At 43.1% G+C, this 71317-nt stretch overlaps 4 protein-coding genes across 5 annotated transcripts in view; 3 read left to right on the top strand and 1 right to left on the bottom strand.

Annotated features, from left to right (window-relative positions):
- Positions 1–29497, top strand: part of mpp5 (membrane protein, palmitoylated 5) — a 34073-nt gene extending 4576 nt beyond the window's left edge. Inside the window, exons 2-14 of the mRNA XM_002937200.4 lie at positions 9177–9673; positions 16219–16427; positions 20401–20478; positions 21666–21812; positions 21919–22080; positions 23026–23103; positions 23991–24174; positions 25218–25289; positions 25642–25713; positions 26093–26260; positions 26471–26673; positions 27344–27454; positions 28108–29497. Of these exons, the coding sequence (XP_002937246.1) occupies positions 9307–9673; positions 16219–16427; positions 20401–20478; positions 21666–21812; positions 21919–22080; positions 23026–23103; positions 23991–24174; positions 25218–25289; positions 25642–25713; positions 26093–26260; positions 26471–26673; positions 27344–27454; positions 28108–28284 (2028 nt within the window). The 5' untranslated portion in view covers positions 9177–9306 and the 3' untranslated portion in view covers positions 28285–29497. The remainder of the gene's footprint in view (positions 1–9176; positions 9674–16218; positions 16428–20400; positions 20479–21665; positions 21813–21918; positions 22081–23025; positions 23104–23990; positions 24175–25217; positions 25290–25641; positions 25714–26092; positions 26261–26470; positions 26674–27343; positions 27455–28107) is intronic.
- A 5098-nt stretch (positions 29498–34595) lies between these two features.
- On the bottom strand, positions 34596–46057 carry atp6v1d (ATPase, H+ transporting, lysosomal 34kDa, V1 subunit D). The gene is given in 9 exon segments (NM_001017075.2): positions 34596–35045; positions 36065–36143; positions 36818–36884; positions 37020–37123; positions 37212–37256; positions 39379–39446; positions 40104–40183; positions 40871–40988; positions 45999–46057. Coding segments are annotated over 9 exon segments (744 nt in total). The 5' UTR covers positions 46040–46057; the 3' UTR covers positions 34596–34903.
- Positions 46058–46387: 330 nt separating this feature from the next.
- Positions 46388–54200, top strand: eif2s1 (eukaryotic translation initiation factor 2 subunit alpha). Of its 2 annotated transcripts, none has more exons than XM_031890313.1 (8): positions 46388–46541; positions 48499–48743; positions 49975–50054; positions 51160–51311; positions 51510–51616; positions 51888–51985; positions 52878–53021; positions 53204–54200. In XM_031890313.1, exons 2-8 carry the CDS (start codon positions 48503–48505, stop codon positions 53327–53329), a joined length of 948 nt encoding a protein of 315 aa, XP_031746173.1. In that variant the 5' UTR covers positions 46388–46541; positions 48499–48502; the 3' UTR covers positions 53330–54200. The 2 variants fall into 2 exon arrangements, with proteins under 2 accessions (XP_031746173.1, NP_001005630.1); NM_001005630.1 differs by having other exon boundaries at positions 46457–46541; positions 48502–48743; positions 53204–54198.
- A 541-nt stretch (positions 54201–54741) lies between these two features.
- LOC100491668 (eukaryotic translation initiation factor 2 subunit 1) lies at positions 54742–70741 on the top strand. The gene is made up of 8 exons (XM_002937204.5): positions 54742–54888; positions 59842–60083; positions 61495–61574; positions 62910–63061; positions 65081–65187; positions 66113–66210; positions 68116–68274; positions 69741–70741. The coding sequence occupies exons 1-8, from the start codon at positions 54821–54823 to the stop codon at positions 69819–69821; spliced, it is 987 nt and encodes a 328-aa protein (XP_002937250.4). The 5' UTR covers positions 54742–54820; the 3' UTR covers positions 69822–70741.
- Positions 70742–71317: the final 576 nt, after the last annotated feature.

Raw genomic sequence — 71317 nt, 5'->3', positions numbered from 1 at the left:
GGCATATTATTATTATTATTATTAACATTTATTTATAAAGCGCCAACATATTCTGCTGCGCTGTACAAAAAGTGGGTTTCATACATTGGACATACAGAGTAACATATAAAGCAATCAATAACTAATACAAGAGATGAAGAGAGCCCTGCCCAAAAGAGCTTACAATCTACAAGGCTACATTAGTGAGGCAGTACTCATTGGGAAGCGTTGGGCATTTCCGTGTGCTGCTTTGAGATACGTTAACAAAATTATATTTGCCAGTTCTCCAAAGCCCTTAGGCCTTTCAACTTTTGCCAGCTAGAATTAAGCAGCTCATTCAGTTGGTATTGTATTGATGAAAGTGCTGAACTAAAAGGTTGCTGTCACTGGTGGTACAAATAGACAGCAAATCTTATGATGCACTGCAAGTTCTCTGATATGAAGACAGCAGTGGAAGATAAAACTGATGGCACTCATGGCTGAAGAAAGCTTAGGGCCATGGACAACGGGGGATTAGTTGTCTAACTAATTTCCCCAAAATACTTTCCTAGTGGCAAGTGAATCGGCAATGGGATGGCATACGCAGCGCTTTGTTTTTTATAGGTCGTTATAGGATGTTTCCTCCTGCAGAAAACTTCATAAAACAACGCGTGTGCGTTCCCACCAGCAATCGACTTTATTGCTAGAAGAAAGACATTTTGGGAAGATTAGTTGTCCTATGTAGCCGAGATTAGCCCTTGTTACACACTAATAATAATAATAAACCTCTCTCTGATGTCAGGTCTGGCAGGTTATGATTTGCCTTTTGTACAAGGGTAATGGCATTTTGCTTGCCAAGGTGGATACACCATATGTGCTGTTATCTCAGATGTATTTCTCTCCTCTCATTGGACCTATTCCGATGTGTAAAGGTGGCCATATACTGTCAGATTTAAGCTGCCAATTTAGTAGCTTATATGTATGGGGCCATCCAATGGGCCTACTCGACTGATATGTGTCTGAAAGTCAGCGAGATTGGGCAGGTGTGATTTCTCCATTGGATCGAGGACTGCAACGGCTCATTGATCTGGCTTCACCCTGATTGCCTGTATCCCTGTCGTTGTGATCCAGTTGTTTGGCTCTAGGGCAAAACAATCTGAACAGCCCAGTAATGCCCCACCCCCATGTTTGCATAAATTTGCACATTGTTATTTTATTCCCCTGCCACAGAATCCTCTCTAACTAGGCCTTTTACTTTGGCAAAATATGGAGACCCCCATTATATGCAGCCTGGCTTGTTAGTGATTAGAAGTGGCAGCCTACATGCCTGATATCTTACACTCTACAAATGTTTACCCTTTACAATGACTGCCAAGTGTTTTCCCCATCTCCCTGTAAAAATGTTTGTGTATTGATATAGTGTTTGTGCGTAGTCACAACTCCCAGGCAGCAGAGCCATGTGCTTCTCATTATTCGCAACAGGTGAACAATATCAATGAATTTCTCATGCCAGTCATATTTTATTTTTAATTGTGCAACAACTTCAGTACCTGTCCGGACTGCACAGAACGAGAGTGATGTGTGATCGTGTAGTGATACCAACTCAGTGTTTGAGTTTCTTTTCCTGTTTTGTGTGTAAACAAGCACTGATTAATTTCATGCCTCTCCCAGTGCCTACCACATATTCTGGGAGGAGAAACCTGCTTCGCTCATGTTTACTAAAAGAAATAATTCACATTCTTTTCTCAAGGTTTCTATAGCTTGCAGTTATCTTGATTCCAAGAGGCAGGTTAAATCTAGAAAGGACTTCTCTGGAGGGCGTGGAGTGGATAGAAACGTCTCATTTTGTCCTTGTCTCTGATTGGATATATTCTATTCCAGTTTTCCCCAACTTATTCTAGGTTGTGAGCCCATAGCCTGATTCCTTATGATATTTAGATGAAGATGTTCTAAAGAAGTCCATAGAGTCTATGATCAGACTGAGGCAATAAATATGCCTCAGATGGCCATATTTAACCATCTGGCGTCCATTTAGATAATCCTGTGCTATTTAATGATTCTTACACTATAAAACCCTGCTGTCCACACTGTAACTGCCTTGTATGCTCATTGGCAGAAAATTGGTACCTTCTGACCCTCATATACTTGACTTTCCGCTTGCCAATGAAGTGACAGATAGAGGTGGTGACCACAGTAGTGTTGACATCCTTGCAGAAACTGTCCTGGCAATTTCAAACAATCTATTATCACAAAAACTGCTGATATCAGCCATCTCGTCGATCGGGGGCGCCCAAGCCAAATCTGCGTTAAGGGCTGAATCGGCAGATGGGGGTATAATTCCTATTGTTTCTACCTTCATATCTGACGATTCAGCCCTGAACGTCAGTTGGAGAAATGAACATTCTTTCCTGCGACCAGTGATCACAGGAAAGATTGTAATTGCTACGTGTATGGCCTCCTTTAGGGCCGTGACACACGGGGAAATAAGCCGCAGATAACTAATCTCCCCTTAATGCCATCCCACCCGCTAGAATGTAAATCGGCAGTGGGATGGCATACGTGGCGCTGCGATTTGCTGAAGTGGCCGAAGTTTCCTCCCGCGTATGCCATCCCACCGGTGATTTACATTCTATCTGGTGGGATGTCATTGTGGGGTGATTAGTCGCCTGGGACAACAGAGATTTGTTGCGGCTTTAGGCGGCGTCAGGTACTTTAACTGAAAACTCCATGTGTGACATTAGAGGTATCTAAGTACCACTATCTATGAAGTCAGAGAAATAGCTTGTTCGACAACATTCTGTCCAAGAATCATCTAGTCTGTTTATAGAACTTTTCCAGAAATAGAAACCGCTGCCTGATCTTTGATAAGATAAAAACTGAAAGGCCGAAAGAACTGGGTTCTTCATTAATCAGTGTGGCTCCTTCTGCTGTTGTTGGCTCTGTTGAGATCTAACAGGAGAGCCTATTACCAGCCTTGGCCAATAGATGAGCACTTAGGCTGGTGGTGTCTCAGACTAGCTTTGAGTTATAAGTTATTGTTGTTTATTTGTTATATTAATGCATCTTGCTGTTCCATTGTAAAAATAAAAGCGCCCCATGAATGCCATTTTTTATATGTCTCCCAGCAGTCTAGTGGCATTGAGATGTCCCGCTCATAGCAATGTGTATGAGAGAGAGATTAGTAGACATTTTTGTGTAGTATGGCAAACATGTATCTATACAAAAGAGCATCTGCTGGCTTGTGCGTCAGCATTCAGCAACTGTTTGCTTCTAAACTGAAAGGCTCAGGGTTACAAGGAATAAATAGTAAAATATGAAATTGAACTATGCTGAACTGTATTTGGTGCTGTTTGTGGCAAAAAGTCACCTGATATATATGATAAATAAGAGTTCTAGCAGGCAATAGAGGGCCCTGATATTTAAATTCATGTGATATACGTTAATACCCATTAGAACTATGGAGTTATATTTATCCTGACTGGCTATCCACCTTGACTGAATGGTCCATGCCTTCAATGAGCAGGCTGGGACTCCTATACAAGACCTTATGTACATGTACAACACACAGTAACAATAAAATAACCCAGAGTTTGTTGAATGTGGAAGTGCTGGAGTATAAGCTCTAGAAGTGTCTTTACAGCTACTATCTACAGATCATGGCTGATCCACTGGGGCTTTGCAGTTTAGCAGACTTGATCTCGCGTGGCAAGCAGATGGCCTGGATTATGCTCCCATCTGTAGGATGACAAATGAATAAATGAACTTTGATAGATTCCTCTATCTGTTAATTACCCTGCTGCTCTCCCAGGGGTGGGGCATGTGCACTTATTGGCATTTATGGTAAAATTGCCTTTGTACATCGGTCAAATGCTTGGTGACTTGCATAATAAGCAGTTATGGATTCCTGAGCATGTATTGGATATATATCATGTAGTTACACCTGTCAAGAGGAAATCCCCTGGTTCTCTGGCATCCAGTGGTGCAGGGATTGATGGGAATGTTTCATCATCTCTGTAAAGCGCTTTGGTATATGTTGGTGCTATAATAGTAGTACATATGTTCCCTAGAGCGGTGCTTTTACTATTGGACACTTCATGGTGACCCTGGAAGGTTACTTGATCCATGGGAGCAAGTTCTCTATAAATCAAGGGCTGTTGAAATGTGTGTCCAGGGCACGGCATTAGTTCTGTCTTTCATGTGCCCAACTGCAATTTCCACTGTCCTTCAGCAGCTGTCAGGGTTAGCGATGGATTAGTGGGTTATCTGGAGGGGGACAGGGTAAAGAGTCCCACATGGTGCTTTCTGTGTGAAGGCAGTTTCTTCCACAAGGAGACATTCCTTAGCTAAACGCCTGACTTTCAGGGATGTAAAGAACAAAACTCTTTTGTTTTGTGTCCATGACTATCTTCTGACTGGTCTTCCCCGGACCGAAGTCTTTAATGCTGACTAATAATATGAGGATTAGGCTTGCTGTCCTTAATTAGTTTAATTTGGGATCAGATCACATGAGTAAGTTGTCTCAACCCCCAAGCAGATTATGTGAATGTATGGAAAAGAATATATGTAGTAAAGTACTATTCAAAAAAAAAATCGTCATATTCATACCCTCATCTCTTTTCAGTAGGGATGCACCAAATCCCGGATTCGGTTCGGGATTTAGGCCGAATCCAGAAGTATTTGGTTTTGGCCGAACCAAATGTGAATCCTTATTAGCATAAATTAGCATATGCTAATTAGCATCCGGAATGGGTTAAATGGTCAGGGGAAAAAAAATTCGCCACGCGTCCCTTCCAATCCTATTTAGCATATTTTAGTTAGGATTCCATTCGGGATACGGCAGAACTCATCAGGGTGGGGTCAGGGGTTCGGCCGAACCCAAAAAAGTGGGTTCGGTGCATCCCTACTTTTCAGGTTGGTTTCCCAGTTGGCTTCAATGTCAAACTTGCTGTTAGATTGCCTTTGGCAATGTCTTATCTTCTTGAGACATTGAGTGAAGCTGGCCCTCCATGCCCAGGTTTGTTTGGGCAGTTTGGAATATTTTGCCCTACCATCTGTATGTAACTGGGCCATAGAAAGAGGATTCTCTGTCCTGAAGGAACTCTGCTAGCTCCTCCTCACTTGCTGCTGTTTTGACCTAAATGAACAGGACAACACACAGTTGGCCATACACATGTACGGTGGCCTCGTTGGCCCATGTTTAGCCCCACACATGACCACAGAGCAGGTGTTGTTAACTAAACATGTCCAAGTCACTTTTACTTACTTCTTTTTAACATGTGCACAGCCACTTTCCCAGGCTCTCACATGAGTTGCTATGGGGAGAGTGGTGACAGGCTGAGGAATGTCCCTGGAATGCTAATCCCTTTGTAGCGGAGAGCCCAGGCAGCTATGTGACACTGTCAGGAGCAATAGAGATCCCACAAGGGCTGATCTGGCTTGCCTGGAATAACTTGTATAGTCAGGTGGAGAGAACACATTAAATGGCGTCAGCGTGCCGCACTTTATCACTGCATCTGTATCTGGGAGGATAGTGCGCATTTACACTTACGCCTATATCTGGGGAATTCCACTCATTAGAACTCCCCCACTAGCCAAAGGAATCAGGTTGGCTGAGGCATCCATAGACTGAATTGCTGCCATATCTGTTATCAACCCCAATGTGTCTGTAATGTACCTTTCCTGAGAAATTTCTAGCAAAAACAGTTTTTTACAGAATCAAGTTACATTGCTTCAATTCAGAACTAGAAAACAAACAGTGATAAACAAATACCATTTTATTTACTCTTTTACCAACTTACCATGTTTATTACAAATATTAATTTAATATGCTGCCATTACATCATCATGCATTTAGTATTGATGTTGGTATGTATGGGTCTGCATGTGAATGTATAGGTAGGTCAGTATGGGTCTGTGTGTGAGTGGATAGATAGGCCAGTGTGGGTCTGTATGTGAGTGGATAGATAGTTCAGTGTGGGTCTGTATGTGAGTGGATAGATAGGTCAGTGTGGGTCTGTATGTGAGTGGATAGATAGGTCAGTGTGGGTCTGTATGTGAGTGGATAGATAGGTCAGTATGGGTCTGTATGTGAGCGCTGCGGAATATGTTGGCGCTTTATAAATAAATGTTAATGTAATGTAATGGATAGATAGGTCAGTATGGGTCTGTATGTGAGTGTATAGATAGGTCAGTATGGGTCTGTATGTGAGGGGATAGATAGGTCAGTGTGGGTCTGTATGTGAGGGGATAGATAGGTCAGTGTGGGTCTGTATGTGAGGGGATAGATAGGTCAGTGTGGGTCTGTATGTGAGTGGACAGATAGGTCAGTGTGGGTCTGTATGTGAGTGGATAGATAGGTCAGTGTGGGTTTATGTATGTGAATGTACAAAAAAAAGGTCCAACTAGACATATGGCGTAGATAGAAATATGGTATATCAAGAGCAGGTCATATCAGATAACATTCGGCACGCAAAAATAGGTCAGATAGGAAAGGCTTAATATGTGCGCTGCGTACATAAGTAGCGCTTTATAAATAAAGATATACATACATACATGTGTTCAGTTAGCCTATCGTAGTGTGTAATTTACAGCCTGAAGAAGGTCATTTGCCATATGGTAGAGGACCGCCATCCAAATTAGGTAAAACATTGTAGTAGGGAGACAGGTAAGAAATATACCAAATTGGAGGGGGGGGGGGGTAGGGAAGGATATGGGTAGGGAGAACTGGGAGGGGGGGGTAAAACTTGATGGACTTTGGTCTTTTTTTCTTTTTTCAGCCCAACAACAAGCCTTGCTATCAGTCCCTGCTATTGATCACATCCCCATACACCCACCCTGAGGGTACAGCAGGTTTCTGGGGTCAGTGACCCTAACAAACGCAAATAGTTTTGCTCTGAAAGTGACCTTGTCTGGTAATTGCCTTTAATTAGCCATTGTAGAGAGACTGAGCAAGCAGGTACTATGCAAATAAACATGCACTTTTGTGCACTGAGGGATTTCACTGGCTCGAGCACTTTAACCAGGAGCCTCGACTGAGCCCTAATTGGGTTGTATGTGTTAGGGTTTTTTTTTTTGGCTTCAGTAAATATTCTACAAGTGTCACTTTGACTTATGGTCTATATATATGCCTGCACAATGTCATGCTCTCTGGATGGCCACTGGCTGGACAAGGCATTCTCAGCATACCACTCACACATTCCATTGCACTTGTAAGGAGCATGTTTACCTTTCAGGGCACTTGCCATTGGGAGATTTTTGCACTTTGTGCTCTTATGCCAAAGCAGTCCTTCATGCATGATGTTTTGAATGTATCTGAACTCCTAAAACTAAGTACTAGAAGATTTGCCTGGTTAATATTTGGTGTGTTGAGTAATGGGGATATGGAAAAAGGACAGGAGTCTCTTTAGGAGTTTGAAACTTTTTTGGTCTGTGCCATGCTTGGCTGCTTTTAAGAATGCACGGAATCAAGGAATTGTTTCGGAGTTTGCTGAATTCCCAACACTTTTTTTTAAAATTCACATGAATGTCCAGCTGAGCAAAAACTAAAAGTTTCCTATTTTTGCCAAATATTTTGGTTTTTGAATTCAGTAATCATCCAAATCCAAAAATTGTGGATTTGATGCATCCATAGTTATTTTTGCTGGACATGCCCCATTTGCATATACCCCTTGCAGTGACTGACTGGAGTGTCAGGGACCCCCGAAACCTTAAACCACAGGCCCACTTCCAAACTATTTTTCCTTTTCTCTTCATTGACTTCCTTTATTTTTGGAATAAGTTCTCCTTACTTATTATCATAAAGCCTTCCCTCCATTTCGTTTCTTTGTTTTCACATAGAAACTGGAAATGGCCATTTTATAGGCATACAAGGCAAATGGCTGTGTGAACAGGAGGGCCCACTAAGATCTTGGCCCACCCGGTGGGCCAGTCTCACACTGACCCTTGGTTGAATAACCAATAGCTGAACGGACTATATGTCTTCAAAATATATCAAAATAATATCATACACAGTAGTCTATGCAGCCCATAAGCAGTCTGGGGTTCATAAAGAGGGCTGCGGTAGCTGCAATAACTTATAATTAAATAAATGGATCTGTTGCCCAAGGGCAATGACACACGGGATGTTTTGTTGCCCGTAATAGAACTTTGCTACCGTGGGCAACAAGAAGTCACTTGTTTCCTTCCTACTGGCTAAAATGCAAATCACAGGTGGGGAAACATACAAAGCAGCCCGAAATTTCATAAAGAGGCAACTTCTGGCCACGCCACGTATGTTTTCCCACCGGCGATTTACATTACTGCTGGTGGGAAAGCGTTTGAAGAAGATTAGTTGGCCGCAGTTATTAGAAGATTTATCACAGTTGGCTAATCTCCTAGGGGGGCAATTCACAAATGTGTCGGTAAGTATACAGTTTTTAAAGTGTCAGTCGCCAAATCGTAAAAATGTTGTAAGAATGATAGACTCGCAAAAGGTGTCTTTTATAGTTTTATGGATTTGTTGTAATGCCACAAAGTTTTTAAAAGTGTTGTATAAACAGTAAACAGTTGTAATTATTGTGCTGTGAAAACGTCCTTTGGAAAATTGAGGGAAAATTGGCCTGTGAATGAGTCCTTTTCTGATATTTTTAAGAACCCCCCCCCTCCCAATGTCTTTGTCCTAAACAAAGCCCTGCAAGGTGTTTGTTTTTTTTTATAGATAATACATGTTTTTGTGCTTCACCAAAACATCCAGTAAACATATAATTTACAGTTTGTGTATATAGTGGCTTTACACTAGGAATATTTTGTCTACTGACCTACTCCTCAACTCCTCTCCCATTCCCTCCTCAGACGCCCACATTCAAGGCTTTGCAAGGGCTGCACCCCTTCTCTGGAATTCACTTACTCTCATGTAGTTTAACATGACCTCAGTGTGCTGCTAAAAGCAATAACATGTGCCAAACCTCTCACAACTCTGGTCATGCCCATTCCCACACCTTGTGTCTCAACCCTTTCTCCTTGTAGATTGTAAGCTCTTTTGGGCAGGGCTATATATGTCACTCTGTATGTCCAAAGTATGAAGCCCACTTAATTTTACAGCGCTGCGGAATATGCTGGCGCTTTATAATAATTTGTAGCTTAATTGGCTGCATTGATGTATAATTGTGGGGTGGGCAGGTTTGGCCTGGAATTAAGTTTTTTAACTTTTGCTTAATCATTTTTCTTTCTTTTTCAAACAGGGCAGCATTAACATCAATGCCAGCTTTTATGTGCAGCTCATGAAACCACAGTGAGCTACAATGGGATACTGTACAGACTACAGGACATATACTCACCTATAAGCACCTGGACTGGGTGGTGCCGGCAGTCATGACCACTTCTCATGTGAACGGACATGTAACAGAAGACTCTGACAGTGACAAACAGAGCTCGGATCTTGCTTCTCAAGAGGAGCCACCCAAACATAGGGAAATGGCCGTCGATTGTCCTGGGGACTTGGGTACGCGGGCGATGCCCATCCGGCGGAGTGCCCAGCTGGAACGGATCCGGCAGCAGCAGGAGGATATGAGGCGTAGGCGGGAGGAAGAAGGGAAGAAACAGGATCTGGATGTTAATTCATCTATGAGGCTTAAAAAGTTGGCACAGATTTTCCCCAAAACTGGAATTGACAACCCTATATTTGATACTGATGAAAGTCTAGTGTTGGAAAGTCCTAGCAGGGCTGTGAAAGTACTGGGTATGTATTAACATTCTCTATATGTATTACTTATACATACTTATATGCAAGAAAAGACTTGCATCCTTTTCCCATTAAAGGTCAGAAGATGAAGTTTAGGTAACAGCTGGAAATTTACACACATCATTTGGGGTGCAGTAATATTTGTCCTTTATTTCCATTGTTCCTTTCTGCTGTAAAAATAAATAAATAAAGCTGCCAATCACAGAACCTATGCCCAACCAGTAAGCCCATGGGCCATGTGAGCAGCTTGAATGTTCCAACCTGATTATAGCAGCAGCAGTTCTAGCATATAACTGAGGAAGCTGCAACTGTGGGGGTTCATTTGCTAGCTTTGGGAAAATATACCCTGATACAGTAAGCCATAGCAATAAATCAGTTATTAGCTTTTATTATTATTATTACTGCAGTAGACAGATGAAAGCTAATTGCTGATTGGGTGCTTGGGGAAATGTTGGTAAATGAGCCCCAGTGTCTTTTACATCCCTGCCTTAACTCCTGCCCAAAAACTTCTTTTTTTTTTTGCTAAACGGGGTGTAAGGTCCCTTTTCACAAATATGTCAGGTGCTGTTACTAGCCTATTGCCAGGGCACTGTTCTTTGCCTAAACAAATTAGTTCAGCTCCGGAGAGCAGCAGTGATTTAGAGAGTACTTGTAGGTGCACTAAATCAAATAAATAGGGTTAATAGGAAGGCGGGATTTATGGCTAACTGCTTAAGGCACTGAAGCAATACTGTCATATCCTGCCATCTCTCTATAATACTAACAGCCGCTTACTTTATGTGGAAAAATGCCCTAGGCATTTGCCACGAGCTGATAATGTCCTCCAAGCAACCTGCTTGCGATCACTAGTGACACTTCAGGAGTTATCATGGTAAGCCCACCTGTACATCCCCCACCCTGCCGCCGCACAGCGCCATATAATCATCTCTCTAATGCTTTATTTACCTACCTACGCCCGTCCCCATAAATCTAAATTATAGCTCAGACTTTGGATCCGGCTAGCTGGGAATCTTAAAAGCCCTTCATTACAGGGGATGTCCATGATATATAAGTGCATAAAAACAGGAACAATATGCTGGTAGATATGGAATTTATTAGTTATTGAAATATAGAAACCACATAGTAGGTGAGGTTGATAAACAAAAAAAACAGACTGCCAAATTTCCAACCAGTAACTGCCAGAAAAGAAATTGCACTAATTCTTTTGTGCAACTTGGTAGCTGCCACAGGTGGACAAAAGTAGATGAAACTGTGAAAATCTGGCACTGAGAACCTCAATTATAAAGGTGCCTAGCTGACTGAGCCTGCTGGTAGGGTGTGGTACTGCAAGCAGTATTCACTATGCAATTTCAGTAAAGCCCCCCATAAAATGCAGACCCCTTATCAGTGGAGGGCTTTACAACATACCCATCTAAGTATATATTTCGATAAGACGCTGTAAGCTTTGTTGAAATTAAAGATGGACTGGTAACCGGCAGACTTGTGCTCCCTCCTCCGTTCCGTTTGTTGCTGACCTGCAGGGCTTCGTTCCAGCCGCGTGCGTAAGCAGTGGTGATAGGGCCCTGTCCCCCCCCAACACAGGGAGTATTTTCATAACGCTTCTCTCGTTGTATTCTTGCTGAGTAATCACATTCCTCCCACCAAAATAACTTGCCCAGAATTCCCCTTTCATTTGTCACATTTCAAGTCTGTTAGTTTGTGTAGGGAAAGATTATTCAGATAGCTGACCAGTTTATAATGTTCCATATTCCTGCCCTGCCGTTTATATTGCGGCTTTAAGCATTGCCTGTTTACTAGGCACAGTGATGCCTTTCATTCATTGTTTTTAGTTTACCAATCTCTTGCCAATAAAGCTGGATACAACCTTCTTACCTTCATTTAAAGGAAGGCAACACTAGCAAACTCCCTGCATGCTTACTATTTGCTACATGTAGGCCACAGCAGAAGAGGGGTAAGGGGTTTCGTGCCTGCTGGTGTGGGTCCCACCAAAGGGTTTTTCGTGGGGGAGCCAAGCAACTCTACTACGGTCCATGTCACCTTTCTTAAAATCTTATGGTACTGCTATTGAGTAAGGTGCTCCCTCCATTCTTCCGTTGTCCACATTCATTTTTTAATTCGTTTCCTGTTTTTCTCCATTTCAGTCCATTATAAGCCCCTCTTAAGTACAGCTTTGTCTCTATAATATATATTTTATTTTATATAATATATATATGTAAGTGTTACCTTGGATTTGTAATATTGTGTATATTATTTATGTATGTGTGTGTGTGTGTATATATAATTTCTGTAGGGCCCACATCTGCACATCTGCATACTGGATAAAAGATTTGAAGTACAATGGCATTGCTAGAGTGAGTGTAAACAGGGAATGAATGCCACTGATACTTCTTTAGACAGCTTTAGGATAATAAAGGATATGATATGTATAATTTGTTCACTGATGTTACTTGACCCTAAATAAAAGATGCAGTCTGTATCATATTGTTTATGGTTTTGATATTGAGGTTTTAGTCGCCCTTTAAGAGAAAAGTTGCAAAGTGCATTGTGTGGGAGGTATATGAGCTTCTAAATGTCTAACCACTAGGGGCGCTTTCCTCTGTCTGTATGGTACATTTTGGCTCTTCTGGGCAGCTTGGCTGTGCAGGTATGAGGGCTTCATATAGGAGCATATAGGCCCATACGCTTCAGTATCTGGCTGAAGGCTAAGGAGTCAGGCCATGGTTCCTGACTGCTGGACCCTCTATGTTTACATACTTACCCTAAATGTTGGAGACATGACTTCCAGCACATGCTTATTGCCAGATTGTGGGAAATTGAAAAGAAAATCCCTTTTGACACGGTGGTGCCTGGATAGTAGTAAGTCCTCTGTGCCTGGCATTGGGTAAATGGTTACGCGGCAGTATTGTGTCCTGCCCGCATTGTTGCTGGCAAACTTAGAGCACAAAAGACTCCGAAAGAAAACTTTCCATTTAGTCATTGTCTTTGCTGGACTCTCATTTGCGTAGATCCGTGTTTGCCTGGGTGGAATCTGAGTTGGCAACAATGTCGCGCTGAATCTAATTATGCCCCAAATAACAGGGTGCCCATTTATCCTGGACAGCTGTCTTTTGATATGGGAATGTCAAAGACTCTTTGTGTGTGCTTTATTGCTGCTCTTTTTGCTGTCCTGGCCCCCGCGGCATGCCACTGCTTTCGCTTGTCCCAGCTGACCTAGCCTCTCCTTCTCATTCCATCAGGGTTGTGAGTGATAAGCGCGTAGTGCCTGGGAGGCTCTGCACAACTGCCTCCAGATTCTCTCCTTATGGGACACAATTGCTGCCGCCACCGCCTGCTTGTGACTACAAAGTGAGTGGGTGCGTGGGTCTCTCGCGTGAATGGGATTGACTCTGTATGTCTGATTTGCATGGAAAGTACAGTATGGAGCTAAAGCCCTTGAAAGCACCAGCACTTGCATGATCATATGGTGTTTTCTGCCAAACTGTATATTCTGTGGCTAGAGGTGGTCTAAACTGTAATGTATATTGCACTGATATGGTACAGTAAGAAAGCAACTGATGTCTTCAGAGAGGCAAGAGAGGTCCCACCTAGGATGGCTGTACTGTTATGCTGTACACAATGTTATTAAGGGCTCTTTCCTACTACTAAGTGTTGTATTAGGTGGTTTAATGTTCTTCTTGTGTCGCGGGTTTCTACCACACTCCAAAGCTACACAGGCAGGTTAACTGGACTCTAGAGTGTGAGTGTGGTAGGGATGTAGATTGTAAGTTTTTCTGAGCAAAGGAGTGATGTTGAATGCGAGAGATCCTCAACATCTGGTGCAAGAGGGTCAGTATTACCCCCTTATTGGAAGCTTGAGGGATATAAATGGAACAGAATAAATACAAGTAGATTTAGCCGACTATTCCGCCCCTTCAGATCAAGTCTTTCATTAATTATGGGGCAGGTTTGAAAATACTGTTGGGGAGGACCACATCAGCACATTAAGGCAATCCCCTGCCTATGGGCCTGCACAGACTCTCATGATTCGCTTGTTTGCCCGGCGGCCAAATGATTGGATCAGCTTAATTTAGCCCAGTATATAGGTGGCCATATCAAGCAAAGATAAACTTGCTTGGTGACCTCACAAGTTCAGCAGTTCTTTGCGTGTGTGGTCAGCCTAAATCAGCAGTTAATCGTAGCCTTTGTGGATGGGAAGCAGGATTGCCTCACTAATGGCTCAGTCCCAGCAAATAAACACAGCAGGTAGTCATAATGTTGCTATTCAGGGTAAGAAGCTGCCTACAGATAAAATACAGCATTTGACTGTTGTGGTTGGACACAGTGTTACGCCGGCCTCCATAATACTGCTTATGGCACAGTAAAGCTGGCCATACATGTACCAATAATATTGTATGAAACCTAGTTTCGTATGATATTTGGATCGTGTGTGGGCTTAGAATTATTGTTGGAACATTTTGGTCGCGTAACGATAGAATTTGCGCATGTATTGTGTATCGGAAAATATCCTTCCTACATTGGAAGTCACCTTCGTACAACTGGTGTCTGCCAACTATTTCATGTTCAAAACATATTCCCATTTGTATTTTTGGGGCTTTATCCTACAATCTTAGTGTGAAGGTTCCTTTTAGATCGTTGCATTTAAATGTATGACCGATATCCAAACGTTCGTCGGAAGAAGGGGCACACGACCACATATAAATGATGCCAGAGATGGAAGTGAGGCTCAGTTAGGTTGCGGGAAGGACTGGCGACAGAGGAGCTGGGCCCAAACCCGCCAGTGATCCGCTTTTGAAGCACGGGGGTCGGTCCTGCGGGTTTTGGCCCTGACCATGTGTCACTATTGTGTTGAAATGTGAACTGCCTAATCCTAAAAATCACGTAGGGATTGTAATGGTTTGTAGTGCAGTTGCTCCTGGATTCCTGTATATTGCTTATGCAAGGGGCTTGGGAGTTTAAAGAAAAAACATGGCAGCTAATGGCTTCTTAGTAAATTGCCTTTTGATTGGCTAAGCATACATGCATACAAGTCGCAGCTGATTCTTGAATACAGGTATAGGGAAACCTTAACTCAATATAAAACAACATACACAATAAAACAAAATTAACACAAATAACATTAAAATATATTTAAACGTTCTTACTAATGCTTTTAGAAAAGCATGCTAAATGTGTAAAAACACATATATTGTGTTTATATGTGTTTCTTTTTTTAAACGCACGTAAGTATGTTTTTGTCAGTTCCAAACACAAGCCCCCATTCAATTGAGTACAACCAGGAAGAATGTAATGGAATCAGTTTGCATTTAGGTGCGCTCAAACCTGCATCTCAAACGCTTGTCAAATGAATAAAGAAACGCCCAAGTATAAATGCCCGTAAAGTTACTGTTTCCCCCATACCTGTTCCTTTGGCTCACCTGTGAGTGGCATGGGTGTGTGCTTAGCCAATCACAAGCCAGCATTATGTGTCAGGGAAGGTTACTTTTTTCCATGCGCTTCAGAGTGGCACTGTTTTTAATTATTCACAGTTAAGACTTGCTTCTCTTTTAGGCACTGTTAAAAACATAGTAAGAACAAAAATAATATTGAGAAATGGTGGCCAAAGTGCAAACTTAAAGGAGAAGGAAAGTAAAGACTAAGTAAGCTTTATCAGAAAGGTCTATGTAAATACAGCCATAAGCACTCACAGAGACCTCTATCAAAAGAAACACAGGATTTCTTGTCTCCTCTTTTGGAACATGTTCTTCGGTATCAGACTTCCTCTCTTTTAGGGCTCCTTCAGGTTTGGGGATTGAGTCTCCTCTCTCCCTCTCCCTCTCCCTCTCCCAAAAGCATATTTGCTTCTTGGAATAAATCTAAATAGATGTACTATTTAGATATATTACTTTTATTGGCTGAAGATATGGCCACTGGCATTCCACATTACATAGGGTGAATTTCACTTTTTCTGTTCTGTGCTTGTCTGTTTTACTTTTATCTGCCTCTGGTTAGCACCTCATTCTTCATCAATTTATACACAGACCTTAACTCTGCTTCTACAATACCAGCCATATAAAGTGAATCACAGTCCTCTATCTTGTTCTATACTTATCTTGGAAAAGCAGAACTACATTTCCCTGTTTTCTTCTTTATGTTTTAAATTAGAATGAACCTCCCATTGTTTAAAAAATTCTCCCTTGTTAGGGTAAAGACACACTGCGCTACTAGTAGCAGCTACTTTTTCATGGCTACTAGACTCCAGAAAATACCCTGCCATAGATAGTACAGAGAATTGCCTCTGCTAAAACACATGTAGAGACAATTATCCGTAACTGATCACCATTGTTTATTTTAGTAGCTGCTACTATTTGCTCTGTGTGTCTTCACCCTAAATCCATACGCTGATATCAATTGCTGTATATTACCTACAGTAGATCTCAATAGAAATGTAAACTTTTATGTCCCCTGTGGTGTTTAATGGCAAAATGTGTTTTCCCTACCTGTTTGTTTTTTTTTTTTTTTTGTCTTAAATCAGTAATAAAATGTATGTTATTCTCCTATTTCAGAGATTGAGGATTTGATATCTTCTCTGAAGGATATCCAGCACACCTTGGTAGATTCTCAGAGCCAAGAAGACATCAGCGTACTTCTCCAACTGGCACAAAATGTGGACTTCCAGAATGCATTCAAGATCCACAACGCTGTGGCCGTGCACATGAACAAAACCAGCCCCCCGTACCCACTTGTTCCTAATGCACAAGATCTAACCCAAGAGGTTTGTGATGCACATTCATCTTTCCCCACTACATAGATACAGTACTTCCAACTTCTTTTTTTTGATTGGTAGATTAGTTTCATGTACAGCAGTTCCTTTAGTGCAGGGGTCCCAAATCTTTCTTACTCGTGAGCCACAATCACATGTAAAAAGTCTTGGAGAGCAGCACAAGCACCATAAAAGTTCATGGAGGAACCAAATAAGGGCTAATATTGGCTATTAGGGAGCCTCTATGCACACAATCAGCTTACAGGGGGCTTTATTTGGTAGTAAATCTTGTTTTCATTCAACCAAAACTTGCCCCCAAGTCACGAATTCAAAAATAACTACCTGGTTTGGGGGCACTGAGAGCAACATCCAAGGGGTTGGGGAGCAACATGTTGCCCCTGAGCTACTGGTTGGGGATCACTGCTTTAGTGCTACAGATGTATGTATGTATGTTTAACTTTATTTATAAAGCGCCATAAAGGTACGCAGCACTGTACAGTCTTACAGAATACAAAATTACTCACAGGGAGGACAAGTGATATAATAAATAAATACAATAAATATATATATGTATATATATATATAAGTGCCATGTGGTATGAGACACAGTAGGAAGGAGGTCCCTGCCCCGTAGAGCGTACAATCTGAGTGGTTGGGTAACATACAGGCACAAACTGGAAGGTAAGAGTGCATCAGGTATGGGCATTTGCCCTTAAGCGCAGGACTGGGCAAAATAATGTTTTAGTGCTCCAGAAGGTAACAGCTGAGCTTTTTCTTAAAGAGAATGGGTGAGTTTTCCCTACGGAGGGATTCAGGGATAGAGTTCCAGAGGTAAGGAGCAGCAAGATAGAAAGGTACTCCTGTGTTCCTAGCTTGCAACAGGTTCAATAGCAATATCCTGTTAATTACCAGATAAGCATGAGTAACTGGGAGACATTCACTAACCAGATGTAAAGAGTTTGGAGTCTGTAGGTAAACATGGCCGTCACAGGAGAAAATACTGCCTTTGATTCTTCAGACCAAATCAACATTCCACTTGATAAGCTTGAAAAGATGTGGAATGTGAGATAGAAAGTCTGTCAAATGTAACTGCCTTGAAAGAGAATGTATATACAGTTCTCCCACTTAAAGGCTAAGGCTCGCAGAGTTTTTTTTAATCACTGCTGTGCTCACTCAAAGATGCAGAGAAAAGGGTTGTTTTGAGCCTTCTAATTTTTTGCTAATTAAAAGGAATGTAAATAGAAGCTAAACCTTAAGGGCCGTGGCAGACGGGGAGATTAGTCGCCCATGACAAGGGAGATTTATCGCGGGCGACTAATCTTCCCGAAATGCCATCCCGCCGGCTAGAATGTAAATCGCCGTTGAGATGGCATACGCGGCTTATGCCATGCCACGATTCGGTTCAGTATTCAGCCAAATCCCTTGGGATGCATTTGGGGGTTCGGCCGGACCCAAAAAACTGGGTTCAGTGCATCCCTAGTATGGAGACCGCTGACAGTCCTCCCCAACTATTATGTCACCTAGAATTGGCCAGGTGTCAGTCGGGCAGGTTTGATTTTCCCATTATCGATGCGATCCACGTTCCAACAGCTCCTATAACAGTCATTGTAATTCAGTTGTTTAACCCTAGGGCCAAACGATCAAATTAGCCTGATATCTTCCACCTTAGAGATTGGCCACCTTAACAGAGAGGGATGTTTATAGCCATATCTGTGTCGCCACGCCCCAAGTGATGCTGTGCCAAGCCCTTTCCACTGTCAGGCGGCTTGTGTTGTTATTAGAAACATAATAGAGCTATCGGAAGTGCTTAGCAGCAGCTTTTGGCTATGTTGCCAGTTAACTTGTTACTGCTTAGTGAATGTTAAAAATTCAGCCAGTAGTACATTTACAGAATCTTAGGAGAAAATAAAGCAAATTAAATATACATTCTGCAAACCTATAGGGAGAGAGTAACCAGATTCTGATCCTTCTCATTAGGTTTGCATGAGTTTGGCTGAGCAGACCCCAGATTACTAAGGGGGTTATGTAATAAAAGGCACTAAGTTTGCCCAGGAGCAGTAACCCAAAGCAACCAGTCAGGAGGTAGAACTCACCGGTCATCTGTTTCAAAGCAAACATCTTATTGGTTACTGCTACTGGGCAAACATAGTGCCTTCTGTTACAAGTATGGGGAAGTGTCATGGGTGGGCTTACAATTGAGAGGGAACATCATTATCACCTGGGGACTCTTGATAAATTCAATAGAAGGATTTTGCTGTATTTCCTCTCAGTGCCATGTGTATGTGACAGGCGGCAGCTGGCTGTGAGTGTGCCATGGCTCTAATAGTTGCTCTTTATGGGCACGCTCTTTGCACGCTGCTGTATGTTCCAGGATGTGAGTCTGGTTTGTCTGCAAGTTGGCTGGGAGGGTTCTTATGCAGAAACGCTTCTCAATCTCTAGTCCATGACTATAACATGCAATTCAGCTTCTCAGCATTTTAAAGTTTTTACAGTTATGAATAAAATAATTACTATACCAGTGGATGTTTGTCTGTGTATGCCTGTGTGTCATTTCTGAACCTTTTCCAATACCTCTCTTTAGGTAACTGCATACACTTTCTGTCTAATAAAATATGTCACATACACATAATTAAGAGAGCAATTAAAATCATGGGGTGGGGGTTACTCCCACTGAATATCTCTGCACTGTTCTGCTTAGAATTATTCATTCTTACCTCACTAAACGTATACTTTGATACTGATGATGCTGATTTTAGGATTTTAATGCCTTTTTGATGTTAAAGGCACATAGTAATGGACACTTGGGGGCTCTGGAACTCACATAATTTCTGTGATTTTAGTACAGTAGTTAAAGCTCAGCTTTCTCAGGTCACACTGTTTCTTAAAAGGATTCTCTTATGAAAACATTCTGCTTGATAAATGCATTTGCTCATAGGTCTCTCCTGGGGTAAATGTAAATTACTACAGATGTGTTATATATTGTAGCAAAAAAACACCTAAAATAGTGTTCATGGGCCACAGGGCTTGGCCAAAATCCACACGAGGAAGAGGGTGGGAAGTATGGGTTAGGTTGGGATGGACAAGTCATATACAGAAAAGACAGTGTGTGAGAGAAGTGGGGACCAGAGGGCAGTACAAGGGCAGGTTTAATGTTGTTTTCAAGGTAAGTGCAGCGGCTGCTTGGCATTCTCACTGGCCAAATCAAACCTGCCCTATCGAGATCTGGCCAATTTTAGGCTAGATTTCGGTCGGGTAGGCCCATTGGGGGTGCCCATACAGGCGCATATACGCTGCTGAATCGCTCTGAAGGCCCCGAACCGACAGCAAAAAACCTGCCTGTGTATGGCCAGCGTTTCTTGTGCTGAGTGTCTCCAGCGGAACTCTCTAAGGGTTAACATTCCACTGGACATGGGGGCAGTTCCCTATATAGTGTAGCAGCACAAAAACATACTGGGCAGTGTCTCTCTGCTGGTAAGATTGAGTCAAGTTTTCACTTCTAGTCAGTTGTGCAAAATCCCTGGCCATTCCATCCTGCCAGCAGAGAGGCACAGCCTAGCACCGTAAGCAAATAAACTGCTGGGAAGTGATAAGCAGTGCCAAGCAAGCGAGATCTCTCAGGGGAAACCAATGGGATATATTCATGACCGTAATACTCCAGCTTTCTGTGCACTGCATAGGATCAGAATTAATGAATGGAGGAGAAGCCCTGTAGGAAACATTCCAATCCCAGGAGGGGGAAAGAAGCAGCTGTAGTAGTGTGATGCTGCTGCCTGATGCTGTGCAGGATCATGTGTAATAGGTATATACATATATGTTCTGCCAGTGCTGCTTGATTGGGTGTCTGGCCCTGAAGAACGAGGCAAGAGAAGCTATATGTTTATTAAGAGACCTAGCCCATGAAAAAAACATTTTAACCCACTGTTGTGTTTATGACGGTACTTGGCATGCAATAAATAACGCATTGCTTTTGTGTTTTACTTGTTAGGTACAGCAAGTGCTAAAGTCCAGCCATCAGAAGGAAGGCCAGGAGCTCAGTGCCTTACTGAACACTCCTCACATTCAGGTACATTCCTAGCAAATGTGTGTGTCGTAGCCGGCTGCAAGAATATACAGTACCCTATGGCTCTGTATTACTACTCATGTGGTTATGGTGCCAATTCCTGCTTCCTTAGTGGTAACTACCAAATATATGCTGAAACTATATGATGTGCCCTGCAGCTCCAGAATTTATCAGGCATTCAGAGGCTGGGAGTTGTACTTTGCAATAGCAGTATCCCTTTTACATTGGCCTTCCTTGTCTTAAAGGAGAAGGCAAGTCACTGGGGATTGCCAAACCGTTAGGAATCTCCAGTGATTGTAATCGCTTACCTGAACCCCCCGACTGTCCAGTGCTCCTAGAAACTGCATCACCCTGGGGTGTATGCAACGAGGCAATCCTTTTCCTTCTTCAGTCTTCACGTAGGCACATTGGAGTGAAAAGCCAAACTTTAACAAAAAAGTGGCTTTTCGCTCAACTGTGCAGGCCCCAGAATCCCATCAAAATGATAAGGAAGGAAGAGGATAGCTTGCCTGCATTAACCCATGGTTTTCTGCTAACAGGGGCACTGGGGGTTTCAGGTAAGCGATAACAATCAGTGGGGGGGTGCCTAACACTGGCAGCCCCCAGTGATTTAGCCTTTTCTTTCTTTTAAGCCTTCACTTCCTTAACACTGACTCACCCCGTGCACCATAAGATTATGTGGGAAAGCTCCGTGCAGCCAGGGACACGAGATTATCACAGGGTTTACCCAGAGAAGGGAATGCCAGTTACACAGAAATATATGAGCTTAGTGTCAGGAACACAATACTAGTTCCGTGCTGTGCCCCACTCTGCATTGTACACACACTAAAAGTGATTATAACAGGTTCTAATGTTACTTTTTGTATTTGCCTATAGTCTGTAGGGAAATTGCTTTTTCTTTAGTCTAAATCACATGGAGAATTTTGACTGCTGTCCTCTGCAAGAAAACATGGGTGGTCAAAATGCCTTTGTTTGTGCTTCTCCCATGCTAATCATAGTTCCTCAGTGATCAGGTAGTTGAAGGCACCTTTCATGTATTTTACATAACAATTGCTTGCTTAAGGGAAAAAAGATTAATAAACCTGTTTCCTTTGCAAAAAACGCAAGGGGGCTAGATTGCTGCCATGTTTAACATTCCTAAATTCCATTCTCTCTATCATGTTTGTGCAATGTGTCTTTTTATTGGCTAGGCCCTTCTCCTGGCCCATGACAAGGTTGCCGAGCAGGAAATGATGCCTGAGCCGGCATCAGATGATTACTTTTACGAGAACATTGGACTGTATGGAGACGAAACAGTAAAAATTGTCAGAATAGAAAAAGCCAGAGATATCCCATTGGTAAGTAAGCTGTGGTTAATTGATAACTATGTGCATGCCTGGGCAAAGCACCGCCTGCGCCATCTTAGGAATAGTTAGTGAGTCTAACGGATTCTCTCCCACACAGGGGGCCACTGTGCGGAATGATGGGGATTCGGTCATTATCAGCCGGATAGTGAAAGGTGGGGCAGCAGAAAAGAGTGGCTTGTTACATGAAGGGGATGAAATCCTTCAAATAAATGGCATGGAGATCCGAGGGAAAGATGTCAACGAGGTGTTTGAACTACTGGTAAGTTTGAAAGGAGATGAGTGTCCATGTTGCTCTGTTATGCACTTTTCTTGATTTATCACCAGCCTGAGCCCAAAAGTGCTCTTCTATGTTTTGTGCTGTTGTGGATGCAGTGGAGGCATGTTGTACCCAATTTGGCTCTCATAAGGCTAAGCTTTGCACACAGAAGTCCCTTTTGCAGCCATTGTGACTAGGATACTGGTCAGGCTTTGTGTCTGGGGTTTTGATTGGGGCTAATGTGCTGCAACAATGAGAATTGGCTTAGTCTGAGAGCCCCCACTCTTAAATTCCTCCTGCTCATTTAGTGGAATTTAAAGCATCCTAGGGAAACATGAAGGGGGGTCAATCAGTGACTATCCACTCCGCTCTGATAATAATTCAAGACCTCTTAACAAGTCTGTAACAATACAGATGTATGGCACCACAAATTGGAGAAATTATGGGAAAACCTACTCTTGGAACAAACTGCTGCAACCACTTTTTTCTCTGTGTATGTTGCATGGTCATATATGTATATGTGCATGTGTTTTCACTTCTTGTAGTTACCGTTGTAGCTTTGCCCCAGTGTAGAAACCCTTTAGCTGTAAAATTCTCTCACACCTAAGCATCTTATCGCCCTTAGTGCATTATTGGCCTTAATGTAAATGTTATATGGCTTGGGTGTCAAGAACCCTTTAGCTTATAAAATTGTTACAGATAGTGTATAAAAACATTTGTGAAACAGTCACGCTGCTGTATTTACTGTAATAGTTAAGGCCACAAATATGAACTTAGCCGAAATGTAACACTCGCCCTCATTCAGGCCAGCCCCCAGTTGATAACCATGGGGGTACAGTTTGAAAACGTATGGAAAAGAATAGCTAAGAGCAAACAGGGCAGTCAGGATGTTGCCGTAGTGTACTTTTGTAAGGTTTCTGATACAAATTCTTCCCTTTTCTCTTTTAGGCTGATATGCATGGCAACTTGTCATTTTTGCTAATTCCTGGCCAACAGTCCAAGCCACCGCCCAGCAAGGAAACTGTGGTAAGTGCTCTTTAATGCCTGGGAGACCTAAGCAAAGCTGAAAATGTCACCAAGGCCATTAAAGTAGAAGCAAAGGGTACATTCTTGAAGGTCACAGAACCCACTATGTTTTATGTAATTACCTAAGTCTTCCCATGCCCACTGGGCAGGCCCACACAGAGCAACAAATTCACCTAAAAGTACTATACTGCTTGTGTGCTTGCCCAGCGAACACAACCTGGAAGCACCCTTTAAGAAACCACCCAGGAACTTTATACATATTTATGGGGTTTCCCAAATCCTTATATGGTTAATCAGTGCAGACGTTCGACTTATATTTTTTATTCTATAACTAAATTGGCACTACAGTGACCCTTGAGCTTAGGGTGTTTATAGATATGCTGGTTACTAATAACCTTAAAGGGGAACTGTTGTGTCAATATAAAGTGAGCGTCTCATCTCATGGAAATAGGGGACTTTCTAAACATTATTTGTTAACAAATTCTGTACAGAAAAAGGTTAGTGCTCGGTGTAGTGGTTAGCATTGCTGCCTTGTATCCCTGGGGCCCTTGGTTCGTTCCCAGGGCAAATGCTTACACTTTCTGCATGGAGTTTGTATGTTCTAGTGGCTGCATGGGTTTCCTTGCACACTCCAAAACCACACAGGCAGGTTTATTGGCTTCTGATAAAATTTACCCTGTCATGTGATAGACACCTTAGATTGTAAGCTCCTCCAGGGGACTGTTGAATGATGAACAGTCCCTGTAAAGCACTGAGGAATATGTTGATGCTTTATAAATATACGCTTCTAAAATAGTTATATTGTGGGTACAGTGGGTCTCAGTAACATATTTAACTGGTGTTTTTTTTCCCTCTCACATTAAACCCTGTCTCTCTTCTCTCCGCAGGTCCATGTAAAAGCTCACTTTGACTATGACCCATCTGACGACCCTTACGTGCCCTGCAGAGAGCTAGGCTTATCCTTCCAGAAAGGAGACATCCTCCATGTCATTAGTCAGGAGGACCCCAACTGGTGGCAGGCTTATCGGGATGGAGATGAAGACAACCAGCCTTTGGCAGGACTTGTACCTGGTGAGTATTCAATAAGAGGGCATTTATTTTACAGCGGGTTTAGTGAAGGGGTCATGATGTGTATTTATTAGTGGTTCTGTACGGGTGCGGTGTTCATATGACAGTTTAGATTAGTAGGCAAGTGCCTATAATTAGCTGCAGGCAGATGGCCGGCCCCTATTAAGAATTGTGAAAGTGATAAGTGGCTTAACTGTTCAAATTTATTTCCCTAATTAGTTTAACAGGAACTTTTAAAGGGCACCCATCATCTAATTACATGCTCTTCCCCTGTAGTAAGGCGTATAGCAGTGTCACGTTCAGCAAGCATCGTTACAAAGTAATAAAGTCATTTCTGGAAAGCCATGGTCTGATCTGAATAACTGTTTCCTGCTTCTATTGTCCCCTTTATCTGCTATATGTGATGTAATACAGTCATATATTGGTTTATACGGGCAGCATCATTCACTCAATACAATAGGAAATTTTATAGGTTTTGTACTTTGTACTTAGGAATGGATTTATAAAATGTATCAGAAAGAGTTTATGCTCTTATTAAAGGGTGTAGTTCACTCTTAGTATCTTCTACAATTTCTCTAGAATATTCTGCAAATCTTTTATTTTTATAGTTTTTTTTAGCTATTCATCTGTCTCTTTCACCTCTTTTCAGCTTTCCACAGCCAAAAAGCTTTTACTCAATGAGTATATAAGTTTATTGTTATTGGTAATTTTAATTTCCTAAGCTTTGCGTTGAGGCCTCTCCTATTCAAATTCCAATCTCTTGTTCAAACCACTGCCTGGTTTCTAGAGTGTGGCAGACCCTAGCAACCAGATAGCTGCTGAAATTCTAAACTGAGAGGCGCTGAACAAAAAACTAAATAATAAAAAAAAAAGTAAAAATGTAAAAAAACACCAACTGCAAATATCACTGTCCCCATCATGCTATAAGTTCATAAAATACTACCCTTTTAAAATAAAATAGGGGAAGCTAAAGTAATGGGATACTCCCCCTTACATGTTAATTCATACAGCGATCTCTTTCTGCTTAATGTGTCCCTTCACTACAGGAAAGAGCTTCCAGCAGCAGAGAGAAGCTATGAAGCAAACTATAGAAGAAGACAAAGAACCAGAAAAATCTGGTAAGTTTCCTATATCCATAAAAGGTACAGTGTGTGCAGGTTTGGCTTGGTTGTATGCATACAAAGTACAAGATAGCGCCTCTAGTGGCCATAGTTACTGCTCACAGTAGTAAATACCTTATCTGAGACAAACGCTGTGACTGATGAGAAAGTGTTGACAACAAGATCTAATGTTAGTGTATTGTACAGGGTTAGTGTATTGTACAATCCGACCAGTTAGATGGCAGATATCCTAAATACCTACCTCCCTTCTGCATATGAATTTGGAATGCTGGAAAGGAGTGTATCAGGGCATCATTTCCCAGCGGTCAGGTTCTTCCTTCTTACTCTATCCCTTTCATGTTCTTCGCAGGAAAATTGTGGTGTGCAAAGAAAAATAAGAAGAAAAGGAAAAAGGTGCTATACAATGCCAATAAAAATGATGGTAAGTGAGACATGGGGGTGCAGAGCAAGGTGGTGCCATAAAGCTGCCCTGTTACTTGTCATTATCATGCAAATATTACCTGGTCTGTATTGGCAGAAGGGATGACTAGGCAGAGGGGGGACAACATTCACACTCCTTTTAACTTCAGATATTTCATTACCTACTCCTGGGGGAAGGTTCCCCCACCTCTCTTATGGCTGTTCAGCTTCTTAGCTAGCCATGAAGTTCCATAATGGTTCCCAAAATGATGTGCAATTATCAAAATCTGTTCTTTAAATGCATCCTGTAACATTATAGCTGTGTTTAGTCTCTTTCGCACAGGGTTACCTGTGTCAGACGCTGTCTTTTGACTTGTTTTTTTTTCTCTTCTTCCTTTAAGATTACGATAATGAAGAAATCCTGACTTACGAGGAAATGTCCCTTTATCATCAGCCAGCAAACCGAAAACGGCCAATCATTCTCATTGGGCCCCAGAGCTGTGGGCAGAATGAGCTACGGCAAAGACTTATGACAAACGAACCAGAAAGATTTGCGGCTGCAGTGCCTCGTAAGTTCTGAGTGCATTAGTACATAAAATAGCATTTTGGAATCTGGTGCTTCTGTGTAAGGGATGCAAAGGGGTTCTTAAGTAGAGCAAGATACTGCATTTTTGCATTGGCCAGTGCAGCCAAAAGAAAATGTATTGGTCTGCATTTAGGGAACACAGGGCATATTGTCTGCCCATTGTCTACATACAAGGATTTTTCTCTTTGCTTAGATACCACCCGGAGCAGACGGGAGAATGAACTCGCAGGGCGGGACTATCACTTCGTGTCACGACAGACTTTTGATGCAGATATTTCCGCTGGGAAGTTCATTGAGTTCGGGGAGTTTGAGAAAAATCTCTATGGCACCAGCATAGATTCTGTACGGCAAGTTATCAACTCCAGCAAAATCTGCCTATTATGTCTGCATACACAGGTAAGGGACTATGCAAGGCCAAAAGTTGTAGGAGGGTGCATTTGTGTAGGCTGGCCTCATCCACACTTGGTCTGCCCAAGGGCATACATGGCCATATGGCACTGATCCAGCTGTTTGTTTGGTGGGCCAGTATGTTGTATCACTGGAAACTTGTATGTGTGCCACATAAAATCCATGCTGGTTTTTAATTTCTCCTATCACAACCTCAGGGGAGAAGTCATCATCTAAGCACTTTTTCAATTTACATTTTTTTTTTTTTTTTTTTAAATAATGAAAGTGTCCCTGGAGGGCCCTCTGCTGTTCAGACTGTGTAAGGGCCAGGCAGAAAGGTAAAAACTAACTTTGCTGAAGCAGGAGGAGTCCCCTGTTGCTAACCTTTGGTTCTATTGCATTGAGCAACACCGCTGAGCTGACAAATATCAAAAGATGCTTCCTGCTTCAGTAAATTCATCTTATGTTGTTCTGCCTGGCCCTCTTTCAGGCTAAACAGCAGAGGTTCATAAAGTTATGCCTTCATTATATTAGCAGTCTAAAAACTACTATTATAAAATATTTATTAAAAGTGCTGATAGCAATCTGAGCAAATTTACTTGCAATGATATGGGTGGATTTATTTGTGCTTAAAAAAACGTATCTTACTAAAATCTGCTATAACTTTATTCCTTCACAGTCGCTAAAAATGCTTCGTAATTCTGACTTAAAACCATATATTATATTCATTGCACCACCATCTCAAGAAAGGCTGAGGGCATTACTGGCCAAGGAAGGCAGAAATCCAAAGGTAAGCAATGGTTTGTCTCTCCTGGAACATTATGATATATATTTGGGATCAGAGAACCCGTTCACATTATTGGGCTTGTGTAGGTAAAAGAAATGAAACTGAGACAGACTGGACCCTTGCATTACTGAGATGTAACATTTAATGAGAAATAGCACAGACAACATTTTCCTCAGTCAATGAATCCAAAGCAACCAATCAAATGTTTGGTTTTATGATTCTGATTCTTCTAAACTTCACTCTGCGACTCTCATTGATTCTGAACTTAGCTAGCTGCATCAATCTAAATGTAACTGACTGTAGATATAGATTCATTGTTGACGCCTGTTCATTGGAGTACCAATAGCTGCTACTTATTTCTAAATGGGGTATTGTGTAAGCTAATTTGCCCCTGTACCTCCTGGAGTACTAGGGTTAGAAACAAACAAAATCTGTGTGGGGAGGTGTAGGACGATTTGAAGATTAGCTTGGTTCAAGCTGGTCATGGCCCCCATCGTTGATATGCTAGAGCCAATAAGCAGTATATGACCATGTGTCAGCCTTTCTATTGGACACCCCTACACTATTCTTTTAATCCGGTTTCTCTCAATAGTATGTTAGTCAGACAGTATGTGTTTGGGTGATGGTATTAACTATTATGGGTGTTTCTGTTGCAGCCAGAAGAGCTGAGAGAGATCATTGAGAAAGCCAGAGAAATGGAGCAGAACAACGGGCATTTCTTTGATACGGCGATTGTAAATACGGATTTGGACAAGGCTTATCAGGAACTTCTTCGGCTAATCAATAAACTGGACACGGAACCTCAGTGGGTCCCTTCCTCATGGCTGCGGTGAATAGAAAGCATGCTAGCCATTTGTAGGCAATCACAGGGGCGCAGTGCACAGTGTGGTACTGAGAGCCCCATTGGTCTTCTCCAGTGGAAACCAGTGCTGGCTGGCACACACAGATGGTGCCACTCCATGTATCCCATAGTACCCCAGCCAATGGCACTATCCAAAGCCTAGTGAGAAGGACCTTCACTGAACCAGTGAGACTTGTTTCTACTTGATGATGATTGTTTTAGAAGCTCTTTATAAGATAAACACCAATCAAATTTAATTTAGTTTGTCAACATAAGCTGAAAATGCTACAACTGAACTGCAGTCTGCAGCGGTGTCCATAGTCTGTGATACCTTCGGAGTAGCGCTTTTACAGCGCCCTCTGCTGGCGGGAGGACTCCTGCAGAGAAAAAGTGCATTCCATGGGAAACAAGCAGCTGTGGGTTTATACACACAAAGCACATGTAACTACCTGACGGCGCACACTGGATTATTTTTGTTGTTGTTCTTGTTACACACACTCTTATTTTATAAGCCAAGTGCTTGTTGTTACCCACCAGCTTCCAGTGTAACCATAGAACAAATCTCTGTGTAATCAATCACGTGTGCACAGGCGTGTGTCCTCCATGGCACCGGAATCCTATACTGTATATAAGAAACAAGCACATATCTCTATAGCTCAATGCACTGTCACTTGGACTGCAAGGCCCGGATCGTCCCGTGCACAGAACAATCCCATGTACAGAACTGTAACTGGATCCAGAGAGCAAATCCTGGCACATTCAAGCTCTGCCGCCATTTGTAATTGGTTGCATTGTTTTCTGCTCATGAATCTGGGACTGAAACATTCCATTTTCTAGCAATGGCACTTGATACCAGCGACTCCTGTATGACACAATGACAAGAATGTAAGCTTTCTGCATATTTTTATTGTTTTTAATCGGTTAATTTTAGGGATCCCCGTGCTGAAGTTACATAGCAACATGTAGCTCTCGCTTCCAACCAGGAGGTATGAATTGGTTTTAGAACATCTCCCAGAATAACTAACAAACAGCCAACTCTGTAGCTGGAGGTGCTGGGGTTGGACACCCCTGAAACCCATTGTCATGTGATGCTACTGATTATTCAGAATCCCTGAATATATATCTGGCATGGTAAGCTAGCAACCTATCTCAGTCATATCTATCTTATACTTGATTGGTTGGGTGCTGTTTTGACCTGATTTAAAGGAGAACTGAACCCTAAAAATGAATATGGTTAAAAAATGCCATATTTGATACACTTTACATACTGCACCAGCCTAAAGTTTCAGCATCTCAATGTGCTATAATGATTCAGGACTTCAAATTTGTCACAGGAGCTCCCCATCTTGGAAAGTGCCTGCGACACTCACAAGCTCAGTGGGCTCTGGGCAGCGGTTGCGAAGCTGAGCTTAGGGGTCGTCACAAATTATCAAGCAGAAAATTAGTTTGGCATATAAGCTGACACTACAGGGTTGATTATTAACTGCTAATTGCACTGGTGTCTAAGCTGCCATGTAGTAAGAATCCAAACTAATTACTAATCAGCCTTGTATCATGACTTTTATATTCTATACATACAGTATATTGTGAGTGGATCACTAAGCTCAGTAAGTGGCAGCAGCACAGAGTAGGGAATCGGCAGAAAAGAAGATGGGGGGCTACTGGGGCATCTTTGGGGGCACAGATCTTCCCTGCTAAAGGGTTGTGTTTTCATTGGGCTGGTACAGAAACCCAAAACATAAGGTACAACATTTCTGCCCTACTTTTTCAGTTAGGCTTTAGTTCTCCTTTAATGACACTCACCACCCCCATTTCTCTGCATTTAGGTGCAGAGAGCCCAGGCAATATACTGAACACCCCCCCCCCGCATAGTGACTGTTCTATCTTCCATGTGCTGTCCCTGCAGTCTAGGGGCGCTCTCTGCAGACTGGGATGGGGGGGGGGGGTTAATAGGGCTGGGTAGGAGGTATAGCTGTCTACTAACACTATCCCAGGGTAGCAGCTTGGCTCCCAGTAAAGGCCATGACTCTCTATATTGTGCTAGGCAAGCTCGTTTTGGAATATTTAATGCATTAGTTTTGGGGACAAAAGAGCAGAAAAAGCCGTCCTGCGGTGCTGTGCCTTGGGTCCCTGTGCCTTTGCTCTCGGCACTGCAGTTGCCAACTGTGACTTCTGTTTACATCTCATGTTTGGATGAATAGGTATAAAATTAGATTGAATACAAATCATGTATTGCAGCAGTTACTTCTGCACCTAGCGCTTTGCTCCCAATATGTGTATATTTGTTTGAGTGGCGCACTGAGCCATAGAACAGATTGGGCGCACAGCGTAGCCACAAATGGGGCAAGTCCATGCGATTGGATGCCTGACTTGCAATCTCATTGGCTGTGTGTGTGTAAGCATATAGACAACCATTATCTGAATTCTGCCTTTGTACCAGGGCTCTTGCTGCACTACATTCCCATATATTTGTCACTACGTAGTCTTAAAGGTACAACATGGCCTTGAATATCTTCACTTGCACTGGTCTGGGATGGACTGACACTACACCCCATGAGTGCTATACTGTACAGTAACGGCTGCATTGCTCAGTGATACTATACTATAGCGATTAAACCAAGGACTGCCATTAATGCAACCTTCACACAGCCACAAATCCCAACATCCCCCTGCCTGAAATGGGCACAATATGAGCCTCAAGAACTATATTGTCAACTGCAGGAGGGATTCTGGGAGTTATAGTCGTACTAGATTTAGTTCTAGAATGTATTCCCAATGCTGATATACACCCAGGTAATGATGTGCATGTTGGCATTTGTATGCATAGGGGGGGGAGCTGGGTGTAGCGGTCATGTTGGATAATACAAGGTGCCTGGATAATCTGTGGTGCCCTCCTGGCATTGGCAATGGCTAGCCTAGCGGAACTAACCCAACTATTTCACATGGAGGGATTCCTCCCAGTTTGTTTGTATGTTGGTAGAAATACGTGACTTAATATATGGGAGAAGCCTCTGTTGGTATTGGGCAGCACTGAGGCCCCCTGTTGGCTGAACTGTGTTCCATTCTGTGAGTTGCAGTTTAGTGCTGCCATATTGCACGCTCGGTGACATGATTAACTATGTTTCCTCTCACTTCTCATACACTGGATTGTTTGTATCCTATAAAGATGAGAGCAGGCCTGGGAGTGGCGAGGGCTTCTCTCTGTGTATTGTATGTGACTCAGTATTATGTGGGTGCCATGTGGCGCTTATTATTTAAATGAATGTGTAGTTGGCACCGTGCGCCTGGCGCTGAGAGTAGATGGGTGCAGCTATATGGGACAGACTGCACTCTGCTGTACATATGTCTTTCCTAGTGATTGTATAAAGGGGGAGTGAGGGATGGGGGTACCTCTCTAATTAGGTCCAGTGTGGCTTCCAGCAGTTCCCATAGGGTCGCACACTGTTATGGCTCATACATACAATAAGGACATGATATTTCCAAAATTCTTCTGTGCTATGGACATGTGCTCTGTGCCTGTGGTTTCATTCATCTTTGTCTAAACCCCCATATTCCTGGCTGAGCTACACTAACAAATATAATAGGGCTGGCGTCTAATCAGGCCCCGGTGCTCTCATGCAACTGCTATAGGTATAAAGAAAGTATTAGACTGAAGAGCCCACTGTGTTACCTATAATAATGGTAGGTAGAATGTCTGCTGTGAAGGGACTGTGGCTGTGGGATAGCAGGTATAGTAGGGAGAGATGGTGCCTATAGTAGCAGTGGGGGGATAATAGCCTCTGGGAAGGGACTGTGACTGTGGGATAGCAGGTATAGTAGGGAGAGATGGTGCCTATAGTAGCAGTGGGGGGATAATAGCCTCTGGGAAGGGACTGGGGCTGTGGGATAGCAGGTATAGTAGGGAGAGATGGTGCCTATAGTAGCAGTGGGGGGATAATAGCCTCTGGGAAGGGACTGGGGCTGTGGGATAGCAGGTATAGTAGGGAGAGATGGTGCCTATAGTAGCAGTGGGATAATAGCCTCTGGGAAGGGTCTGGGGCTGTGGGATAGCAGGTATAGTAGGGAGAGATGGTGCCTATAGTAGTAGGGTGGGAACAACTTGCATCAGGCACTGAGTGTAGTAACCCATAGGAGTCAGTAAGTAGAATAAGGTAGTAACCTGTATGATAACCCATAGCAACCAGTCAGGTTTTGGCTATTAGACTTGGTGCAGTCCATTTGCCCAATGTTACATTTCTCATTAAAGTCCATAGAAGCCGAATGTGATCACATGAAGGAAATGAATCCGTGTCCATAGGCACAGAGAATAAAGGGAATATCACAAACTGTTGCAGATCAAATGGAAAACTAATCTCTGTTCATTATGAAGGTGAAGTGACGAGATACAGCCTCAAGCCGCAGGGCAGGGTAGTAAAAGTGTACAAACCCCCTGCTGATTTATGCTGTAAGTACCCACCCTGTATTCACCACATATCCCATCCATTTATCAGATGTACTACTCTTTATCAGCCATTAGGGGGCAGCAGGAATTTCCCACTGATCTTTCCAGTTAGGCCCTGGCTTCCCCAGCTGTACTGTAAATGGTCAGAAGATCTGGGCAGATCCTGCCTTACAGCTGTTCCATTTGGGAGGTGTTGGGGCCACTGTAGAAGTAGGGTCACCACTTGCCACAAGTGTCCAATATGGGGTGCAGAAGTGTGTAAGTGAGGGAGATATTCTGTGTTTAACACTACATAGATGTGTGTGGCCCCTGGCAGATATCAGAAAGACCCTTACTGGCCCTTGTGCCCCACTTCTTTCTACCCTGAGTTCCATGGGAAAGGCTGAACACTGTATGGAAGGTGCCGAACTGTTTCCCCTATTCTGGGCCCCCGTGTGTAGGAGACATGGAGCTGACAGGGACCTGCTTAGTCTTATTAGCTACATACAGTTCAGCCTTATCTCTCATGGTGCTGCAGCAGGACTACAAATCCCACAATGCCCCACCAGCTTAGTGTATGAAGGATTTCTCCCTCTTGCCTGCTGGCCACGATCTCACAGGCCTTTCCCAATGACAGAATTCTGAACTGGAAGTCCCTTCGTGTACAGGCACATATCTGTATTCTTCCTATCAAGCACTTTTTGTACTGGGCACATTAGCAAACACTACTACACACTCGGCGATCCGGAGCGGCACCCTGGGGAAGGGAATCTGTCCCCTTGCGCTGATCCCTATGAGAATAAAGCCTTGTACAGATCTATTTTTGTGCTGAACCCCAATAGTTTTGTATGGGCCGTAGCTGCACTGTGTATGGATGGGGCACCACACACCCGTGTACAAATGGAAGATTCTATTTTAGATTGCAAATAAAATCACTGTTGTTCAGCCGCTGTCTCGTTAATCTGCATCTTTGCTGCTGTGTGTCTTGCTTCATTGGCTAGCATTAGCCTGGATTTATGTACTTGGCACCTAATATATACACAGGGCTGGGCAAACAGTAAATATACCGGGTGGTACAGGGAGCTCTGAATCCAACATCATGGGCACATCCCCTAACCTGTAGGAGCAAATTACTGTTCCATTACAGGTTACTCGGGTTCCCCCAGGTGAGCAGGAAAAGTAACAACTCTATTTACCTAATGGTAAATGACCCCCTTTTCCCAAGGTAATGCCTTTTCCCATTCAGTATGGTATAATCATGGGCGCCTGCTGGAGGGCAGATACAGGCTGGGCACCCTGCGGGGGCATCCCCCTTCCTATACACACACACCAAAGCCCCAACCCCGCTCAACATTAATGGCACAGAAGCACCAGGCCATTTTATTAACCCTTCCAAAGGCAAATATCCAGAATCCATATAAGTGGAAAAAACACTAAAGCAGCTTTAAAGGTGAACTAAGGGTCAGAAAAGAGGCATTAAAGGGCAGATTAATCAAAATATAAGTTTAGAGCTTAATACATTAAAACTCACCCACGTTCTATTCATTCCTATGGGGTTTTTGGAAGCATATTTATCAACGGGTGAAAATTAAGAGTTCATCATTTGATAAATACACTTTTATGTATTAAGCTCTAAACTCACATTTTGATAAATCTGCTCCTAATAGTCTGTCGGCTCCAATGGTGACTCCCTCCCCAAATCTACAATAATCAGCCCCCCGTGCAGGAAGCCCCGCCCCTAGCAGGGCTGCGTCTCTGTAGTTTTGCACAAGGAACGCCCCCTTCTTCACCAGAATAAAGGATGTTAAAGAGACAGTTCTGCGCTGCTATTGGCTTCTCTCTAGAACACGTTCCTCCCATGTACAAGGAAATAAATCAGGGAATCCACGTGACACTTTATTGCATCCAATGGGAGCACAGGGATGTTACAGGGCGGAACAATCACACAAATAAGTTAGAATGGCCCAGAAACTGGGAAAATACACAGATTTGTATGTTTCTCTTAAATATCAGTTTAAATAACATCACCGGAGCCAGTAACACACTGATGCATTATGGGTATGAAGTATGGCCGCTCCACCCCCCATAGGGGCTGGGGGCGGCCATACTGGAGAGTCAGCTGACAATATGAAATAAAACACTTTATATATATACACCTTCCATTTTATCTGTCATTGGCTGAACCGAGGGGTTAATCAAACAGCAGATCTTCATCTCTGTCCTCCGCAAGCAGATTGGCCGGTTCGGCGCCGCCCGATACTTTTTTCCATTTGGCTTGTTCCTTCTCTGCCTTTTCCCTTATGATTTTCTTCTTTTCCTGTATCTTTTTCAGCCTGGAGGGGGCGCCAGAAACACCCAGTTATTTTATAGCCATTGGCAATGGATTATTGGGCACAGGCGGCCTACACCCGTGCATGATTGGGCACATAAGTTCTCACCACTCAGACCACTAATATAACATTTTATGATTGCTATGGGTTACTGGACTAACTGCAATATAACTATATACATAAACAATTAGGGCAAAGACACGAGGGCGATTAGTGGGTGACTTTAAAAAACTCACCCGTGGCAACAAATCGTGGCAATTTAGGTTAATTTAAGACTAATTGCCCCATGTACCTTCACCCTTAATGGAAAACTATACTGCCAGAATGAATACTTAACAGATACTGCCCTTTTACATCCTTTCCCTTGAGCCGCCATTTAGTGATGGGCTGTGTGCCCCCTCAGAGATCAGGTGACAGGAAATAATGCAGCTCTAACTGTAACAGGAAGTAGTGTGGGAGCAAAAGGCAGAACTCTGCCCATTCATTGGCTGCTGGGGCCTAACATGTATGTGTGCCTTGGTTTATTTGTGTGCACTGTGAATCCTATGGTCCCAGGAGGCGGCCCTTAATTCTTAAAATGGCAATTTTCTATTTAGGAGTACCCAATAGCACATACTACTGGAAAAGTATATCTTTATGAAAATGGTTTATTTATATGAAGCAGGGGGTTTTACATATGAGCTTGTTTATATGATATATTTTATATATACATTGTTTGGGGGGTATAGTTTTCCTTTAATGGCTCATTGAGGTTACGCTCCAGCTGCCTTCACAATAATGGAATCACGCTGTAGGACCAATGACCAACTTGCTAATAGCACTACTTATAGTATGATGGGGTGCCACTATGCAGTACTGCCCTCCCCCTATGGAGTGCCCAGTATCAGTGCCCCTTCTGATGCCCCCACATCACCTGCTGAGCCTCTCACGTGAATGCTTTACGTTGAGTCACGATGCAGCCATATTACATTACCACCCAAAGCCAAGAGACTTCTAACCAATCATGTGAGCACAATGTGTACCTGTAGAACTCCTCCCTCTCGCGCTCATCGAGTTCAGTGACAATGTAGGACAAGGTGCGCTCTATCTTGGGTATTATGACTGAAACAGAGAAGATGTTAGTCACGTGACCCACCCCGAGACTGCACCCAAACATACAAACCCCTCCTGATGAACAGCCCTTGGGATTCTCTACAGCCACCAGCTTACAAGGGAGGTAAAGCTCATGTACTAGTATAGCAGCTCTTCCTATCACTTGTGCAGTTTACATTATTCGTTTTTTTTCAAGTTTGTGATATTAGCAGCTTTTCACTGCTGGGATCCTGAATTTGTCACAAGTGCGCCATCTGCTGGACAGAATAGAGCATGACAGAATAGCAAAACAGCAATTCACTGGCACAAGAGTAGTCTCCTGACACATCTCTGCTCACTTCCGCAGTTTGCTCCTTTCCCCAGCCCCAGGGAACAGGAGAGGGCGCTCCTGTTGCACATTCTTGATGTTAACAGGGGAAGTCAAAACGCCGTTGTCATTGCATATGATGTTATTCAATGGAAGAGGAGACAGGCAGGACTCTGTGCTTAGCCCTCACTCACTGCTCTCCTTTTGCCTCATTAACCTCACTTTCTTTCTTACGTAACGAATGTGGGGGTATAACTGAGCCAGTAGGGAATAAGGCTGTTCATTTATACACAGAAATAACTTCCTCTACCCCCAAGTTGGTGCTGCATGCTGCCCCACGCTGAAACCATACATTGGTGCTTTCTACATTGCTTACCATGTTCTATGGCATTGACACGTCGGTTAGTGATTTTAATGGCTTCGTCTAACGTCACAAATGAAGTCTGTAACAGAACATAGGAGAACCCATCAGTGTCAGTGACGTGCGGCAGCAGCCTCTGCGCCACTATGTTCCACACATCCAGTATCAGACATTCTGTCGGGACTCAGGAGTATTCCTATGGCTTCTGTGTCCCTACCTGCAGTGATGCCAGTTCCACCAGCAGCTCCACAGCCTTGGCATAATTCCTCTTCAGCTTGGCCAGCTGTTCCCCACCTCTGGCGAGACCCGTCAGCTCATAGCCTGGGAGAGAGGGCAAGGAGGGGATTAGTGTTAGGCATGCACTGGTTATATAGAGAGATAGCTAAGAGCTCCATTGGCTGATACTCACTGTCGCCTCCCTCCTGGTAATGCTCAAACACTGGTAAGGTCACACCTGCAGGAAACACAACAACACATGTGATTAGAAACCTTTAGCGCCCACCAGCCCCTCACTGCTGTCCCAAAGGAGTCATGTCAAGCCCAGGGAGCAATAAAGTCCTTCCACACAGGCCTCTGCACTGTAAGGCCAGCAGATGACACATGGGATTTGGGACAATCATGGGATTTGCACTAATAATGGAGGATAGAGGGATAGAAGGGAGGGATACATATGAATGCAGCTGCTGTACGATCCTGGGTATTGCAGAGGATCTCAAGGCTGTGGAAGCTAACAAACTGACAGCTGAAGGGACCCCACTGAAGCTGCATGTTTCCTATGGATGTGTTCCCTTCCCTTGCACTGCATGGTCAACAGATGGCAGTGTCTTTCAGCTTCCTAATTCTTAAATATGAATAAGTATTCATGTCAGGCCTTTACATAGCATGGCCAACAGATGGCAGTGTCGCTCAGCTTCCAAATTCCTATCTATGGATAAGTATCCAATGCCAGGCCTTTACACAGCATGGCCAACAGATGGCGGTGTCTCTCAGCTTCTAATTCCTATATATGGCTAAGTATTCATGTCAGGTCTTTACACTGAATGACCAACAGATGGCGGTGTCTCTTAGTTTAATTCCTATCTATGTCAGTGATCCCAAGCAGTGGCTCAGGGGCAACATGTTGCTCCCCAATCCCTTGGATGTTGCTCTCAGTGCCCCCAAACCAGGGAGTTATTTTTGAATTCCTGACTTGGGGGCAAGTTTTGGTTAAATAAAAACAGGATTTACTGCCCAAACAAAGCCCCTGTAAGCTGATAGATTTATCTATTATCTTATTAACACCCTGTTTGAATTAATGTATTCTACTGTACAGCGCTGCGTACATAAGTGGCACTTTATAAATAAAGATATACATACATACATAGTGTGCATAGAGGCTACCTAATAGCCCATCTTAGCCCTTATTTGGCACCTCCATGAACTGTTAGGATGCTTGTGTTGCTCTCCAAGTCTTTTTACATTTGATTGTGGCTCACGAGTAAGACAGGTTGGGGAACCCTGGTGTAAGTATTCATGGTAGGCCTTTACACTGAATGACCAACAGATGGCAGTGTGTCTAATTCCTATCTATGGATAAGTATTCATGCCAAGCCTTTACACTGCATGGCCAACAGATGGCAGTGTCACTCAGGTTCCTAATTCCTATCTATGGATAAGTATTCATGCCAGGCCTTTACACTGCATGGCCAACAGATGGCAGCGTCTCTCAGCTTCCTAATTCCTTTCCAAGTATTCAATGGCAGGCCTTTACACTGAATGACCAACAGATGGCAGTGTCTCTCAGCTTCCTAATTCCTATCTATGTCAAAGTATTCAATGGCCAGGCCTTTACACTGAATGACCAACAGATGGCAGCGTCTCTCAGCTTCGTAATTCCTATCTATGTCTAAGTATTCAATGGCAGGCCTTTACACTGAATGACCAACAGATGGCAGCGTCTCTCAGCTTCCTAATTCCTATCTATGTCTAAGTATTCAATGGCAGGCCTTTACACTGAATGACCAACAGATGGCAGCGTCTCTCAGCTTCCTAATTCCTATCTATGTCTAAGTATTCAATGGCAGGCCTTTACACTGAATGACCAACAGATGGCAGCGTCTCTCAGCTTCGTAATTCCTATCTATGTCTAAGTATTCAATGGCAGGCCTTTACACTGACTGACCAACAGATGGCAGCGTCTCTCAGCTTCGTAATTCCTATCTATTTCTAAGTATTCAATGGCAGGCCTTTACACTGTATGACCAACAGATGGCAGCGTCTCTCAGCTTCGTAATTCCTATCTATGTCTAAGTATTCAATGGCAGGCCTTTACACTGAATGACCAACAGAGGCAGTGTCTCTCAGCTTCGTAATTCCTATCTAGGTCTAAGTATTCAATGGCAGGCCTTTACACTGAATGACCAACAGATGGCAGCGTCTCTCAGCTTGGTAATTCCTATCTACAGCAAAGTATTCATGTCAGGCCTTTACACAGAATGGCCAACAGATGGCAGTGTCTCTCAGCCCCACCCTGAAAGCTCATTTACAGAAACATTATAGCACCTTGAATGGTTGACTGTTAAAAAATGGAGTCTTACCTGCTACATTGTCTCTCTTTGCCCGCACTTTCACCTGAGCTTTATTCACATTCTGTATAACAGTCGTGCTGGGGGGAGAGGAACGAACATGGCTTTTCAAAACTGGATTTTGCAGTATATCTGCCTACAGAGTCATGCCAGGCCTTTACACTATATGAGCAACAGATGGCAGTGTCTCTCAGCTTCCTTATGCTAATCTATGGATAATGATTCATGCGGGTTCCCTGCACTGTATATGGCCAACAGGTGGCAGTGTCTTCCAGGTTCCCAATCTAAGCATAAGAATTACTAGAAGTTCTTTGCACTGCACGGCCGACAGGTGGCAGTGTCTCACAGCTTCCTAATTCCTACTTATAGCTAAGGATTCATGCCAGGCTTTTGCACTGCAAGGCCAACAGATGGCAGCGTGCTGCAGTTTGCTACCTCAGGACATGCTATGGCTTTCAGGGCATCTGATGGTTAATTCCAAAGCTCATATTGCGGCTGCTGTGGCAGAGCTTTGGTTCTCAACAAGCAATACTGAGAATACAGAGAGTTGCCATACTGAATGTAACCCATGATATTCCCTATGGATCTGTAACATAGAAATTACTATACAGGTGAACTTCCCCTTTAGGAAACATAACCCCCATTCTGTTTTCTATACTAATAATTGGGTTTTGTGCCACTGAGGCACCGGCAGCAGGGCATGGTCAGCATGGCAGCTCCACCTCCACTTTTCTTACCTGAAGTCTCCAGCAGTGAACTTGGCTTCAGCCAGTGAGAAAGCAGCTTCCCTCATTACCTCTCCCATGAGCATCTTGGTCTGCAGAGGACATATTGGGCTGTTAGATTGGGCCAGAAAGGTAAATGCCACTCTGCAATTGGTCTTCGTTTTTTATTATTTGCAGCTTTTTATTTATTTCAATAATTGTTCAGCAGCTCACTAGTTTGGAGTTATAACAGTTATCTGGTTGCTAGGGTTCAAATTACCTTAGCAACCAGGGAGTGGTTTGAATAAGAGACTGGTATATGACTAGGAGAGGGAATGAATAGGGAAAAAAAAGTTATAAAAAATAACAATAAAACTGTAGCCTCACAGAGCAATCATTTTTGGCTGATCGGGGTCAGTGACCACCATTTAAAAGCTACAAAGAGTTTGAAGAAAAAGGCAAATAATTAAAAACCTATAAGAAATAAACAATGAAGTTCAATTGAAAAGTTGATTAGAAATGGTCATTCTATAACATGCTAAAAGTTAAAAACTAAAAGGTTTCAGGTGAACAACCTCTTTAAGCACAACTTAGAAGGCAAATAGAATGGTAAAGCCCTGGCAGCCCCAGTAGTGGTTGTGGGGCAGTTGGGACACATGGCCCTTGGGTAGGTAGTGGGTAATTTTCCAAGGGCACCAGGTAGGAATATCCTTTGTGAATATGGCCTGGCCGTATACAGACCATGATGAAAGAGACATTGCTCTATTTTATAGGACAGACAGACAGGCAGACAGACTGACCTCAATGATTTTCTTTAGGATTTGCCGGAAGCGCATGGTTAAGGCATCGGATTTCTTCTTCAGAAGGTTCCGTCCTGTCTGTGCTCCTTTCAGCCGAGCCTTCATGATGGTCTGGGCCCTGGAAAAGAAGTGTAAATGGAGAAAGAAATCAGTAGAAAACAGGGACCCAGGGACTCATCCCACCAGGGGTAGGTAAGTCACATGAGTTACAAGGGCCCCAGTTACACACATTACTTGTTTAGCACCAGTAACGGATGCTGCCTTAGGTCCTAGGAAGGAGGAGAAGCTTTAGTGGCTCCCCGTGTTAGGAACAATGATACACTATGTACATTGACCCACTCTCGCTGTGCTGCCTGTGCTCTCAGACACAGTAAATCAGATGGGGAGTATATAGAGAGACAGGGATAGAATATAAGAGACAACTGAAGTAATACAGAGAGATGCCATAAGCCCTATTCAGGGGCATGTAATAGCAGAGGCACAGGTAATCCAGCCCTGTGACGAACAGCAGCCAATCAGATGCTTGCTTTCATTGTTCCAACTGCTAGCAATGTAATAATGACCATGTCCCATCCATTTTCTAATTATTGGCTGCAAATCTAATGCTGCTTTACCAGCTCCCAGGCTGGTGCCCCCAATAGTGCTTTACGTCTGGCTGCCCCTCTGGGTTATGGGGGCTCCTATGCTCCTGGGGTTTCTATTAGCATTTCCTTGTTTGTAAACGTGTTTTTAGTGCAAAGCTGGGGTGTCAGGCCCACACTGGAGACAAAAGCCACTGTGCTCTGTGTGACAAGAAACTGCCCCCTACAGCCAGTCACAATATAGCCCCATGGCACGGGCACCCACCTTACTATCCCATGGGAAGCTGCCCCCTATCAGCCAGTCACAATATAGCCCCATGGCACAGGCACCCACCTTACTATCCCATGGGAAGCTGCCCCCTACAGCCAGTCACAATATAGCCCCATGGCACGGGCACCCACCTTACTATCCCATGGGAAGCTGCCCCCTATCAGCCAGTCACAATATAGCCCCATGGCACAGGCACCCACCTTACTATCCCATGGGAAGCTGCCCCCTACAGCCAGTCACAATATAGCCCCATGGCACGGGCACCCACCTTACTATTCCATGGGAAGCTGCCCCCTATAAGCCAGTCACAATATAGCCCCATGGCACGGGCACCCACCTTACTATCCCATGGGAAGCTGCCCCCTACAGCCAGTCACAATATAGCCCCATGGCACGGGCACCCACCTTACTATCCCATGGGAAGCTGCCCCCTATCAGCCAGTCACAATATAGCCCCATGGCACAGGCACCCACCTTACTATCCCATGGGAAGCTGCCCCCTACAGCCAGTCACAATATAGCCCCATGGCACGGGCACCCACCTTACTATTCCATGGGAAGCTGCCCCCTATAAGCCAGTCACAATATAGCCCCATGGCACGGGCACCCACCTTACTATCCCATGGGAAGCTGCCCCCTATCAGCCAGTCACAATATAGCCCCATGGCACGGGCACCCACCTTACTATTCCATGGGAAGCTGCCCCCTATAAGCCAGTCACAATATAGCCCCATGGCACGGGCACCCACCTTACTATCCCATGGGAAGCTGCCCCCTATCAGCCAGTCACAATATAGCCCCATGGCACGGGCACCCACCTTACTATCCCATGGGAAGCTGCCCCCTATCAGCCAGTCACAATATAGCCCCATGGCACGGGCACCCACCTTACTATTCCATGGGAAGCTGCCCCCTACAGCCAGTCACAATATAGCCCCATGGCACAGGCACCCACCTTACTATCCCATGGGAAGCTGCCCCCTATCAGCCAGTCACAATATAGCCCCATGGCACGGGCACCCACCTTACTATTCCATGGGAAGCTGCCCCCTATAAGCCAGTCACAATATAGCCCCATGGCACGGGCACCCACCTTACTATCCCATGGGAAGCTGCCCCCTATCAGCCAGTCACAATATAGCCCCATGGCACGGGCACCCACCTTACTATCCCATGGGAAGCTGCCCCCTATCAGCCAGTAACAATATATGCCTGTGCCATTATTATTAGTAGCATTTATTTATAAAGCACCAACATAATCTACAATCTTGTAGATTGTAAGCTCTTTTGGGCAGGGCCCTCTTCACCTCTTGTATCGGTTATTGATTGCTTTATATGTTACTCTGTATGTCCAATGTATGTAACCCACTTATTGTACAGCGCTGCGGAATATGTTGGCACTTTATAAATAAATGCTAATAATAATAATAATAATAATGACACGGGCACCCACCTTACTATCCCATGGGAAGCTGCCATACACATCCCTAGGCCTTTGTATGGCGTTGCTGGGAGAGTTTAATAGCACTGGGGGCTTTGCACACACACAGGATAAGGAACCTCTGCCAAAATGTTTCTAAATGAACATCCTACATTGTGCCTGGGGGCTGCCATGTTTCTTGGCTCAGCTGAGGCATTCTGCATAGAGAGCAATAGCATTGCCACCATTGTTATACTCAGCGGGGGGTTATTATTGCAGCCTATGGAAAAGCACAGCAGCCAGGTGAACCAAACACTTTCCCTTGTCCCAATGTGACTGCTACCGGTTCCCTCCATCCCTTCCTTGCTGGAACCAAACCCGGGGCCAGTATATTCCTGCTTGGCTGCCAGGCAGTGTTGCCTAAACAGAGCGCTTGTTTACACTGAGCACCCGGACAAAAACTCAAAACTGGCCACATTCCTGGCAAGGAACATAATGATGTGTGGGGGCTGGGGGGGCAGTTCCCCCCCAAAGTGCAGGAGTCTCTGTCTCTTGAATAACAACAAATAGCATTTATATAGTGATAAAAGCTCCCTGTATTGTCAAACATAAGGATATTTTAAGGTCACGGAACTCCGAGGTGACGTCTAATATCCTCATATCTTACAAGAGGGGGTACATTATTAATTACAATACACAACTTTCAGCGAGTCGTGTGACAGAAATGACACCACTGAGCGCTGTTTGTATAGATGTAGTTCATAGGATATTCATGGCTCTTATTTATTCTACAGGTATAGGACCCGTTATCCAGAATGCTCAGGACCAATTGTATTCCGGAAAAGGGGTCTTTCCGTAATTTGAATCTCTATAACTTAAGTCTACAAAAAATCACTAAAACATTAATTAAACCCAATAGGATTGTTTTGCATCCAATAAGGATTAATTATATCTTAGTTGGGATCAACTACAAAGTACTGTTTTATTATTACAGAGAAAAAGAAAATCAGTTTTAAAATTTGAAATTATTTGATTAAAATGGAGTCTATGGGAGACGGGTTTTCTGTATTTCAGAGCTTTCTGGCTGGATAACAGGTTTCCGGATAAGGGATTCCCTACTTGTATATAATTTTAGTTATGTGACTATATAGCAGCGACGCTGAATTAGTATATATTAAAAGAGTGGCTTGTTTCAATAGTCAGAACCAGCAGTGCAAAGGACTGACTGAGAGAAATAATGGAAATGTGCAATAACTGTATATAGGGAAGAGGAAAAAAAAATATATATATATACACAGACATATTTACAGTATCCCCTTTCATCAGCAGAAAGGTCAGTGTGTGTAGTCACAACCTTCTCCCTGCCATTAGGGAACTACAAGTTTCAGGAAGTCACAGAGCAGGGAGGGGAACGTACAGGCTAAACACAGGCAAGTGAACTGTGTAACTGTGTGTAACTGTGTGAGTGTGTAACTGTGTGAGTGAGTGTGTAACTGTGTGAGTGAGTGTGTAACTGTGTGGGTGAGTGTGTAACTGTGTGGGTGAGTGTGTAACTGTGTGGGTGAGTGTGTAACTGTGTGGGTGAGTGTGTAACTGTGTGAGTGAGTGTGTAACTGTGTGAGTGAGTGTGTAACTGTGTGAGTGAGTGTGTAACTGTGTGGGTGAGTGTGTAACTGTGTGGGTGAGTGTGTAACTGTGTGAGTGAGTGTGTAACTGTGTGAGTGAGTGTGTAACTGTGTGAGTGAGTGTGTAACTGTGTGAGTGAGTGTGTAACTGTGTGAGTGAGTGTGTAACTGTGTGGGTGAGTGTGTAACTGTGTGGGTGAGTGTGTAACTGTGTGGGTGAGTGTGTAACTGTGTGGGTGAGTGTGTAACTGTGTGGGTGAGTGTGTAACTGTGTGGGTGAGTGTGTAACTGTGTGGGTGAGTGTGTAACTGTGTGGGTGAGTGTGTAACTGTGTGGGTGAGTGTGTAACTGTGTGGGTGAGTGTGTAACTGTGTGGGTGAGTGTGTAACTGTGCGTATATAGTGAGGCTGCCGCACTCCCCAGCCGACACAAGTGCATGGGTTTGGCTAGTACTATGCAGCCGGCTAGCAGCTCCCATATCCCCCAGCCTAACATGGGCTCACTAGCAGCAATGGCTGGGCGCTCAGGGGCAAGGGGTGCTGGTCCCCCCAAATGGAAAAGGGTGTATATCATTAATTAGGATGTCTCAGGCCTCTGCTGAACTGCATCTCCCACTATCCCACTGATGGCCTTTAGCTGCCATTGCATGTATGTATATCTTTATTTATAAAGTGCTACTTATGTACGCAGCGCTGTACAGTAGAATACATTAATACAAACGGGGTTATTAAAATAATAATAGATAAATACAAAGTATAACAATAAATACAGATAAATACAAGATACAGTTGCAATAAGTTAAGAGTCAAAGACACAGAGGATGGAGGTCCCTGCCCTGCAGAGCTTACAATCTATATATCCATTAAGGTAGTGGGAGTTGCTGAAGGGCCCCAGGTAACAGCTGAACCCTTACACAGAATGCTTTGCCTTTGCTGCTAGTATCTGTTCCTATCCCACCCTAAACCCAAGCCAGTGGGTGAATATCACACACACACATTTATCTATCTATTTTATATATATCTTTATACACTACAGGGATCCCCCCATCAACACATACCCCTATGAGCCATTTGCCTGCCTGTAACCCCACTGACAAATACCCCAAAAGATTATAACCAACAAGGGACATCTGTGGCTCTAGTTATTGCAGAACTACAGATCCCAGAATTCCACGCCAGCAGATGCCCAAGCCCCCGATCACGGGTATATCTGACCGTATCACCATACTTACATCCTGGAAGGGAACACCTCGATCCTGTCCTTGCCCGACATCTTGACCTGCGATCTGCTTCTCCCCTCACTGACACTCGGATTCCTGCGGCAGAACCAAGAAAGCGAGAGATTGTCACGTGATCCAGGAAGGGAGGGCGTGGTTCTGTCACCTGAACATCTCTCGTCATGTGATCCGCAGCAGACGGAAAAATGCTGCGCCTGCGCACGAAGAGCGTTTTGAACTGTATTAGCTTGTCAGACGTTTTATGGGTTTCTGCACCCACATCGGAATATTTTATTCGTATTCCTTTTTTAATATGATATGAGTTACACGAAACAACATTTTAAAGCGATAATGTTCCATCTTCAATATGGCGCCCTGTAACCTCCTAACCCCGTAATGGTAGCACCGACTTCCGCTTCCGGTGTCAGCGCTGTAGTTGTGGGGTTGCGCATGCGTGTTGTTCTTTGCCGGAACGCATGCTGATGAAATAGTGCGGCGTGAGCTGAAGGAGCCCGCCCGGTGCCAACGTTCTGTTTGATCGTAGGGAACATCAGCCAAGTAAGGCTCCGACTCATGTATCTGTTCTAATAGCCGCCTTGGCCGCTCTGCTGTGGAGCTTTAGCGGCGTGGAATCGCCCTTCTATAACTATCTGTACAGGCTAGCGCGGGACACTGGGAGTTGTGGTTCTACTGTAGTTGGATGGGAATTCCCTGCAGATTCCTGTAAAACGTGTTAAAGCGATCTACCCACCCTTATACAAACGTGCTATGGCTGCTGTATATGTACGGTGGGTAACATCTCGCCTTCTAGCTGTCCCAGAACCATCTCCCTGCTGGGGCCTTTGTTAAAGGGGAATTCTCCTTAAAAAAGAAAGTGTGTTTTCTATAATGAAAGATAATGTTCTGAGTAACTTAGTTTACATTCATTGCACATTGTCAGGAAACTTGAACTTATTGGGACATGTAACGGGAATTAAAGCAGTGTTTAGCCTTTACTGTTCTCTGGTTCTGACTGTAGGAACATTGTAGCAGAATTCAGTTCTCCTCTAGATTTGTTTACCTGTTGGCTTGTGCTACATTGTTTCAGGAGTCAGAGCCAGCAGTGCAGATTATATTGCTTTCAACCTGCTGACAGCCAGCTGTTGTTGAATCTGCAGCCCTCAGCAGTTGGTGGATGCTGGCACTTGAAGTACACAGAGGCCCAAACATCCCCAATAAATAGTAACTGGCTATTACAGGGGTCCCCAACCTTTCTTACTCGTGAGCCACAGTCAAATGTAAAAAGACTTGGAGAGCAACACAAGCACCATAAAAGTTCACGGAGGAGCCAAATAAGGGCCAAAACGTTAGTGGCCGATTGAACGATCTTTCATGCGACCAAAAGATCTGAAATCGCCACGTGTGTGGCCACCTTAAGAGGAACTCCATCCAAACACAATTTAATCCTTTTGAAAAGTAAACCTAATTTTAAGCAACTTTGCAATATACATCAATTAAAAAAATATGCAGCCTTTGGAACCGTTACCTAAGCCTGGCCCCCTGTTCTCCTGCTGATCTGGCTGGCAAAATGTAACCGTAGTCAACTGTTCTCAGCCTGCAGCCTCCAAATCCCACAATTCCCTGCACATGTGATGTCAGTAAGGAAAGGAACATCGTGATGCAATGCATTGTGGGTTAGTTCCTGCATGCTGTCTGTAAGCGGTGGAGAAGTTGTTACAATTTGTAACATCAGTGTTTTAGACTTTCCTCCACACTCAGGATTTGAAATGATGCAGAAAGAGAAGAAATGTTTTGCAGCATATAAAAATGGTATTTATTCATACTTTTTGAAGGAACAGATGACAGTGATAGGTATATTAGGGGTTTCTGTGTTGCGTGGGGCTTTTTAACAGATTTTGGTTTGGAAGCCAGAGTCCCCCTTTAATTGCATAAATAAAGCAAATTTAATTGTACATAGCAGTTCTGCTATGTCTTTATCAAACATGTTCATGATTTTAAAGTTTCGATTAAAAGCAGTTTCTCTCTGTCACTTGCTATTCCATGCTAAATCCCTTTAAAGGGAATTGGTCATTCTTTTGTCAAAAGTCTCTGGTCAGCTAAAAAAAAACTGCAGAGCTGCTCTGGTACACAACTAAATCTGCATGTAGCCGGTTACAGGTTTGGACCTTAGTCTGTATCAGCCTTTGAGTCGGTCCAGTTCTGTGGTTCCATCATATTGCATGGATTACATGTGATTTCTGTAGGGCTGTTTAAAGTAATAATATATTCCTGCTGGGATTGTATCCGCATGGTCTAAAATGCAACTGAAGCACAGGTGGAGGGGCCAAACTGTCAGGTTATATGCATGGGCAGCTTTAATAAGGCATGTCCTGCCTGACCAGACTGATCAGAGGGTTGGTCAGGGTAATGGCTACAGAAGATGATGATGACGAATAATAGAGTACCTGCATGTCAAGCACCAAGAATAGATTGCAAGCTGAATGAGACAGGGTTTAAATGTTACTGGTTCTCTTCGCAGGATGCCTGCGTTAAGCTGTAGATTTTACCAACACAAGTTCCCGGAAGTGGACGATGTTGTCATGGTGAACGTCCGGTCCATAGCCGAGATGGGGGCTTACGTCAGCCTCTTGGAATATAACAACATTGAGGGCATGATCCTGCTCAGCGAGCTGTCTAGGAGGCGCATCCGATCTATCAACAAACTTATTAGAATTGGCAGGAACGAGTGCGTTGTGGTGATCAGGGTGGATAAAGATAAAGGTAAGCAGTCTAAAATAGCAGTCAATGCTCCTTAAAGGGATAGTGACATGTTCTAGGTTTTAACAAACACTGTCCCTATGCTTACAAAAATGCCCCCACCCCAGTTGGTTACCTTTTTTTGTCACTAAACTGCTTTGCACAAGGCTGGGATGTTAGTGCTGGGGGGGAAAGTCCTGCCAGGCTGGAGAACAAATGGGGGTACTTTTGAAATGGATGATTAAACAGGGTATGTTTTTATAGGCATAGTGACACATTCCCATTAATACCTGCTGCATGTTGCTGTCCCTTTAAACTTGGGGTTCTACCACCAATATTGCTTCAAGCTACACTGGCAAGTTCCACTCTGAGGTTGGAATCATCAGTTTGGCATAATACATAGCACCATGTTCCTCTGTAAGGGAAGGCCAACCCCATGCCATCCACAGGTTTACTTTCAAGTGCTGCCCTCTTACTGTCCTGGAGTAGTACCTGCACATTCCTTCTTGTCTCTTTGCTGAGGGAAAGTTACAAACTACTGGCGAGCTCCAGTCCAGATGTAACAGTAACTTTCAAAATGTGTTAAGTATCTGATTGAGCTTTAACCTGAGCTCACTTAGCAATATAAGAGCAGCATTTGAATTTTTGAAACATGCACCATTCCCGGTGGGGGAAGAACTACTGACAGTCTGCAAGGGTACTGGTGACTATTTTTGACAAAACCTTTGATTATAGCCGACATGTTTAACCAACTTGCCTGTCCAACTGATAGGATAATGTTCAACTAGACATTCATCGGCATGGACACATTCTGTTTTGAGTCGAGCCCAAGTAATCAGAACTGCAGGAAGCCCTTTGCTTTCTCATCTGCTGACCCATCATTGGTGTACCCATCACCAATTGACATGTATTAGCCATTTTTGACCAAATCTGGGCGTGTATGGCTGCTTTAATGTTCAGCAGCCAGTGCGGAATGTCCTTCCATTACTCTAGAGTTGGTCCTGGCTCCTTATGATCAGCCAGCCAATTGGAGTATTCTTTAACTTTTGCACTGTAGCCTGTTGGAGAATTGTGAGCACCGCCCCTGCACAATGTAAGTGTGTAGTAATGGCAACCTACTCACTTAGTGGTTATTGGGTTTGAGAGAATGGAATGAAAAAACATAATAAAAGAGTAAACAAAAAGTGTAATTGCCATTTATCCAGGGAGCATTTGCCTAGACTCATTCACCTTGTATGTTTGCCCTTTTTTTCAGGATATATAGACTTATCCAAAAGAAGAGTTTCACCAGAGGAAGCCCTAAAGTGTGAAGATAAGTTCACCAAATCTAAAACCGTAAGTGTTCTGGGTGCATTTGTTCAGCAGGGTTTGGTCAATACATCGAATAGTGTATGTGAACACTATGGGGGTTAAGGAATAAAAGACTATATTGTAAACATATGTAAATATATAGGGAGGATGACAGTGTTTATAAAGCGCAGGGCTGTGGAGTCGGTAGATAAATTCTCCGACTCCTCAGTTTTTGATACTTCCGACTCTCCGACTCCTCTGTTTTTAATATGCTAATGTATTTTATACATTCATTGAAGGAAAGGAAGGAGACATACATGTCATTTAACCACAGAACTACTGGCTAAGAAGCCAACACTCTACTATATTGGCCAATTAAAGCAAAAGACAAACACAATGAAAACAACAAGGTTTTGTTTATTTATTTATTTATTTTTTTAAACAAGTGGCTGGATAGTAATAGCTGGCATAAAAATCAGGAACAGCAACTTTACCAGTTCAAAACAAACCACATTCTTTGGTAGTTTTAAGTTAAAACTACCAAAGAATGTGGTTTGTTTTGAACTGGTAAAGTTGCTGTTCTTGATTTTTATGCCAGCTATTACTATCCAGCCACTTGTTTAAAAAAAAATTAATTAGTTATCAGTGAGAGTTAGGCTAGGTTCACAGTGGGCATTGTGTTCCCTGTAACAGAGGAACACGACGCAGTGGAGCTGCTGCACCTTAACTGTGTGTTACGTCCCATTTAGTGAAGCATACAGTCAATGAAAAGCATGCTTCATGGTCGCTCAACGTGTTCGTTTATGCACTGCGTGCCTTGGGCTTTATTCTTATAGCAGAGAAGTAATTAATTATGACTGTTTGTGAATTGGGACATTTAAACTTGCTTTATTTTTTTTTTTATTCCCATTTAAATTTAGTAGGAGTCGGAGTCGGTTTTGACGACTCCAGGTACCCAAAATTGCCTCCGACTCCTCTACTCCGACTCCACAGCCCTGATAAAGTGATCAGCTTTCTAGTTTTATATAGGGAGCTCCTAAGCTTAAATGGTATTTAGATGTGAAAACATTAGGGGGTGATGCAATAAAAAGGCACTAAGTTTGCCCAGGTGCAGTAAGCCATAGCAACCAAGGCTTCTGTTTGTTGTAAGGTTTACAGTATTCTGCGGCACGTGGCGGAGGTGCTGGAATACACGAAGGATGAACAGCTGGAGAGTCTCTACCAGAGGACAGCTTGGGTGTTTGATGAAAAGTACAAGAAACCGGGATACGGAGCCTATGATGCATTTAAACACGCAGTCTCGTAAGTGATTCATTCTCTCTCTCTAATGTTTCCAGATTGCTGCTGGACTCCTTCTTTGCCTGAATAGTTTTCTGTCAGAGTGTTGCCTTGTGCCCTTGGCCACTGTAGTCTGCCCAAGGGCAAGTTCTGCACTAATGAAGACAAATAGGTGCTCTTCTCTGGCCAGCTCCCTCCAGTCACACAATGTTTTCGTTTCAGTGACCCAGATGTTCTTGATGGGCTGGACTTAAATGAAGATGAGAGACGTGTTCTTATTGATAACATAAACAGGCGCCTGACCCCACAAGCAGTGAAGATCCGAGCAGGTGTGTGCTGTGGTTGCTGTTAAATTTGTGCTCTGCGGAAATGTAACCCTTTACCCCTCTTCAAAACAGCAGGGCCAGTTTTAAACTCTCCACGGTCCCTTTCCTTCCCTGGGGTTTTATTGAATTTCCTAAATGGTGACTAGCTGGTCAGTCAGATTAGTGGGCCCCAACTTGCCTTTCATGGCACTGTGCCTGAACCGATTATGTCAGCTGGCTTGTAGTCTTTATGTATGTTCCGGTGTGTAACTTACTTTGCCTGTTTCTTTTATAGATATTGAAGTGGCATGCTATGGGTATGAAGGCATTGATGCTGTAAAAGATGCACTGAGAGCAGGGCTGAGTTGTTCCACAGAGAACATGCCAATTAAGGTAAGAGATCTGTACAGGGGGCTGGGTGTATTGTCCACCGCCGTTTTTTAGCCAGCATAAATCTACCCGTGCCTCCTGTCATTGGATAGAATGGATTCTGTCTCTTGCTGTTATGTAGTTTCCAGGCTGTTCCATTTAAATTCAGTAATAAACAATTACTTCCCATCTGCCATTGCCCTTAGGTGTCACCCTTATAGTTGTTTCAGAGCTCAGCAAGTTTTTTCAGTAGGGGCAAATGGACAGTGTTTACGATATATACAATATGATCAATATTGTATATAGTTCATATTTGTGAACTGAAAATGCACTTTGCATTAAAGTAGGCTGCACAGCTAGGTTAGGGCCCTTCATGACTTGCCACTAGCAGAGGATACCCAATGTATACCTTAAGCCTTATTTATGTTCTAGTTCTATTAGATTTATTTAGGATATATTCTCACTTGTTTACTATATACCTTTTGCCATTTCTATAATGGAAATATGACTGCCAAATCTACTGCAAAACATACTTACAAAAAAGAGGGGTTTGACCCCAAATCACATTCCCTGGCCTCATGCTTATTTTGTGCAAGCCACCATATCATGTTCGGTAAACCCCAATAGGCTGTCCTGAATATTTATCACCGGTCATATTTTTCATAGGCTGGTGCCTTCCTGCATGTTTACATTTTTAGGGGAAAGTATCTGCTGCCAAAAGCTTTGGTCTCACAGGCTGATTCTCCCCTACTGTGGCTTTCATTTGGGAGAGATCTCCAAGACCAACACCCAATTTTAAGACATGTGACCAGCATTAATGGGATGAGTTGGGGGTGCAGCAAGCAGGTTCCTGCCTTTCAGCAGAAGGTGGTGATCTTTTATGCTCTGACCGATGACTTTATGATTGTTATTGCAGATAAATCTGATTGCTCCTCCTCGGTACGTGATGACCACTACTACCCTGGAGAGGACAGAAGGGCTTTCTGTGCTCAACCAAGCAATGTCCGTCATTAAAGAGAGAATTGAAGAGAAGAGAGGTGTATTTAACGTCCAGATGGAGGTAAATCCCAAAAAGACGTGTCGTCAGTTGTTTCAATTGTGAGATTAGAGAATCCCTTGAGTATCCAGCATTTGGGAAGTTGGCAGTGCCCCCTGTTAGGGCTAGTTCTGTAAGCATTAGGTGGCATTGAGGTTTTTTTTTTTTTTTTTTTTTTTTGCTAAACTTATGTTGTTCCGTTTCAGCCCAAGGTGGTCACAGATACAGATGAAACAGAGCTTGCACGGCAGCTCGAGAGACTGGAGAAAGAGAATGCAGAGGTGGATGGAGATGATGATGCTGAGGAGATGGAGGCAAAAACTGAAGATTAAACTGAGAAAACAGCAATTTAAAAACCATTTTATTGTTTTTGGATAAAAGAAATTCAAGTCACAAACACGGACTTCAAGGCCATTTTCGTTTGCCCAAAATGCTAAACTCTGAATATCTTCCACTTTCTAACCTCTACAATTCAGTCTGTATATGCGGAAAATCTTTAAATTAAGCCCAATACCCACTTGCTTAATTTACTCCAACGGAGAATTGGACAACGCCAAGGTGCGCATGAATTTTTAACAGCTGCAAACACATCCAATCCATACAACGTTCTCTTTGGTCAGTGGAAGAGTTGGCTCGGCTAATCAGATCTGTATTAGAAGAGCTGATTTATTAAATCAGCGAGTGTATTCTCACTTGGGACTCAAAGCGATCAGAGCCCTACTGCTCTTTGATAACAATCAATGCCCTTCTATACTTACTCTTAGCTTGTATTACTATATATCATATATATATATACGGAACAGCATTTATACCAGTCAGTTCAGTCTCAAGTGAAAATACACTTCAAAGATGTTTGCTTTGTAAAAGGGGTATCCAGTCTGTGGATTTTCAGAAGTTATGGAATCATACCCACCAGCAATTATTGCTGTGAGTTCTAGCTCAGCCAGTGCTGGTGGAGAGGCAGCTGGGATACCATTGCTTAGACACTTACACTTAACTTGCCTTCTTTACTTTATTCTTGTGCAATAGATCTCTGGGTCATGCCGTACACAGCAAAGAGATTTGTTGCTGGACTTGCCTTTTATTTCCAGAAAACAATGCAAAAACAGATAAAAATGGTTGAATATTTTTATTATCATTCCCAACATGTGTTCAAGTTACAGTGCTTTCTGTGAGAAACCAATAAAATCCAAGATATTTACATCTGGCCTTTGGTGATTTGTTTTCTAGTTGGGATCTGACAACTGCTCAGTGGGTGAGATTTAGCCTACAGGGTATTCCACAAAAGTGGGCCCCAGTCTAGCACACATTTCCATACCATTTAGTACATTTTATATTAAATTGTTCTCAGTGGGCCCAGGATATAAAGACTGACTTTGCTCAACTAATTGGCCACCTTGTGTGTCAGGCAGTGGCAGTGCAGGTGATAGGGAAAAAGGGCAGGGCGTTCTCTGATAAACCTTCTGTATGTATCCATAGGGAGTGATTCATACAATTAAAAAAAAAAATAATAGCCAGTCCTGTTCAAAAGCTAGCCAATAAGGTACTAGTTCCCTTATCAGCTTTGTAAACAGTTCCAGTATTTAGACTACTATAGACAGCAGCTAAAATCTACACATGCACGTTACAGACTGAACCCCCCCCCCCACACACACACACACACACACACACACACACACACACACACACACACACACACACACACAGTAATGGGATATTGCCCTGCCCTCCCAAAGAATCTGACCAATCCAATAGCACCTCCAAGTCCCCATACGCCTGGTGTACCAGCAGGACTGAGTTACTCCTGGCAATACTGCAACACAATGGCTTCCAGGGGCCAGGGCTCCTCTACTCTGCCCCCAAAGAGTAGCAGCTACAGAGAAGTATCCAAGTAAGGCTCTGTCTCCTTGTACACCAGACATGTTGGGGGTCATGGGGGAGGGATACTGGTATTCTTCCGGTGGGGATTGATTCTCCTTGCTTTCTTGCAGATCATCTGGCAACTTCGTCAATTTCTCTCTCTGTCTGTGAGCATAGCTAATATTGTGTTTTCTATAAATGATTTACTCTTTACCAGAGTGGAGGCACACATTTCTCTCAGTGGCTTTATAAGGATCTTATTTACACTTGCCGGGCCCTCCATACTACTGTAATAATCTGCCCTTTAGTTAGAGCAACAGATGCAAAGCCAAGATCTTTACCGTCGCACACCTATAAGGCTATTTACCCATACATACAGGATTCAGGAGGGTCAAATTGTTGAGTAGATTTTTAAACCAGGGAAGTTGAACTTGCGACTCTCCAGTTCAACAGCAAAAGCTCTCAGGGCAGGCTGGAAATTGCAGAATAGTAATAGTTGTTTAGCCACAGGATTGCTATACAACAAAGAAAGTTCACCCAGCACACCCTTACCCCCTCCAACAATTTTTACTCTGTGCACAGCCCAGAGAGTCGGCACTCCCAGCACAGTCCAGCAAAAAATAGTTGGCTAAGCCCCGCTTGAATTACACTCATGCCGGTCAACTATTTTTGGCTAGCCACAGGATTGCCCACCCAGCCCTAAACCTTGTCTTTCCTTTGGGTAGGGCCCCACGAGGCTTATTGTCAGCCTGCGGATAAGTGCAAAAGCAAATACACTAGAGACCCCAACATATATTGTAAACAGTACACACTCATTTTTATGGCTGACACTTCAACCCCTGCAAACACAAAAAACTGCCTGAATTTTGGCCTAATTATCATTAAACCCAAGAAAACCATATTTTTGTAAACTGTATTTTGAAGAATTGCAAATGGGTAAATACTTTTTCTGTATACTGTGTCTCCTGCAGGAGTAATATTTTTCTTTTGGGCTCACCCGGAGAGTTAATTCTGGCCAGGGAAAGGAGGAATTCCATCATACTTACCATGATTCTCCTTTCCTGGCCATCTCCCTGGTCAGCATCCCCAACCTACAGTAGTTCAGAGCTTTTTACATAGACAGATGAGGAAGTGAGGGGGGGGGGGGGGTTATGTTGCTAGGGGACACATCTTTGGCATGGGGGAATACCTGAGAGCTAAAGGGGTAGTTCACCTTGAGTTATATTTAGTATGATGTAGAGCAGTGCTGTCCAACTGGCGGCCCGAGGGCCGCATGCGGCCCGCAACCCCCCTCTGTGTGGCCCCCCACCTGTCTGGCTGCTTTGATGGCTTACTCCTGTGTAAGCTTTAAATGGTATCAGTACTGTGATTAACTGCTCCCCCTGCATGGTTCTCACCTCAGATTCAGGCTGTAATCAGGCTGTATTGTTTAAATATGTAATCCCCTGTGTTTTTCACACCTTTTAATACCTGCATTGTTCAACCCCTGCAGTGTTCACACCTCAGGTTCAGGCTCTAATCACCCCCATTGTTCCCCTGTTCACACCTCAGGAGCAGTAGAAACCCACAAATAAACCCTGCATACTACAAAAAGAACATATACTGAGGTGGTACTGCAATTAAAACGTTTTTTAATATATAGTTATTGTGCAGACTGTAGGAGCAGTGCCAGCATTGTGTCACTGTAGGCTGCCTGTGTGTGCCATATACACAGGCAGCATAGGGCAAGCAGAGTATGGCACACACAGGCAGGGTAGGGAAGGCAGAGTATGGCACACACAGGCAGAGTAGGGCAGGCAGAGTATGGCACACACAGGCCAAGTTTGGCACAAACCAGCCAAGAATGGCACACACAGTGAAAGTATGGCACACGCAGGCAGGGTAGGGAAGGCAGAGTATGGCACACAGGCAGGGTAGGGCAGGCAGAGTATGGCACACACAGGCCAAGTATGGCACAAACCAGCCAAGAATGGCACACACAGTGAAAGTATGGCACGCAGGCAGGGTAGGGCAGGCAGAGTATGGCACACACAGGCAGGGTAGGGAAGGCAGAGTATGGCACACACAAAGGCAGGGTAGGGCAGGCAGAGTATGGCACACAGGCAGGGTAGGGCAGGCAGAGTATGGCACACACAAAGGCAGGGTAGGGAAGGCAGAGTATGGCACACACAAAGGCAGGGTAGGGCAGGCAGAGTATGGCACACAGGCATGGTAGGGAAGGCAGAGTGTGGCAGGTTTTTGCTGTACTACAACCATTAATATGGGTATGGTCATGTGATAACATGGGTGTGGTTTCAAGTGGGTGCGGTTTTAAAAAGGGGAGTGGTCAAAACTGGCTTCCATTATCGGCCCTCCACCACGTAGGTCGGAAAAATTCCGGCCCTCGGTACAACAGAAGTTGGACAGCACTGATGTAGAGAATTATATTCTGAGACAATTTCTTGGACCCATATGTTTTAGAATCAGGGATAAAGTTTGTCAAGGGTCGTATAAAATAGAGGATAGGGAGGGATATGGGTTGTATTGTTATTGTTATTATTGGAGTTAAAGGAACAGTAACACCAAAAAATGAAAGTGTTTTAAAGTAATTAAAATATAATGCACTGTTGCCCTGCGCTGGTAAAACTGGTAAGTTTGCAACAGAAACGCTACTATAGTTTATATAAATGAGCTGCTATGTCAACACGGGGGCAGCCATTGAAGCTGGGAAAAAGGAGAAAAGACACAGGCACATAGCAGATAACAGATAAGCTTTATAGAATATAATGAGGTTTTATCTGTTATCTGCTAAGTAACCTGTGCCTATTCTCCTGTAAATGGCTGCCCCCGTGGCTACACAGAAGCTTTATTATATAAACTATAGTAGTCTTTCTAAGGAAAACACACCAGTTGTACCAGTACAGAGCAGCATTACATTATATAGTAATTACTTTTATACACTTTCATTTTTTGGTGTTACTGTCCCTTTAACTTGTGCCAGTGTGCCTTTAAAAAGGAAGGGGAATTCAGAGAACAGCATCCCCTTATGATGGGCCACATGACACTCATAGGGAGCTGCTACACAGATTTTCCCAAGGAGCAGGAACAAGCTGACCCACCCTCCTTCGCTGTTTGCTGAGGATGTTTAAGAAAATTGCGATTCTTTCAGCCCAAAAGACCAGGAGGACTGCAAAAGCTGAAAAATACTGGTGCTAGAAGTGGAGAAGGGCTTACATTTTGGCTACAATAGCAGGACACAAGATGAACACTGATAAATATGCTAATACATGTCCACATGCTATGTAACCTGATTGAACAGACTGTTACAGATTGGCATGCTTGAAAAAATAAATAATGAAGACCAATTGAAACACTGCTTAGATTTGGACACACTAAAAGTTAACTGAAAGTGAACTACCCCTTTAATGCTGAGAGTTAATGATGGCCAGGAAAGGAGAATCACGGTAAGTATGATGGAATTCCTCTGTGCTGCTACGCTAGGTCTGACCGGTTCCTCTAGTGCAGTGGTTCTCAACCTTCCTAATGCTGCGACCCTTTAATTACGGGCGCAACCTTATAAAAGGAACTGTCGCCGCCGTACGAGGAGCCGAATAAGAAGAAGGAGCCGCAAGAAGAGACAAGCGCTACGCTGCAGCCAGCGCGTCCCGCTGGCCTGGCTTGTTTAATGAATGTTCTGCATTTCCGTAATGCGGGACATTCATTGAACAATCCGGGACAGCGGGACGCACTGTAAAAACCGGGACTGTCGCGACCCCTGTGAAAGGGTCATTCGACCCCCAAAGGGGTCGCGACCCCCAGGTTGAGAACCGCTGCTCTAGTGGCTTGGTGCTGCTGAACAGGGTAGAAGGAGATCTCCACCCTGTGAGTGTGCAGGAAGGAAAGCACAGCAGGCAGAGAGAAATGTATGCGGCACGCAAAAAGGGAACCCCTGTGGCAGCAAAGGCGGCAAAAGAAAAGAAGGATCTTGTTGGGACTCTGGAAATCACAGTAGGCACTTTTCAGGGAACAAAAAATCCAAGGAAGTCTGGTCATAAACGTCCAGATGGGCTGGAATTCCACAGCAGGTATTCATTCGGTTGTGATTGTAAATTTGTAATTCAGGGAAGTTCACAGAAAGGGATGTTACAACACAGTCCGTCCCTTGCCAGTCCCCCTACTCTCTTATGTTGCGGAGTCACAGGACTCCTGTCATGCATAACTTGTTATTTCTGTTGCAGAAGATGGCTACTTGCTGTACACAGGACCATATTTATATATAGGCACCCGAGGGCCTGTGCCTAGGGCGGCAGCTTTGGGGAGGTGGCACCCAGGTTTATAATTAAAAAATAAAATACAGCCCTGAATGTAATATAGCTTCCCAATATACATTACATTTTCCAGTGATTTGAAAGTTATTTGTAAATGTAATTGTATTTGAAGGCAGCGTCTGTCCTTTTCACCTCCAACCAAAACTCCATTTCCCACAAAGCTATTTTTTTTTTTTTTACAGTTCTGTTAATCAACAGGCTTCTGCTACACTGTTAGTTAGAAGTAGTGATGAGCGAATCTGTCCTGGTGAAACGATTAAAAATTTGCAAAATGCATTTATCGTGCATTTTTTTTGGTCGCCCGCGTCTATTTTTTGTCGCCCATGGGTTTTTGACACAACCACGCCTTTTTTGACGCGACTGCGCCCAATTTGACGTGCGACAAAAACAATTTGCACAACGAATTTTCACAGAAGTTTCGTGAATCAATTTGCCAATGGCAAAATGCGGAAATTCGCCACGAATACATGCCTGCCGAAAAAATCACGAGTCAGAAGTAGCTGTGCATGTGTGTACTTGTGATGTATAGTGGAAAGTAAAGTGGAATTATTTTGATCTTATGTGTGATTGTGAATATTCTAAGAAATGTTCTGGGCATATTCTGGGTGGAAAATATAACTTTAATCATTGGTTTAAACCCATTTGAACATTGTGTTTAAAACTGGTTTTGTGTACAGAATGCACATGCTGAGTGGCAGATTCTACAAAAACCAGCAGCCCAACGTGGATGATGTGGTCATGGTGAAGGTTCTGGCCATCTTTGAGCACGGTGCCTATGTTATGCTGTTGGAATACAATTGCATTAAAGCTATGATCTATCTGAAGGAGCTCTCCACCACGCGTATCCACTCCATCGGGAGAATTCTCAGGGTGAGAAGGAAAGCGTGCCTCAGGGTTATCAAAGTTGCTAAGGACACAGGTAATTTGTGTACAAAACATGCCAAAATGCTGACTCCATTTATTGCATTCAGTTCTTGCTTTCCCCTTACTGCCTAAAAATGTTTCATTATTTAGCTGTTTATTTCTTTGTATTGCGGTTTTATTTGGTTTTTAGGTTATTCTGGAATGTTTAAACCTAATCCATTGTCAAATTATTCATAAATCTTACTTTGGGTTGTTTGTTGGGAGTGCTTGATAAGGGGCAAGGGAGCAATGTCACCAGCCTGTCTGAGTCTTGTGCCTTTTTTACCCCTGAATGCAGAGGGAATAGAAGTGCCACATGTAGGAGATGTTAGGCACTAACAGTTGCCTCGGCCAAGAAGGGAAGGGGGAAATGAGCAATTGCTATAAGGGGTTTATTTATTAATACTGTACATATTACTAATTTATCGTTTAAGATACAAATGACCATAGCATCTTATTAATTAATGTATTATTAATAAATAAAAGAAGAAACAGATGGGTATCACTGAGTTTTACACAATATGTATGGGTTCGTATACATTTAATAAGCTACCAGATTCTAATCTTTCTTGTTGTGCCCCCTCCCTCTCTGCAGACCCCTGTTATTTACCTGTGTTAAGGTCACCATACATGGGCCAATAAAAGCTGTCGACCATCTGAGTTGGCAGTTAATAGGCCTGTGTATGGGGCCCTCAGATGGGCCTACCCAAATATCAGAGAAATGCTGATCGGCCAGGATTAAACTGCCCAACTGTCTGCATCCTGTTGATGTGATCCAACCAGATATCACCCTCCTCAAGGTGGGCATATCGGAATAAGATCCATTTTTTAATGTATGGGAAACATGTTTAATAAATACATGTTACAGGGTTTACATTTAAAATAAACTGCAACCAGTTTAGCACTGCTAGCTGGATTTTTTATGTCCCTGAACTTTCATGTGATCTGGTCAGGGCCGGAACTTGGGGTAGGCAGAAGAGGCAGCTGTCTAGGGTGCAATGATTAGTTGGGGCCGGGCAGGAGCCTCTCCTGCCTACCCCTAGTCCCCCTCCTTTGTCATTGCCATCGCATCGCACCCCCTCCCCAAACTGTGCATGCATGCCAAATCACGGGTGGGCTGGGGGGTCGAGGTGGTCAACCAGGTTGCCTAGGGCGCCCGGTCGGCTTGGCCCACCCCTGGATCTGGTCACCCTGCTTTATAGGTCCTGCTACTGCTGTCTCAGCAGCTGATGCTAGCTCCTAAGGCAGTTGGGTCGGGCATTGTGTTGGTGAGCAACACAGGTCTGAAAAAGGGGCTGCGGGGAATATCAGGTGGAAAGTAAGAGAAGCACCAGATACCAGGGATTTGAAGGCATCAGGACCATTCCTCTTTTACTATTTGTACTGTCACTGTGAAACATTAACGCATGCACTGCATATTGTTCTAGGATATATTAATTTGTCTAAAAGGAGTATTACCCCAGAACAAGTAAAGAAATGTGAAGATAAGTACAAAAAATCTGAAACGGTAAGTGGACTGAAAATTGCCATTTTTAGAATATTGAATGGGAATATTGAACTGAATTACAGCACCCTGCTAAAGTGTTCAGCCCCTCTGTTAATTCTTATATACTTGTAAATAACTTCCTGCACTGAAATCTTGATTTGTGTTATATTTGTTATATTTTAAAGGAGAAGGAAAGGTAAAAACTAAGTAAGCTTTATCAGAAAGGTCTATGTAAACACATCCATAAGCACTCACAGAAACGCTGCTATGAGTCCTCTATCAAGAGAAACACAGGATTTCTTGTCTCCTTTTTTGTAAACATGTTCTTCCATATCAGACTTCCTCTCTCAGAAAAATCCTTCATTCCGGGGGCCAGAGACTGCTCAGCATTCTCCCCTCTCCTGCTTCCATAAGAATTCAAAAGAATTCACTCCCCCTCCTATCAGAATGCATGATCTATGCTACCAACCACTAGAGCTACAGCAGGAAGCCAAGGAGACCAAGCTAAAATGGCAGATGCTATCTTAAACAAACAGAGGGAATTTCTGTGGCTGTTTACTCAGGTATTGTAAAGCTTTCTGCAGAATAAATATAGGTTCTAGGTGCCACTAATATGGCGAATCTATTGGCAGTAAAATGCCAAAATGACTTTCCTTCTCCTTTAAAGAAAGGACACCTTTGATAGGGGTGGTTCACCTTTAAGTTAACTTTTTGTATGTTATAGAATGACCTGTTCTAAACAATTTTTCATTGGTTCTCCATGATTTATGCCTACCCCTAGTTCTGGCCCTGACGCACAGAGCAGAAAGATTTGGTTATGGGTTGGGTGCAGGCCCCACACTGGCAACATTTTGTGGTTTAGGGTCGGGTGTGGGTTTAGTTTTTTCTGATTTGCACATTACTGTTTTATATTGCTAGTACTATGTATTACAGGAACTTGTTGCATTCCATATTGAAAATATAATAAAGATTATTTTTTTGCTTTGTATTTGGTATGTATGTCTTCTGACTTGAATTGTATGTAAAAACATGCATTATGAATGAATTGCTAACAAAAAATTGTGTAATTGTGTTGGGGGCAAGGGCAGACCAAGCCAACCCTGACCAGGCAGGCTACTTCTTTCTCCCCTGCGTCCTCCCCCGCTGCATGCGCATGAGGTGGGGAATAACAAGCAGCGGGCATGGGAGTGCAAAACAGGGGTAGGCAGGAGAGGTACCTGCCGGGGCTCCCTCCCTCATCATTGCACACTACGCAGGTGTCTCTTCTGCCTACCCCTAGTTCTGGACTAGGTTGGGGGGCTATTCTGAATGCTTAGCGATCTGAAAGTATTAACTAGACAATATATATTTCATTAGGTTTTCAGGATTCTGTTCCGAGTGGCAAGGGTTCTGGGCTACACAGAGGATAAGCAACTGGAGAGCCTATGCAGAAGAACCGCATGGGTGTTTGATGACAGATACAACTGTCCAGGATATGGAGCATATGCTGCATTCAAACACTCTGTCTTGTAAGCAAGAATCCATCTCCTTTTGAATTGTTGTTGGTTTGTTGGTTGGTGTTTTTTTTCTCAGAATGCTTTTGCAATTTCTTATTACACTGTAGACTTGTTTACAAATTATTTAAATATTTTAATCTTACTTTGGTAGTTAATTTGCTAGCTCAGCTCAACCAATGGATTAGGACCCAAAATGAATCCCCATGCCATACCATCCCATCAGGCCCGGACTCAACATCAGATTTCTAATTCTAATTAGCCACCCACCCCTCAGGATCGCGAGCATCCATTTAGCTTATATATGGAGGACGCGCTAAAATTTTTTTTGTGTCCTGTCCCCAGTGCTTCATATGTGAGAAAGGTTTAGGTGGGCGGCATGACAGCCCTAAATTTGTGCCGCCCTAGGCCCGGGCTTTTTGGCCTCGCCACAAATCTGGGCCTGCCTGGACTGGCAAATGCCAGAGGGACTGCTGTAAGATGCCATAGACAGTCACTATTTATTGGGCTGGTTGGGCCTCTGTGTACTACTGCCAGGGCTTATTTTAAACTCAAGTCCCAACCTGCATCCCACCCTTTTTGGGAGTCTGTGAAACAGGACTGTGCTGTCTAAGTTGAGACTGCTGGGTGGTGTCCACCATGCCCTTAGGATGGTCCTCCATTTAGCACAAGGGACATTTTTTCTACAACTCAAAACAGTTTCAGTCAGGAGCCTATGTGATTTTAAACCAATTCTTTGGTCTCAGAACTGATTCTGAGACTTATCTTGGTCCTCTGAGAAAAAAGGTTAAGGAACCTAGTTTAGCACATTAGTAACTATACAGAAATACAGAAGGAGAGTGCAAGATACAAACCATCCCTGTACATTCCCTGGAGCCATGTTTTATTAGTAAATGAATCTGTGCAAGAGAATACAATTTAACATGTTTTTTTTAGCTTTTAGTTACAAGTTTATGATCATAAAATTTCTAAGCCACCATATCATGTCAAGATAAACCCCCATATTGTGGTTTTGACTATTCATAGGGTGGCACCTCCCTACTTTGTTTATTTTTTTGGCTTTTTGGGACAGACTTATCATCCCCTGCTGAAGCATAGGACCGTTGTTAAAGGGACAGGTATGAGGTCACTATAGTCACATAGTCTCTCTGCCTGAAAAGGAAGTAGCTACAGTTCTCTTACTTTCTTATTTGTTTATGCACCATAACTATGCCAAGAAGGTGAATTGATAACTTAAAGCGGACCTGTCACCCTAAGAAATAAGTTTAAATTATTTTCTATATTGTTAGTTGAGCAAAATAAACTTTACTTACTCTATATAAATAATATAAATCTTGTTTCCTTCCGTTTTGGAATTACTCAATCAAAGCAAGCAGGCAGGCACCATTTTGTGGACACTGTTATTAAGGCAAGCTGTGTATCATGCCAAAATCTTGTTTATGTGCCAGAATGGGGGGCCAGATGCCCAGGCCCATGCACTGGCTACACAATTAGATGAGGAGGAGGGAGGGGAAAAGTGTGATGTGCAGTGACATCTAGGAAGTGCTGAATGGAAAGCTAAAGTTACTGTCTGCCTAAGGCATAGAGGCGGGGCAAGCAATATATGATTGACAGCTGTGATTTTTAAATGCCTTTATAATGGGTTTGGATGTGTTAATATAAAAATGAATTTGGGTTTCATGTTTAATTTGAACAGGACTTTTATTATACAGATTTTCATGTCTGGGTGACAGGTCCACTTTAAGATATCACCCACGATCTAATAGGATGGTCTGTCTAAATGGAACCCCACGTTGACATACCTGCCCAGACAGTCAAGCAGTACAGCTGAAATTAGACAAACTGCCCAATTAAGTATGGGCATGTATAGTCCTATTTGGAATGTCTAGGGATGATAAGAAGCAGTAAGAAGCTTTTCCTTAGGCCTAACGTGTATGCTAATTACCTAATTCTGGACCAAGAAAAGGAAGTGAGAAAATGTTTCCTTATAACCAACTAGTTAATTTCAATCACAGATTGCTATTTTCATTTCAGTGACCCCTCTGTTCTTGATGGTCTGACCTTAAATGAAAGGGAAAGACGTGTTCTTACTAACACCATAAAGCGCCGTCTGGTGCCACCAGTTGTGAAAATCCAAGCGGGTCAGTTCTGCGTTTGTGTTTCCAAACCTGCACCTTTACACACAGACTTTAAACTTGAAAATGATAAATAGTGTAGAACAAGGTACTTTGCTTAAAGGAGTACTTAAGTTTAAAAAAGAAGCAGGCCTAGAAATGTTTTAGGGTTCTGTACCAGGCCAAGGCAACCACAACCCTTTAGCAGGGAAAATCTGTGCCTCCAAAGATGCCCCAGTAGCCCCCCATCTTCTTTTCTGCTGATTCCCTGCACATGCTCTGTGCTACCGTCAGTTACCTGAGCTTAGGGACCGACTCTATACTGTATGACAATATACTGTATGTATCGAATATAAATATTACAATATAAGGCTGATTAGTAATTAATACAGATAATTACTACATGACAGTTCTGAAACCATGCATTCTGCATCAGAATTTAATAATTAGCCCTGCAGCATTAGTTTCTATGACATGTACACCTCATGTTCCCAACAGCTGCCCAGACCACACTGAGTTACTGACACTCCTACCAAAAGCTAAAGGTACCCCTGTGTACAGATTTGAAGCCCTTATTATTACTGTTATAGACACTCTGAAACTTTAGGCTGGTGCAGTAAATTCAGTATATAAAATACAACATTTCTATGTTTGTTTTTAGGGTTTAGTTCTCCTTTAAAACATTTAACAACCCTTATGTGTCCTGACCCCAGTGTACACAACAACGTTTAGAGAATGGGGATATAGTTTTTGCCTTAATTCAGTACTTACTTAGACCCATTATCTGCTTTTTTATTTTTCCTAAAAAGCAGGGCTGATGAATGGAGCTCAAGCCATGGTATGGTTCCATGAGGAATGAGGCTTTGCAATTTACCAGCCTAATCTAATTATCATGATTAGATGATAATTTTTCCATCTGAAGTCTAATTCAATATTTGTTCTTATTTGTAAGATGTTGAAGTGGCATGCTACAGGTATGAAGGCATTGATGCTGTGAAGGATGCATTGAGAGCAGGGCTGAGTTGTTCCACAGAGAACATGCCAATTAAGGTAAGAAGTCTCCAGGTAAGAGCTTTACCCAACAGCAGTGTTTTTTTTTAAATTTCTGATAAACACATTTACTAATCAGTCATTAGGATGAATAGAAATGCACTGTAAATGATTTGTGATTATATTTGTCTTGAATTACATATCCCATGCAAGTCAGAGCCTAGGGCAAACTGTATTCTCAAGACCAAGAATGTAAGGTTATCCGATTCCCTAATTATAATTGTTAGACTGTTGACGGAAAAAGCATGTTAGAAATTAAGATTCCTTGCAAGGCCTAGGATTAATTCATTGTAGCATGCCCTTCAGGGTCTATGGAATAGAAAAAACTTCTGTAGCCTTTGGACTGCTTACATACATAACATAAGAGTATTAATCCTCTATTTGTCATTGTACAACTTTAAAACAATGATTTACTATATAGTGGCGCTTGAAAGTTTGTCCCTTTGAACTCTTTTGAATTTTCAATATGTCTGCATAAGTATGACTTAAAAAAACTGACCTATTTTCATGCAAGTCCTAAAACTAGGCAGTTCTAAATGAATGGGTCAAAAACATGCTTGTTAATTTGTTGGTAGAAGAAAATGATCTAAAGTTACATGGTCATGTGAACCTCTAGGCTTCTCAGTTCATCTGAAGGGGGAAAATAGTCTGGTATTTCAGTTAAAAGAGTTTGTCAGGAAGGGTGTTAACACCATTATTATCCTCCTCTGGAGTGGTCAACCAACAAAGATCACACCAAGAACAAGGCTTTTAATACTTTGGGGGATCTTAAAGAACAAGGTCCAGACTTAAATTGAAAGTGGGCCCTGGCAGTTCAAGTTCAGAGGTCCAAATAGCCCCCCAAAGGATCAATAAATGTTGGCTGTGTATGACATCTTACCGCAGCCCCTCTGGCATTTGCCAGAATCTACATATTGCCAGTTCAGCCCTGCAAAGAACCCTAGGCCAACATGAATGGAACTAAAGGCCTTCCTTGCATTGGTGAATGTAAGTGTTCATGAGTCCATCATCAGGAGAACATCAAACAACAGTGGTGTGCATGGCAGGGTTGCAAGGAAAAGGCCACTACATATGCAAAAACACTGCCCATCTACAGTTTGCTGTGTATGTGTGTATGTGGATACATCAGAATGTTATTGGAAGAAGGTTCTCTGGATGGATATACTGTAGAACTTTTGGCTTGAATGAAAAGTATTATATTTAGCGAAATGCAAACACTGCATTCCAGCATACCAACCTTATCCCATCTGTGAAATATGGTATTGGCAGTATCATGGTTTGGGTCTGCTTTGCTGCCTCTGGACCAAGACAGCTTCCCATCCTTAATGTTACTATACATCTTGGATTGTACCAGCAAAATTCCTGCTGGAAAATGTCGGGGTTTCCTTCTGTGAACTGGAGAGTCATGCAGCAATACAATGGCCCTAAACACACAAGATGATCAACAAAAGAATGCTTAAAGCAGAACAAAGCTAATGCCAACTATCTTTGTATATCATATATCTTTGCATATCATATTATTTAATAACCACAAGGGCAGCTGCTAGGTATGAAAGTGGGTGTAGTCCAGACAATCCAACCAAAAGTGAAAAATTGGCTGTATCCACCAGAACATATCATTTTTATCTTTGGCTGTTTGAACCAAGTAACCCCTAGGAGTTCAGCTTAGAAAGCTAAACTATCTGTGATATAGCGACGAGTTGTTTGGGATAGCCAGTGCCTCAGTATGTCAAATCTACCTCTACATGGAAAGTCTCCAATTGTTGTATACATTTTTAAATTAAGAGGTGGGTCAAAAGTAAAATGCAAACATTTTGCATGTCACAATTGGGCAAATTGTAAAGATTTTTCTGTTTTCATGATTAATTTAACATTTCCTTTATCAATTATTTCTTTGCAATTCAGATCAATCAAATCAAAGCAATCAAAATTGCTTCACCTTGTTATGCAATAACTACCACTACCCAGAGGAGATGGGAAGGCACCTCTGCTTTAAACCAAGCAATACAGGCCATCAAGGCAAAGATTGAGGAGAAAAGAGGTGTATTTAATGTCCAGATGGAGGTAACAGTTTACTTTATTATATTGTAACGGAGTTTAAAGTATACGCCTAACAAAATCTTCCATAAAATTAACCTGATTGTTATTGTAATTGAACAATATAATCAGAAGTGCTTATGTGCCTCTTATGGCATTTTATAAAATTGTATCCCCCTTAAGAACATTGGTGTAACCAGAAAAGTTCTTTAAGATCAGAAAGTTATAGACCCACACCCTTTTCCAGGAATGAAATGACAATAGACCTCTGAGTTAGGTTTATGCCAGTTTATGCCAGTTTGTAACAGGCCCATTTTAAACATGTCATAACTGAAAAAGGTGGGTCTAATGTGGCCCTCCGGTTCCTGACATTTAAAATGTTATCCATGTAAATAAAGCCAATGAGCTTTGTGCAGCAAGCTCTGCCTGTACTTATCCTCTTATTAGTAGTTTATGGATTGACACCTGAGTGGCGGTGCATTTAAGAGTAGATGTGCCAAGCCATCTTTGTAGTAGTATTCAGCAGCTGCTCACTGTTACATAGTAACATAGTAAGTTAGGTTGAAAAAAGACATACATCCATCAAGTTCCATGATGCCTATATATAACCTGCCTAACTTCTAGTTGATCCAAAGGAAGGCAAAAAACCCCATCTGAAGCCTCTCTAATTTGGGAGAAAAATTCCTTCTTGACTCCAAGATGGCAATCGGACCAGTCCTTGGATCAACTTGTACTAAGAGCTATCTCCCATAACCCTGTATTCCCTCACTTGTACTGAGAGCTATCTCCCCTACCCCTGTATTCCCTCACTTGTACTGAGAGCTATCTCCCATACCCCTGTATTCCCTCACTTGTACTGAGAGCTATCTCCCATACCCCTGTATTCCCTCACTTGTACTGAGAGCTATCTCCCATACCCCTGTATTCCCTCACTTGTACTGAGAGCTATCCCCCCTACCCCTGTATTCCCTCACTTGTACTGAGAGCTATCTCCCATAACCCTGTATTCCCTCACTTGTACTGAGAGCTATCCCCCTACCCCTGTATTCCCTCACTTGTACTGAGAGCTATCTCCCATAACCCTGTATTCCCTCACTTGTACTGAGAGCTATCTCCCCTACCCCTGTATTCCCTCACTTGTACTGAGAGCTATCTCCCATACCCCTGTATTCCCTCACTTGTACTGAGAGCTATCCCCCCTACCCCTGTATTCCCTCACTTGTACTGAGAGCTATCTCCCATAACCCTGTATTCCCTCACTTGTACTGAGAGCTATCCCCCTACCCCTGTATTCCCTCACTTGTACTGAGAGCTATCTCCCATAACCCTGTATTCCCTCACTTGCTAAAAAGCCATACAAGTTTTTACATTATCCAGCCTGATAATAGAACCCCTTTTGACAGAGAAAAGTCAATAGCAGTTGAGTGACCAAACAATTGGTACAGTACTCTCCCAGATTCCATCTTGGTAATGCCTGCTTTTCTTGTATTAAGCCTAAGGTAATCGCGCCTACAGTTGAACTACAGCTTGCACAACTGTTCGAGCGACTACAGACAGAAAATGCTAGAGGATGATGAAGAAAATCACAACACTGAAGAAATCATTGGCGAAGCCTAGAAAAAACCATAGGGATCATTTGTTATGACCACTTCTGTATATGAATCTGTGTCCGCCTTTCTTATTGGGTATTTCCAATTTCCAATGTGTTAATAAAAAAGGAATAACCATACATTTCCAACAAAATTCCTATGGTGAAGCCGTTTGGCTTAAATGAAAATATAGAACTGAGGCCGTATCTAAATCAGTGTATGCCTTTATTTTTAGGTTAGAGTGTTTGAAAAAAATCCCTTCAATATAATCCATTTTTAGTGTTTTGGAGGGAGGTAAGCGGTACATCTAGGGTTGCCACCTTTTTTTCCAAATAACACTGGCCTTCGGGTAAGGGGCGGGCTTGTTGGTGGCAAGTTTTGGTTGAATAAAAACAAGATTTCCTACCAAATAAAGCCCCCTGTAAGCTGATAGTTTGCATAGAGGCTGCCTAATAGCCAATATTAGCCCTTATTTGGCACCTCCATGAACTTTTATGGTGCTTGTCTTTTTACATTTGACTGTGGCTCACGAGTAAGAAAGGTTGGGGACCCCTGCCCTATGGCATCTTACAGCAGCCCCTCTGGCAGTCTACAAATTGCTATTCCAAGCCTGTTGTGATGGGATATAAAGGACAAGAAGCTGAAGTTAATAATAAGTTGCCTGGTGAAGCTGGAGTAGTGAAACGTGTTGCAACAAGAAGTGCAACAAAAAGCTATCTTGACACATATAAAATGATTTTGGAAGGAATTTGTACTGTTTATGATTACTGATTGCGATACTGGCTACACAGAGGAACTATTGCACGTTGCACTTTAGTCTCATGAACTTTTTTAATTACTGGCCTTTTTATTGATGGATTATAAAGCAATTACTTATTAAAGGACACATGTGGTCATAACAGCAATTATATATTTTTACAGTGTATTTTTATTTGTTTTTTATTTTGTTTGTTGTGAGTAGACGTATGAATTGTGTGTTTGATTTTATAATTACATTTATGAAGTAAGATTCTTTCATTCCACATATCAAATATCTGTGTGCTTTTATATCCGGTCATTGCTCCAGAATCCCTGGGGTCTGGGATAGCATGCCACCTATAGCTGCTTGTTCTGCTGGTCACAAATCTACAGCTAGGGTTGCCACCGATTGGGATTTTACTGGCCTAGCCGGTATTACAAATTTACTGGCAATGTAGTGGCCTGTAAATCTGTAATATCCTGAAGTACAGCCTCTGGCCGGCCCCCTAAGCCCCTAATTCACCTAGGATCCGTGTGGGATGATTGCTCAGATATCCAGTATCTTGGTCTGTTCGTGGACAGCTAACTCATAGACAGAGACCATCAGAAATCTTTGGTTAAGTAAAAGGTCATTGCTAGTGGAGCCAAGATACTGCCTGACTTGCCCAGTGCAAAGCCCTTAGGGACCTCTGCCATGCCGCTAGCCATAGCTCAGCTAGGAACTGCTTGCCACATATTGTTAT

This window comes from Xenopus tropicalis, chromosome 8, assembly GCF_000004195.4.
Source record: "Xenopus tropicalis strain Nigerian chromosome 8, UCB_Xtro_10.0, whole genome shotgun sequence".
Taxonomy (NCBI): domain Eukaryota; kingdom Metazoa; phylum Chordata; class Amphibia; order Anura; family Pipidae; genus Xenopus; species Xenopus tropicalis.
The sequence above is the reverse complement of the archived record's forward strand: the minus strand, read 5'-3'. Positions and strand labels throughout refer to the sequence as shown.

Bases quoted from the DNA above. Each gene is read 5' to 3' on its own strand.
- eif2s1 (XM_031890313.1), top strand. From the start codon at position 48,503: ATGCCTGCGTTAAGCTGTAGATTTTACCAACACAAGTTCCCGGAAGTG. The intron at 50,055-51,159 runs GTAAGTGTTCTG...GTTTGTTGTAAG, and splicing joins AGTTCACCAAATCTAAAACC to GTTTACAGTATTCTGCGGCA. The intron at 51,986-52,877 runs GTAAGAGATCTG...TTGTTATTGCAG, and splicing joins CAGAGAACATGCCAATTAAG to ATAAATCTGATTGCTCCTCC.
- LOC100491668 (XM_002937204.5), top strand. From the start codon at position 54,821: ATGGCTTCCAGGGGCCAGGGCTCCTCTACTCTGCCCCCAAAGAGTAGC. The intron at 61,575-62,909 runs GTAAGTGGACTG...ATATTTCATTAG, and splicing joins AGTACAAAAAATCTGAAACG to GTTTTCAGGATTCTGTTCCG. The intron at 66,211-68,115 runs GTAAGAAGTCTC...TTTGCAATTCAG, and splicing joins CAGAGAACATGCCAATTAAG to ATCAATCAAATCAAAGCAAT.